The sequence below is a fragment of the Ricinus communis genome, chromosome 2 (genome assembly GCF_019578655.1).
Source record: "Ricinus communis isolate WT05 ecotype wild-type chromosome 2, ASM1957865v1, whole genome shotgun sequence".
In the NCBI taxonomy this organism is placed as follows: Eukaryota; Viridiplantae; Streptophyta; class Magnoliopsida; order Malpighiales; family Euphorbiaceae; genus Ricinus; species Ricinus communis.
This window is the reverse complement of record NC_063257.1, coordinates 31,055,033-31,127,121: the sequence shown is the minus strand read 5'-3', so window position 1 is coordinate 31,127,121 and position 72,089 is coordinate 31,055,033. Positions and strand designations below refer to the sequence as shown.

The following is a 72,089-nucleotide window of genomic DNA, read 5'->3' as shown; positions in this document are numbered from 1 at the left end:
GACGTATTAATTAGATATTAATTTCATAAATTTAATTAGAGATAACTTTTATGATTTATTCACTCTTAAAAATATAGAATTGATTAGGATATTAGAGATAGATCTACAAGATTTTTCAGTATTATAATTCTCCAAACTTAATTAGAAATTTAAACACTTGAGAAAGGTTTACCAAATTAGAGGAATGTCAATTTAGTTCTTTTGGTTTGATTTAATTGTTAATTGATTCATGAAATTCTTTCGACATTTGAAAAGACTTCTCCTTTAATCAATCTTCTCATTTAGTTTAATTTTTATTTTTAATTTAGTTAACTTTAATTCCAACAATTCGAACAACATGCTGTTTGCTAAACATCAGTCAAAGTTTGAAAATAGTATTCACAATTGGTCTATAATAGAATGATATCTTGTATTCATTTCTATATTACTTGATACAACTGGTGCACTTTATCGTGTATGTAGCGCACATCAAGTCTTTGTCATGCGTCTTGAGCAACCGTTATCAATTTACCAGTCATATGTTTTCTTCATACTGCTCAGATATAACTGCGAATAACTATTCAGATTTAGGTCCCCAATCTACGTTGGGTCCTGATTTTTCAAGAGGTTTTAGCTTTGTATCCTTTGGTACCTAATGTAGAAATCTCCTATAGCATGTTCCAAATAGATGTCCATTACGACAATAGTGAGAACACTGCTTTTGGATGTTTGTCCTACCAATAAGAATATTTTTTGTAGACTTTGATGAAGAGCTATTGTGTGCACGTGGAAATTTGTCATGTATTTTATATTTGTGATTTTCATTAAAACATTTTGATTTTTTAATATATTTGGAGCTAGAGGCAGGATAGGAAATTCCTGTTTCTTCATGACTTCTAAGAAACTTTCTCTCTCACCCTTTAACTTAGTCATGAGAATGGTATCTAAGCTCAATATTTTCGGTAATTTGTCATTCTCATTAGTTATATGTTTATTTCTATGAATCAGACAACTATTTTGAGTTAGAGAACAAGATAAGTCACTGCTTAGTCTTTCAACTTTAGCTTGCATAAATTCATTTTTCATGACATCAACATGCAAGGAGTTATTTAATTCAAGAGTGATGGAATTTTGAACATGTATCTTAGTGGATTTTGACAGTAGAGAATTATACTTTCTTTTAAGGTTTTTATATTCTCCAAATAATTCATTGAATATATTTTCTGGATAATCTGATGAGAATTAATTGTCTATATCTACCATGAGACACATAATCGCTTTTGTTTCTTTGTTAGATGTCTCATTACCACTAGATAGATCATCACTATCATTCCATGCTACTAGAATTTTCATCTATTTGTCCTTCTTAGATTTCTTCTTAAGTTTCATACAATTAGGCTTGTTGCAGTCATAGCATACGACATCATAGGTCTCCTTCTTTCCAGCTTCTAGTTTTGCAGGATTGGACTTATGAAATGCTCTTCTGTTTCTTAGACACTTCTCTTGAAGAACCTCTTCATTTTTCTAATGAAGGTAGCCATTTCCTCATATGATGAGTTGAAGCTAGTATTTTTTAAGTTTGTTACAAGAGCTATTCTTGTCTTATTTTTCTCTTCTTTGGATGTCTCATAATCATGTTTATTCACTAGCATTTCATGAGTCATCAGGGATCCAATCAATTCATCACAGGTATAAACATCTAAATTCTTAGACTCTATTAACACAATCACTTTAGAATCCTAAGATTTGGGCAAAGATCTCAATAGCTTTTTCACTCGCTCTAGCTCTGCGATATCTTTCCTAAGAGACTTTAGTTGATTTACTATATCTGTAAATCTTGTATTCATTTTTATGATGCTTTCAGTTGCAGTCATTTAAAACATTTCATAATCTCTTGTCAAAAGGTTTATTTTTTATTCCTTCACTTGGTAAGTTATTTTTAACTTATCCCATATTTAGTTGTCTTACAGTTAGACACCCGATTATATTCGATGGGAGTTAGAGCACAATGTAAGATGTCTATAGCTTTTCTATTACAAGTTATATGTTGCCAGTCAAGTTCAATGTATTCAGATTCCTATCTAAGAACCCATTCAATGTCAACTCTTTTGATACGTATATTTGGTCTAGTACGAATGTCGGTCCAGGCGACTGTGGGCGGCGGTTTCGGGCACAAACCCAAGTGTCTTTAGCGACTACGTCACTATAAGGCTTTTTAACCTAATTGGTAACACGCTAAGTTAGAGAGACTAGCGCGGAGATGAGAGTCGCCACCCAGGTAACCATGGCATTTTTTCTAATGATTGATGTTTCTCTATTCCATAAGGAAGCTTACATCATAAATCTAGAGATGGATCTAGAAGCCAACTTCCTTATTTGTATATATCTATCTTTAATTTTAGTATTTAACAGGCTATTTCCTATAAATGCAGTATAATATTTCTACACACCAAGCATTTACAGCATGTGAGGTCCACTTAAGTCTAGTCCTTTTTATTTAAGCCCAACCCAATACTTAAAGTTATTAACCTAATTTACTAGTCAATTATGTACAAGGCCTACCTAGTCTAGCCCAATTACAAGTTATACTCTAATAACCAAGCTTGTTAAGCCTAATTAACTACTTTTTATGGAGAGGCCCAATTCAATGATCCTAAATCTAATATAACCCAATATTAACCTAACTAAGCATGGCAAAGCCTATTAAGTCTATATGGATTTTAGGTTCAAGCTCAATTACCATCTTAATTAAGCTAATACTACAGATTTCATGCCAGGTCCAATTTTAAGGCCTAAGTCTATGTTGCCCATTTTAGTTAATCTGTAATACCTAAAATTTTCTTTTTAATAATAATAATAATATTAGTAATAACTACTAACGAGTTTTTATTTAATTTAATTTAGCTTTATTTTGAGTAATTGAATTGAAATGATTTAAAAATAAAATCTCAATGCTAGATAAAAATAAAGGGAGTTATTTTTCTATATCTAATTAGTTTGATTTTCAAGAAATTAATTAAGTAAATTTCTTAGGGGATAAATTATATTTTTTATATATATAGGTCATACTTAATTTTCTCTCGATATGAATATATGAATTAAATACTATATTTAAAAGTTATGAAAGAAATAGTAAATAGTATTTTTATAAAAGAATTTATTGGGGAATGATAAATTTTAATTAGCAAATGGTATTGGATCAAATTAGAAAATAGTCAACAAATTGATTATTTCAGTTAATTAAGTGTTAGGATTAATTTGACAATTAATTATGAAATAAGGGCTAAAAGTATAATCTCTTTAATATGGGGTTTAAATGAGAATTTTCATGGTTGGTATTTTTATAATTAAATATGTCGGGTAAGGCCATTTTAGTAATTTCATCATTAAAAGTAAGGGTAAATAAGCAACTCTCCATTTTTTAATAATTTTATTGGACCAAATTAAGTAATTAGGGGCTTAATTGAAATACTGAAAGAAAGCTGAAGAGTTAAACATGAATTTTGCAGGGGGTAATAGTTAGTAATTAAAAAGAATGAGGAATTTAAATGGTTATTGAGCAAAAATTGAGAGACCAATTAGCAATAAAGAAAAGAAAGAAAAGAGAAAGAGAAATCGGGGAAGAAGAAGAAGAGGGGGGGAGGAGAGCTTGGGGACTGCCGTCCATGGCAGGTAGAGGAGGAAGGTGTTGGAGCTGGTTGACATGTGCAGCGGCAGTGACGGCAGCAGCTGCGAGGGGCGAGGGGCGGCAAAGAGCGTAAAAAATGGCAGCAGCTGTTCGACACCGTTCATGGCGTGTCCGGTGGTGCTAGCAGCTACTTGTGGTGGCGATCGACTAGTGTAGGGGCATCCAGGTTTTTGGGCTTTTTTTTGGCCATCTCCGGCGAGTTTTGGCCAATCAGAGGACATATATCCGAACTCCCCTCAGCTCAAGCTTTCCAATGGCACTAATTTTGCAATGATCGGACTCTGTTTGAAAATCAACGACTGAGATTGTCCGTGAATTTCTCCGGATGATCGGGGGTCAGATCGGAGGACCAGGTGCTGGAATCATCATCTGCGCGTTGTCTCGAGTCTGTAGGCGCGCTCGGATCATCGATCGGACTCCGGCGGCTGGAGGCGAGTCGACCAATTGATCAAGCGTCTTGGTAATTCTCTAGCCGTTGGTTTTTAGTGATTGTTAATTAAAAGTTATTTGATTAATTATTATGTTGAACACTAAAAAAATTATGTGAGGATTGTTTGTTAAAATAATGCTAGGTCGGACCGTCTGCCAATAATTGTGATCCGTGGTGTGTTGCAGAGTCGGGAAGAATGATGTAGTTTTGGTGGCCTTACTCCTGTTAATTAATTTTTAAAAATTAGAAGTGTTTCTGGCAGGTCCTAGATCCATTATACGGGGGGTAAACATTCATATTTAAGGGAGGTTCTACCGAATTTTCGGTTGAATTTATCCGAGTTAAAATTCTTAAACAGTCAGTTTTAGGAGTCTAGGCCTAGGGTTATTTATTAAATATTTTACTTTTATTGATTGAATTATTCTCGTGAATAGATAATCTATCATTTCAACTCGCTCCAACCGAGGCTTAAGAGTAGAGCAAGGAGATCGTAAGAACTGTGAGTTAAAGTCATATATCTGTTGTATATGTGTCATGCTAAAATTTTATATAGCAGTTCTGATTAAATGATTTAAGATTTAAATTATTTATTTAATTACTATTCATATATATATATATATTATTTTCTACATCATTGACACTATGTTTGCATGTTGACTTAGGATGAGACGGCAGTAGAACATGCCACCTAATGGGTTGCATCAGGACCGCGTGCGCACCGGAATGAATATGAGGCATGTAGTAAAAGAATGATTTAGGACTTGCTCTGGTCGAGTTCAATTCTCTGGGCTGTGTAGAGTGTGTTTGCCGAAGTAAAGATCCCTGGTCAAGCGTTGCTCTCTAGGCGCCGGCTTTATTGGAAATTAAGTGATCATATTAGATTTAAGGACCCTGGCCGAGCTCCACTCTCTAGGCGCCAGTCTTGTTAGAGTGAGAGAGCCGAAAGGCTAAGACTGTTAGTATTGGGAGTTAAGATTCTGTTGAGGTACTCGTCCCGTAGTATGTAAAATTTATTTTATAGAAGCATGGCATGACACGTGTATTTGCATGACTTAGTATTTTATTTTAATTAAACAAATATTTTATTCAAATAATTGTATTTTTTTATATATATGATTTTAACTCATTCTCGAGACTAACAGTCTCAAATTTAACTATTTTTCAAGTGTTTATTAGTTTCCTACAGTTCTTTTCCTCTAGCAGCCCTACTTCCTTCATGTTTAGGTTTAATGTAACTGATTTTATTGGTATGTTTGACTTTTTAAATTCTAGATTCTCTGTAGTAGAAATTTCAGACTTATCATTTTATAATTCCATATAAATTCAGGTCTTGCCTAATCATGCTAGTAGACCGAATTAAATATGTAGTATCTGATGGTTAAGGTTACCTATGGAATATTGTAATATGGATAAAGTTCGGATTACAATTTGTTTGAGTTAGTGAGTGGTCAGGCTTGCTACGGGTTTCTGTGGCCTTACGCCTACTCATTTCCTAGCACCGGTCACGGGCCCATAGATTGGGTCGTGACATAATCAATTATATTATACTTATTTAATCACACATTAAACAAAAACAAACAAAAAATAAATTATAGTAAATAAATCTAGCTATTACAACCCGCCTACAACTAAAAAGGGAAAGAAGAAATACTTAAAATTAAGTGCATAATGTAAATAATTTAACAAATACATCAAAGATCCATAAATGGCTAAAATCTAGGGTTTTAGAGTGCTGAGCCGATCGGTTATGGGTGTAGAGCCAATCAACTCAATGTAGAGCCAAATCAGCTCTAGGGTTTTAGCGGGCAATGTTCGACAATTTCTCTCTTGATTCGATGCCTTGAAGCCAATCACACATGCATAAGAGATAAAAGATCAATTAAAACGCGGAAAACTAAATCAAAAATTATAAAAAGAACATAAATTGAATAGAAACCCTAGGAACATGCAAACCCTAGAATACTTAAACTAATAGTAAACAAAAAATGACATGTGATCCTAAAACACTTGACTATAAGAATACGAAAGAATTATGGATTTAATCTGAAACCCTAATCATGTTACTAATCATAAAAGGAAAAAACACAATCAAAATCCTACATGTTCTTATTATCATATTTAATTTCCAGCATTGTTCTTATTATCATATTCGATTTCTAGCAATATTTTTATTATCAGATTTGATTTCAGCAATATTATAACATGTAATCACAAAAAACTTATTCTAATCACATAAAACACATAAATCAATAAAAATAAAACCTAATCATGTTTCTAGAAAAGCATAAAAAAAACTAGTTTTGGAAGATGATACGAATGATGGTGGATGTGGGAGAACCCTCAGATTGTCACCGTAGTTGGTTGTTCTGCGAGTCTCAAGAGATGATTATGCAGTTGAATCAAAGACCGGTTGAGGATCTAGTGCTACTTGGATATAAAAGAAAAAGCTTATGTTGTTCTTCTTCAAAAACTTCCTAATTCTCTAGTTCTTTCTTAGTGTCTCAACTCTCTGTATATTTTTTTCTCAAAAAATGTATTGATTGCTAATTCTTAGTCCCCTAATCCTAAGAGTTAAGCATGTATCCATAGGGCTAGGGTTTGGGTAACCCTAAGAATATATCGATATATTTCAAGTTTTTTAGAGATTATTACTGATAAAATCAAATAAATTATGTATTTATCAACAAAATCCTTCTAGAAAGTCATTTTGGACGTTAAAATGCCAGAAAACGAGGTCGGATCAAGAAAACCATGAATCAGCACTGTGTAGAGCAGATTAGCTCTGAAGAGCGAAAATTTTAATTTTTTTTGCAATTTAGTCCCTGAACTTGTGAAAATCATCGTTTTGACCTTCAAACTTTATTTTTCTTGACAATTAAATTCAAATTGATTTTAGAAAGGTAATTTTGATTAGATTAATCTCACTATAATCTCGGATTCACATCGTCCTCCGTCTCCTGAAATCCAAAAAAGGCAGTAACTCTCATCATAGGTTTTTCTGTAATTCCCTAGATATCTAGATCCAGAATAAAGGCGCTAACACCTGCTTCCGGTTTGTCGAAATTTATAAGCATGCAACGCAATTAAATAAATTGAGACAAATCATAATATTAAGGATATGGTAAAAAAGGATATCTTAGTAAGCTATAAAAGCCACGTCCCTTAAGCTCGGAAATGATTTTTTATTTGATGTGGGGACCTCACCCGCTTTACTTTGAGGTCTTCGCCTGCTTAGGTTTGAGGACTCCACTTGCTTGAATTGAGAACTTCGCCTACTTGAATTGAGGACTTCGCCTGCTATTTAGGGACCATGCCTAGTGATTTAGAAACTACGTCTGTTGATATGTGGACCATGCCCACTGATTTAATATTTACAGAGATTTTCTTTTGGCTGTTTTCCATTTTAGGAAACAATTTACCACTTCGGGTCAATTTGGTAATTTTTCACTTCTGAACACTTTTTGTCAGAATTTCCCGCCTCAGCGTGCCATCTGGTTCGTTTGATGTTTTCTGGACGATATGTTGACACTTAGTCCGTCCAGGGGCTAAAATGTAATTTGATGGGTCAAGGACCAATTTTGCAATTTTTTAGAAATTTCCACCTCAAGACGCAATCTAGCCTTCTATACATTTTTTTGAGAACTTGTATCAGTATTTGGTCCATTCAAGGACTAAAATATAATTTTGATAGGTCAGGGCCTAAATGGCACTTTTGCCCTCCCTTTGGGACCTATATTTCACATCCATTCATAAGGCAGTAACTTTCATCATAGGATTTTCTGTAATTTTCTCGATATCTAGATTTGGTAAATGGGTGCTGACAATGACTATGTTAGTAGCCTGAATGAAGTTGATCATTTTATTTTTCCAGTAGGAGTAGTGTGTTCCACTGAATAATAGAGGCCTTGTAACAGATTGCCCTTCGGGCAATAATGGTGCATTATAAAGCTCTAATAACAAATAGAAGTGCGGACTAGACGTCCAAGAGAGGGGGGGGGGGGGTGAATTGGACTTCTCAAAATTTTATGGCTAGATATCTTACTTATTTGACAGATGGTTATGGAATAGTTCTACAGGAGTTCTATTAGATGCTTGATGCAAACTGCATAGATATCTTACTAAGCTCAAAAGGCTTTCTATTAGACACCTACAACAGTAAGCCAACGTTCTTTTAATGGATACCTCAACTACTATGACTGGCTTACAATTCTATAGATACTTCAAGATTGGACAAGTAGGAGGATGCAAGGAAATAAATGTCTTATGCACATTTAAATATAGTTAGATATATAATTAGATGATTCTTATTTGTAATATGACACATATAGAAACCAAAATGGATAGCAGTATCAGATGTCTAATAAATACAAAAATTAAAAGATGTTAACAAAGATTTATCCTAGTTCGGTGCTAAAACCTATATCCAGTCCTCAAGGATCACACCTTAAGATTTTCTCCATTAGTTGACTTTATTAATGGCTAGAGATCATGCCTTACAAGGTTTTAATACTAAGACACCTCACCCATTCTGTGATATCTCCTTCACAGAAGTTATTAGTCTTTTGTCAACCTCTCACTTGCTTTTTTAGGTGCAAATGGACCTCTTACAAGTTTTTCAAAGGTAGGTTGTGTCACCCAACATATAATAAGCTTTCACACTAGGTGCTTGGAAACCTTCCAAGAGATTTTCTCTTTAAAACAATAAACTTAAAATAATAAAATTCCAATATGGATCAAATGCAAATTTAATGTAAGGAATACTGATTTTGGAAGACAATATATACAAACACTTTAGAATGAAAGAAGAAGATGAAGATTGGTTAATGTAGCTTTTAAGTCCTGAGAGTTTTTAAAGATTAAATGTCATTCTTCCTTATTAATTTGGTAGGTGAAGCTCTTATTTATAAAGCAATAAGAAACTAGCTGTTAGAGACATTTCTTAAAGTATTTTAGATATGCACAAAAGAAATCTTTTCAAAAATTACTTTAGAAACCTTTACAATTATTGATTTAAATGTCTGACACACTTTTCAGTTTTTTGTCATGACAGTTAGTAGAAAGCTGTCAGAAAAAGCATTTTACTATAGCAGACAACTAAAATTGATGGTGTAAGGTTGCTTCTACTTCACACAATGTAAGCTAGCCGTTTAGACACATGTGTGATATGTGTGTGAAAAAAATAATGTGTCAGACTAGATAACAGGTAGATACTTTAAGAGTATCGAATTAATTTCAAAGACATATATCTCAAAAATTGTGATTTTGAAGGAATAAGAATTTATGCACTAAAAACGTTTTTGAAAGAATCATAATGTCTTTATATGATTTTAAAATCATTAAGGTTTACAATGTTACGGTGTGCAAGAAAATTATTTTTTTCAAAGTAATTGATCCATCTAATATCTAAAAGAAACGTATTCCTAAATGAAGATTAATAACTCATATACTTCTTATTCTTGACGTATTAGACTTGCCTTGAGTAAGGTAGATGTACATGTCACACATCTTTGCTTAATGCGATCTATATGTACATGTATAGGTCACTAACTTGTAACAGGAAAATGAAGAAAAGTTTAAAAGAAAGAAAATGCTCAATCTACAGTCAAATTTACTCCTCAAAGCAAAAGCTCACAATTTATTTCCTGAAGTAGAGAATTGATATGCATAGTTTTACACATATTTGTTGGCATATTATTGCGCATTTTCTTAGCATTTATTGTGTTTTTATTCCAAGATCACCTGTGTTTTATGTCCTTTCGTGGTCTAGGAGATTTTATAGGTCCATCATCAGTGCATTAGTAATTTTAGATCAAACTCAGGCGAAGAATGATGGAATCAGAAGCTTTTGACCCTGGGTTGACTTTTGGGAAGTCAACACGGCCCATGTTGGAGCCCCTGCAGAAATTCCAAGCCGTGTAGCCTATGCACTTTGAAGTAACACATTTTCTGAGGGTACCAAGCCCCAGAACACGGCTTGTGTTGGCTAACATGGGCAAGAACACGGCCCGTGTTGGTAACACGGGCCAGAACACGGCCATGCTCGATTCAGTTCATTATGTCAAATGGAGACCAACATGGCACGAGCTGGAACACGCCTGTATTTGCTCAATGTATTAAAGGAATGAGCCATAAAGAGAAAAGAGAGTTCCAGATCGGCGATTTTGACTCTTCATTTTCCTTTGTAATTTTGCTAGACGTGTTTTCAGGCATTTTAGGGCGACTTCCAGGAGACTCATTCCACCTTGGAACGTCAAGTTCGTGATTCTGGATTTTGAATTGAACATTGAAGAGGAGTTTTGGAGCAAATCAAGAAGCAATTCTAGAGATCAACTACAGTGTAGATCAAGGCTTTAAGCTGTTCATCCAATTCTAGGAAAATGGTGTATATGTTTCAATTTCTTTATTTTTTCAATATAATTGAATTCCTATTTGCTTTAGACATGAACATGTGTAGCTAGATTGGTTGAACCCATTGAGGTTCCTTGCTATGTTGGCTTTGTACTGAATTATTGAGATTAGTTGAGTTTCCTTTCTTGTATTCTTTTTACAATTAATAATATAAATCTAGTTGTCATTATATTGATTATATTGATTACTATTCATAGAACTCTTTTAGCAATTGAGAAATTCTAATTGAGTTTAGAAATTTAATTGTAAGAACAGGTTGATTTTCTCTTAGAGGTAAGGTTAATTAATTTACCGGATTAAGAATTAACAAATTTTAGCAGAGGTGGATTAAAGCTTAAGGCTTACTTAATAATCAGTCATTAGGAAGAGATTTCAACTTTAGGTTCTTAGGTTTAAGAATTCGGTTGTCTCGAGAGGGAAACTGAATTCAGTTTAGAATTCGTCCATGGGTAGCATAATCGAACTCAATAAGCTGTTATCTTTTGTTTGATAGCCAACTAGTTTAGGTTCTCTTTGGGTTTGCTTGCTTGTCTTGATTATTCTCTTTGCTCATTCATTCTCACATTACACTGAGAATTTATTTTTTAGTCATTAGTAAATCTAGAAACCTCCGATATTAATTTTAGGCTAGATAACAAGGAACGAAGTAGTAACTCTAGGATTTCACTTTCCGTACGGATATGATATTTTTAATACTTGCCGTTGTGCTAGGCTACATTGATAGGTTCACTACCTTAGTTGTAGTTGCATAAACACCACATCAAGTTTTTAGCGCCGTTGTCAGGAAAAATTTTGAAAACTAAAGTAAAATTTGCCATTTGTTACTTTAGCCATTTTTCTTTTCTATATTTTTCATTACTTTTTATTTAGTTATTCATTCATTTATTTGTTTGGGTTGTTACTGCCTTGTTCATTTCAGGTAGTTTATGACTAGGAGTTCTAATCCCACACCAGTAGACCCACTGCATGAACTAGAGCGATCCCTCAGGCAGCTGAGGAAGCGATTAGATGTGGAGGAGGAGCAGATTGAGATTCCTGTCCGTATACCAGTAGACATGGGAGACGACAACAACAACATCGCTAAAGCAAACAGGACGATGTATGAGTTTGCTAGATCTTCCTTAGAGGGGACGCACACTAGTATATTGAGGCCACCTGTTGCAGCAAACAATTTTGAGATTAAGCCAAATGTCATTCATATGGTGCAGTAGAGTGTATAGTTTGGGGGCTTGCCCAGTGAAGATCCTAACCCCCACATCGCGAATTTCTTGGAGATTTGTGATACCTTCAAGATTGATGGGACTACCGATGATGCCATTCGGCTTAGGTTGTTTCCATTTTCCTTAAGGGATAGAGCAAAGAGATGGCTACAGTCCCTACCAGCTAACACCATCACCACCTGGAATTCTTTGGCTGAGAAATTTCTCTATAAGTACTTTCCTCCTGCTAAGACTGCAAAGATGCATAATGATATTTCCTCTTTTGTGTAGTTTGATGATAAGAGCATGTATGATGCATGGAAAAGGTACAAGGACTTATTGAGATGTTTTCCACACCACGGTTTGCCATTATGGATGCATGTGTAGACTTTTTACAGTGGCTTGAACTCAGTCATGAGACAGATGGTGGATGCAGCTGCAGGTGGGGCTATAAATAATAAGATGCCAGAGCAGGCCCAAAACTTAATTGAGGAGATGTACATGAACACATATCAGTGGCAGTCTTCTAGGAGTAGGCCAGGACAGTAGGGAGTGGTGAACCAGGTAGATTCTACATCAGCCTTGGCATCTCAAGTGGAGCTTTTGGCTAAGAAGATCGACCAGCTCCAAATGTCAGTCCATGCAGCACAGCTTTGCTATAGTTTTGTGGTGGCCCGCACTACAGTACAAACTGTAATGCAAGAGGTATTTTTGCTTCTCCTTCATCTTCTTCTATTGACCATGAACAGGTTGATTATATAGGAATTGCTCCCAAGTAGCAGAATAACCCCCTACAGGAACATATGTAACCCAGGATGGAGAAACCATCCTAACTTCGAGTGGCGAAATAACAACGCCCAAGGTCCACCAAGATTTCAGAGGTTGCACCAGCAGCAGCCCCAACAGCAGACTGTTCTCCCTTAACTCCCTCGAAACCAGGAGAAAAAGCCTAATTTAGAGGAGTTGATGATGAAGTTCGTGTCCACTTCAGAGAACAGGTTTCAGCAGACGAACACAACTCTTAGAAATCAGCAGGCCTCCAAACAGAATTAGGAGAATCAGATAGGCCAGATTTCTAAGATGTTGGCTGAGAGGTAGCCAGGGACTATGCCTAGCAATACAGGATCCAATCCGAGAGAGCATGTGAATGCAATCACGTTGCGGTCAGGTAAGTATATTCATGGTTCTTCTCCTGTTTCTAATAATGATGTTGATGCACAGGTAAATTCAAGCAGGGAAGTTGAAGCTACCAAGGTGAAGGAACCAGAGAAGGAGAGGCAAAATGTTTGGCAATTTTTCAAAACAAGTTATCGGAAAAGCGAGATGATCTAGGGAGTTTTACTATTCCTTGTGTTATCGGTAACTTAACTATTAATGATGCTTTAGCTGATTTAGGAGCTAGCAATAATGTAATGTCATACAACCTGTTTGCGAAGTTGGGGCTGGGAGAGACTAAACCCACTAGGATGAGCATACAGTTTACTGATAGGTCTATTAAGTATCCTAGGGGTATTGTAGAGAATGTGCTTATAAAAGTAAATAAATTTATATTTCCTATTGATTTTGTGATCTTAGATATGGACGATGAGAGTAGTGTATCTTTGATTCTAGGTAGACCTTTCTTAGCAATATCTTGGGCAATTATAGATGATTGTAATGGAAAGCTAAAACTTAGGGTAGGGGATGAGACTGTCACTTTTGACTTGAATAATTCTATGAGATAGTCTTTAGATCATGATGATGTTGTGTATGCTATTAATGTACTTGATGATGCTATTGAGACACAGTTGCAGGAAATATTAGTTGAATACCCTCTACAAGTTACTCTGCCAATGGAAGATGAGCATGAGCTGTCAAATAAGGAAGTGTTAGAGCAGCTTGAGTTTCTGTTAACAAATGAGCCCAATAACAATACTGATAAGTTTGTTGTGATTGACAGGGTAGGTGTGCAGAAGTTGAGGCTATCACTTGAGGAACCACTAGTCCTCGAGTTGAAAGAGCTCATACAACATCTCAACTATGCATATATGGATGAAGATAACAGGTTGCTTGTCATTCTAGCTGTTGACTTAACATCCGAGCTGAGGGAGATGAGATTGCCCTCTCTAAGGCAATACCAAAAAGCGTTTGCTTGGAGGATTGCTGACATTCTAAGGACTAGCTGCACTTATTGCTCATCCAAGATTCTTATAGACAACGTCAATAACTTGGCGATTGGACCGCAACACAAGTTAAACCCGCACATGCATGGAGTGGTCAACGAGTCCAACTAAATAACTTGGGGGAAAAAGAAGCGCTTTTGGGAGGCATCCCAACTTTTATTTTTGTGTTTTTAAAACTTTGATCTTTGGTGTTGGAACATTTTCTTAGTTTTAGTTTTCATATTTCATTTAATTTTCATTATCAATTTCTGTTATTTCTGTATTTTCCAATTTCAGCTCCTGCCAAGGATGCACCGATGTCCCCACCAACCTTAATTTCCACTCAGGACCCCCACCGCAGTCTAGCATAACTCCTGCTGAGGATGCACCGATTTTCACTCCACCAGTCTCAACGGATGATCAGGGCAGTCTCCCCTAGATTTTCTTTCATTTCATGAATTTTTTATTTTATTTTTCATACATTTTATGTACTTGGATTTTATTACTTCTACTTCTCTTATTTGTACTCCCTATGCGGGATATCCACTATGTTTTACACTGAGGACACTGTGTTATTCAAGTGTGGGGTGGGTAAACGATATGTTTCTTTTTCTATACTGTGATGTTCTTTTAGTTGTATCTGAAATTGCTATTACTGATTATGTATATTGTTAGGATGTTAGGATACTATATTTTTATGCACTTGAGTTATGCTATTTTTGAGCTGATTGACGATTTGCTTTATAGAATTGCAGTTAATTTTCTTTGTTGTTCATTGTCCTTGGAAGACAATTAATGGTGTTTAATACATTAATTCCGCCGGGTTAAACCGGTTTTACTTAATTGTTTCTTGAGTTGTCGAATTGTAACTTAGAATGTTGATTATGTCATATACATGTATCTGTTAAGTGATGACCCAATTAATGATGTTAAGAACCAATTGCAATTAATGCCACACTTCAAATGTGAGATTTTGAGCTATTTTGAGCATTCATTATACATATGCTCTTTATATTTCTTGTTTGAGTGTGCATTGTACTTGGCTTTGCTTCTAGAACTTGTTATGTAATGCTTGTTGAGATTACATGAATTTGTGAATACCATGAGATGATTTGGGCAACTTAGGATTTACCACACTTGGCCAAAAGCCTACCCTTTGTGTTTCCATTAGTTAGCCATTGTTGAGCCTTTACCATTTTCTTCATTTTACATCATTTCATACTTTACATCTTAGCCTTTTCATTTTATCTTTCTTTTACCTTTATGCTGGAATTTTTATGATTTGCTCTCTTTTATTTGGGATTAAAATGTCATTTGCTATGTTGGTGAATTCACTAAATCCTTTTGATATTTTAGATGCTCCCTTCAATCCAAACTATATTTTTGCTCTTTACTTTATTCAGTTGTATGCAGCAGTTCTCTTATAAGCTGCTAGTTCAGTTTTTGTTAAAAAAAATAACAAAATTCTTTATTTCTTATTCTCTTTAATGGATTGATAGTATTTTCGAGCATTATTCTACAAATTGAGGATTTACTGAATATGTTTTGTATTTTTGGGCATTTAATCCTTTGAGCATACATTATTGTTTATTGCAAGAATTTTCAGCATTTTCACACTTCTTTCCCAAATCTCTATATCTTTACCTTAGCCCCATTACAACCCTGGTAAAGACCCTTTGATTTTGGAATTCATTTATTCACAATAGCGGAGATAGGATTTATGAGCAGGCTTATGGTAAGCGGGTTTTGTGCATTTGTGTTGAGGGATTTGTTTCTCACCTTATACACACTTTGAGTGACTTGAGTGATCCCTGTGAGGCATTGGTTCTTAATGTCTATTATTGAGTTGTTGTTTATATTATTCATGCATTGATATTATCTCGATTCTCTGCTAATAATTTGCAAATTGACTTACGATTGAATCTCTTTTGAGATGTGTTGAATGCTATTTCTTGTGGCCTAGGGGCATGAACTTTGAGGACTTGCTGACTGCAGTTTTGTGAGGTTGAGTTGTTAATTGCTTGAGGACAAGCAAAAGCTTAAGCGTGGGGTGACTTGATATGCATAGTTTTACACATATTTGCTGGCATATTATTGCGCATTTTCTTAGCATTTATTGTGTTTTTATTCCAAGATCACCCGTGTTTTGTGGCCTTTCATGTTCCAGGAGATTTTATAGGTCCATCATCTGTGCTTTAGCAATTTTAGATCAAATTCGGGTGAAAACGGATGGAATTAGAAGCTTTTGATCTTAGGTTGACTTTTGGAAAGTCAGCAGGGCCCGTGTTAGAGCCCGTCTAGAAATTTCAGGCCATGTAGCCTAAGCACTTTAAAGTAGCGCATTTTTCGAGGGTACCACGCCCCAAATCACGGCCCATGTTGGCTAACACGGGTCAAAACACGACCCGTGTTGGTAACACGGGTCAGAACATGACCATGCTCGATTCAGTTCATTCTATCAAATGGAGACCAACACGACCCGTGCTGAGGGATATTGGGTTGGAACACGTTCGTATTTGCGCAATGTATAAAAGGAACGAGCCAAAAAGAGAAAAGAGAGTTCTGGATCGGCGATTTTGACTCTTCATCTTCCTTTCTAATTTTGCTGGACGTGTTTTCAGGCATTTTAGGGCGGCTTCCAAGAGACTGATTCCACCTTAGAACGTTAGATTCGTGATTCTAGGTTTTGAATTGAAGATTGAAAAGGAGTTTTGGAGCAAATCAAGAAGCAATTCTTGAGATCAATTGCAGTGTAGATTAAGGCTTTGAGTTGTTCATCCAATTCTAGGAAAAGGGTGTATATGTTCCAATTTCTTGATTCTTTCATTGTAATTGAATTCCTATTTGCTTTAGACATGAACATGTGTAGCTAGATTGGTTTAACCCATTGGGGTTCCTTGATATATTAGCTTTGTACTGAATTGTTGAGATTGGTTAAGTTTCCTTTCTTGTATTCTTTTTGTAATTAATAATATAAATATAGTTGTCATTACATTAATTGTATTGATTACTATCCATAGAACTCTTTTAGCAATTGAAAAAATTCTAATTGAGTTTGGAAATTTAATTGCAAGAACATGTTTATTTTTTTCTTAGAGATAAGGTTAATTAATTTGCGAGATTAAGAATTAACAAAGCTTAATAGAGGTAGATTAAAGCTTAAGGCTTACTTAATAATCAATCATTAGGAAAAGATTCCAACTTGAGGTTCTTAGGTTTAGGAATTCTGTTGTCTCGAGAGGGAAACCGAATTCAGTTTAGAATCCGTCCACAGGTAGCGTAATCGGACTCAACAATCTGTTATCTTTTGTTTAATAGCCAACTAGTCTAGGTGCTCTTTGGGTTTGCTTTATTGTCTTGATTATTCTCTTTGCTCATTCATTCTCGCATTACACTTAGAATTTAGTTTTTAGTCATTAGTAAATCTAGAAACCTCTGCTATTAATTTTAGGCTAGATAACAAGGAACAAAGTAAAAACTCTAGGATTTCACCTTTCCAAGGGATATGATATTTTTAATACTTGCCGTTGTGCTAGGCTGCATAGATAGGTTCACTACCTTAGTTGTAATTGCATAAACACTACATCACCATAACTATCAAATCTTTGATATGAATCAATTACGACATCGGCGTCTCCTTCTCTTTCTCCGAACCATCAGACTCCATGCCCTGTGATGAAAGATAGACAACTAGCTTGTTAAAGCTTCGATCTTCTATTGATGAGCATCAGAGGCCTCCGTTCAAACTAAAGATGATTTTTAGGAATTCATTACATGCTATACATCGCATTTATGTCACACATCTTTGCTTGATGCAATCTATATGTATATGTATATGTCACTAACCTGTAACAGGAAAATGAAGAAAAGTTTAAAAGAAAGAAAATGGGCGATCTACAGTCAAATTTACTCCTCAAAGCGGAAGCTCACAATTTATTTCCTGAAGTAGAGAATCAGCATACATCTCAAAGTGGGATGTCATTAGTCTACTTCCTAAAGTGAAAGATTATAAGCCTATTTCCTAAAGTAGAGAATCAGTTTAAGTTCTGAAGAACTAGTGTACTTCTTGAAGCAGAAGATCCCAAAATGGATAATGAATTTACTTCTCGAAGCATAAGATCCGAACTGGATAGCCAATTTACTTCTCAAAGCATAAGATCCCGAAGTGGATAACCAGTTTACTTCTTGAAGTAGAAGATCCCAAAGTAGATAAGTAGTTTACTTTTTAAAGCATAAGATCCCGAAGTAGAAAACTAATTTACTTCTCGAAGCAGAAGATCCCAAATTGGAAAACTAATTTACTTCTCGAAGCAAAAGATTTTGAAGTGGAAGATCATTAATTACATACTGACATAGAATATATCATTTTACATCCTGAAGTGGAATACAACCAGTTTACTTCTCGAAGAAAATTCGAAGTGGAAAACCAATTTACTTCTCGAAGCATAAGATCCTGAAGCAGAAAGCAATAAGAAAAACTCTAGACAATCGGCGGTAGAAGAGCCCACTATCTAGAATTTTGAGAAAACAGGTGAAATCCCTAAATCAATAACAAGCCAAATAGGAAACTATGCACAAATTTGAAGGGAAGTCTTAAATGCACACTAGATCGATATGAGCGCGGCTTTTCAGGGCCCGCCCTAAGTGGTATGCGACTGTTGGGAATTAATTTTGAAATATAAAGAAAGGCGCAATAGAAGCAAAATATTTTTTTTCAATTCCCACCAAGGATCTCATTGATGTAAAGTAGTCATAATACACAAAATAAGCAAAACATGGAGAAGGCTTACAAATGGAGTATGTCGCTAATTCCAAGGAGTGCTTCTAGCTTTGTTGATTATTGATTCTTTAAGGATCATTGATGCATTTTAAACCTACTCAAGTGACCAGCCTCTTTTGGTGATCCATATAAGCTTTTAAGCAAAGATCTCTTAAACAACTTTAAGAGATTAAGAAGAGATGTAGGAGATTGAATGATAATTCCAAGCAAAAGGAATGAATCAATTAATCTTATTGATTGATGCACCAAGGATATTCTTCTCAAGAAGATGTTTTTCTCAATAAAAACATCAATCCTCATAGCGCCCCATGCATCTCTTTCTATATATATGGTCGTTTAATCAAAATCCTTAAAAGATTATGATTACTACAAAACCCTAGCTTACATTAAGTTGGGCTTTTGTTTTTCTAATTGGACTTTAATTAATTAAGATTTAATTCATGGACAATAAACACATTATAGGCCTGTTATACAAGGCCCATTAACTCTTAATTAATTAACCTTTAATTAGGCCTAATATAATAAGCTTAAGCCTAATGCTTAAGCCTCATTTTAATCCTCGCTTAAAGCCTATTTTTGTGTGACCCAAAGGTTCCTAATATGTTGATACTGAATATGGATTATGAATCAAACTCCTTTAGTTCATTATTAAATTTCTAATTAACTTAATCAATATTCATATATCACGATTGGCATGTGTATGAATGATTAAAGTGCTTTAATCAACCTTTGCAGTCAACAATCTTACAATGTAATTCAATCCTTTCATCGTACTTTTATCCAATTGATTCATAGAGTATAGATGCAAGTGTCAACTCCATAATTGAATCAATCATATTTATTCTTGATAATTGCATATAACATTTTGAATAAGATCTATGAAACACTTTACATAATCTTCATTCAAGTCTAAAGATTATGTCTTACATGATTGTCACAAGAGTATTTTCCATAAACACTCAGGGTAAATTCCATATAAATTACTTAGTAGGGTCATGTTCAATGAACTTATTGCTATAATAGGCACCCATATGCTTATCTCGGAATCTTTATTCCTCAGCTTTATAAGACAGATTGCTTACTTCATAAGTAAGTGATAACACTTTATGGTAGTCTCGAGCATTTGATCAATATCTAATTTTTTATCAAACCTCGACTATGAACTAAGTTTAGGAACATATGTAGTGAGAAGCTCATCATTATAAACGAACTTTATAATATCTCTTACTGTGTGTTTATATTATGTGGTGTTCATCTCTAGCGGTCTAGATTATTCCTTGATAATATAACGACTACTCATACCATTAAGAGTTGAACAATGTCTATGGTATAATTACATACTGTCACCACCCCACCCGTGGGCCCGTGACCGGCACTAGGGAATGGGTAGGCGTAAGGCCACCGAAACCCGTAGTAAGCCTGACACTCACTGACTTAAACAAATCTCATCTCAAATTAATATTATTAAAACCACAAATTATCTTAATAGCTACATTCTACATAAATACTTCGGTCTGCCAGAAAAACTAGGCGAGACCTGAAACTCATAAAATTTACAACTGATACATCTACTATTACTACTGCGGAGGATCTAAGATTTACTAATTTACATACCAAATCAAATACATCACCCGATGATGAAGGAGTCGGGTTACTGAATAAGAGTCGCGAGAGGACTAACGATGCGAATCAAAAAAGATAAAAATGAGGTATCGGTCTAGAGTGAGTTAAAATCAAATAATCTAGAGACTATTGCTTCTTCTAAAAAAAACATAGATTATTCAAATCAAAATATCAACCATGCACGTAAATACAATCCATATTATAATCATACCATAATAAATTAATAAAAATATATTTTTACTTTTACGGGACGAGTGGCTCGGTAGAACCCTAAATCCCAAAATCTAGTAGCCATTCGGCTCTCTTAATCCAATAAGACTGGCCCCCGAGAGCAATGCTCGACCGGGGACCTTACCTCCGGTCACTTAAATATCTAAATAAGAAATCTAGTAGCCATTCGGCTCTCTTAATCCAATAAGACTGGCGCCCTGAGAGCAATGCTCGACCAGGGACCTTACCTCCAGTCTGGTCACTTAAGTATCCAAATAAGTCGGCGCCCCGAGAGCAATGCTCGACCGGGGACCTTACCTCCGGCAATTTACACAAATCGTGAGAGCCATGCTCGACCGTGGCAAACCCATGAAAATCTTATTACATGTCCATGATCATTACCGGTAAGACGCCTTGGTCCGATGTAACCCATCAAAGTGGCATGTTCTACAAGCCACATTTCCCAATTCGCAATCATCACATATAATAAATATCATTATCTGATGAACTCAACCAACACATATCGAAATAAAGATTAAAGATTTAAGGTAAAACAACGTGCAATTTGTGAGGGAAAAAATAATAACATTTATCTTATTATAACATACTAATAATAATATTTATATTATTACAAATATTAATAATTAAGTGAAATCATTTATTTTGCGACACTAATAATCATATTAAGCACAAATTCTAAATAGCATATTAAAATCAGACTAGCAATAGCGCAAAGATTAAATGACTTTAACTCACAGGATTGGGCGGCCTCCTAGCTCTGCTCCGGTGCCTCGGTTGGAGCGAGCCGAACAAACAGATCATCTAATCACGGAAAACAATTTATCAAAACGCTGAAACAATCGATCATTAATCCTAGGTCTAGACTCACAGGGTATTTGTCTAAGAATCTCGACTCGGGAGAATTCTACCGAAAATCCGGCAGAACCTCCCCTACAACACGAACATTACCCCCCCGTAAAAATGGGTCCAGGACCTGCCAGAAAAACACTCCAAATATCCAACAATTTAAACAACGGGAGTCGGGTCCCCAAACTTCACTATTTCCCGACTTCGCCACACAGCACAAAATACGACTATGGCAGGCCAACTGACAGACAATTATTTTTGACTCACAAAATCATCAAATACTCAATACCATCCAATAGACACAATTAAACCAAGAATTTCTAAAATTAACGGGCTAAAGATAATTACCGAGACGCTCGATCGCTCGGTTGACTCGCCTCCAGCCGCCGGAGTCCGATCGACGATCCGAACACACCATCGGACTCACAACGACGCTACCGATGGACGATCCGCCCGATTTTCCGATCCGACACCCGATCATCCGGAGAGATTTGCGGACGATCTCGACCGTCGATTCGCAAACGAAACCCGATCGCCACGAAACCGGTGCCAATGCGAAGCTTGAGATGAGGAGAGTCGGGATACATCCTCTGATCATCCATCCTCCGCCCGGAGCTCACGGGAAAAGCCCAAAAATGCGGTACGCCACTCTAAGTTTCACTTTACGGATCTTGCAACTCCGGCCACCCCAGGCGTCGCCATTCTTTGCCGGAAGAGAGCCCTCGCTAGAGAGCCGATCGCCACCCAACTCGGCCGCCAACAACGCCGGCCGAAACACGCCTGAAGCCGCCTTGGCGCTCTTCCGCCTGCCGCTGCGGCCAACCGCCGCCTCCGTCGGCCCCACGCCCGACGGCCGCCACCGCGCCTGCATCCCCTATCTCTCTTCCGACACTCTCTCTCTCTCTCCTCCTTTCTTCTTCCCCGATTTCTTTCCTTTCAATATCGACATTAGGTCCCTGAACTTTTCCTTATTGCAATTTGGTCCCTCAACTTTCTTAATTACTTACAATTTCATCCTGCAGAATTCCAATTTAACCCCCAAACTTTTCTTTAGCCTTTCAATTAAGCCCTTAACTAATTAATTTGGGCCAAATCCGAATTATTGAAAATACAAAATTACAAAAATACCCCTGACCGAGATATTTATTTACAAAAATACCAAGCTCACAAATTTCCATTAAAACCCCATAAAAATAACATTATACTTTCAATCCTTATTCCAAAATAAATTTCCAATTTAGTCCTAACACACAATTAAATTAAATAATCAATTTCCAACTTAAAATTTAATACTACTAATCAATTATAATACCAATTTTTCCAAAATTCTTTTATAAAAACATCCTTTATAATTTCTTCCAAAATTTTTCAATATATAATTTTACTTATATAAATATGCATTTGGGAAAATTTTGAATAACCAAAATATAATCATTTCTCAAATAATTTACTTGAATAATTTCTTAAAATTTCAAACTAATTGGGTATAGAAAATAACTCATTTATTAAATATATAAAAATTCTGGGTGTTACACATACCATCAATATGATGTATAAATTAACATAGATCATTTGACAACTCCTTGTCTTTAGTTAGGGTATACTCTAACAGCGACTACATCATTGTGTTGGAGGTTGTTCCATCTATACTAGGCTCGTTTAGAAATGAGTCATCTAGGAGGTAGCCTTACGGGATCACGACAATCGTGGTAACCGTTAATTATCAGAGAAGAATGGGACTCACCACCCGAGAAAAATAACTAGGACAATAGAGAGGGGCAAAGGATGGCAGCTTGAATTCCTCATGGAAAGCTAACTTTCCCCCTCCTCGAAATAAAGATTTGAGTTCGAGAATTTAGGTACATGTTGGGAAAGGGTTAGGCAACCAATACATCCGAACACAGAGTTCAGCCTCTACTAGACTCTAAGACTTTTAATTTTCCTAATCATACTAATCCTAGCTCAGTTACTACCCTTTTTTACTATGAGGACATTTTTTTGATCTTTATTTATACATGCATAAGTGACGGAAAGAGTATACTAAGCTAGACATGCATCTACCTAAGTGGGAGGCATATTGCTGCCACTAATCCTAAGGAGGTACATTGGTACCTTAGACTTTATCTGACATATGAAGGAGACCAAGTAAGAACCAGTTTTTATTAGACATATGGGTGTTAGGTTCATTTTATTTTAGGTTAATTAAGTGAATAAGGAGTGGATGGCGTAAACTCACATTGGTGAGTTGATTCGTTTTAATTATCATGTGAGGTGATCAATCAACTTAAGTTCGGTTTTCCTTTAGCATGTGAGGTGAAATCTAAGCATACTAAGTTGAAATTAAACTTAATCCAAAGAAAGGATAAGAAGGGAATTAAGAGGATACAAAGCAGATTAACAATTAACAAAAGAGTGGAAATAACTAGTACCCTAAATAGTTCAAATCATACTTAAGCACATAAACATATAAACACACAAGCAATTATCAAACTTAAACTAAACCTAGGCTAAATAAAGTCATCATTAGAGGATTAGGCCAAGTCTAAATGACCAAACCTGTACTATGAAGAAATTATGTTAGTTTAGCACTTAAACACTAGATTAAGACACTAAACAAACAAAATGACAACTTTAATACTTAAAATACTCGAAACATGGTAAAAGTTCAAACTTTATATATGAAACCAAATCATTTTCAAAAAAATAGAAAATAAACATGCTCATTTAACCCTAAACATGATACTAGTTAAGGAAATAATGCATGCGAAAAGATTTAAGCTAATAAAGACACATTAACACATTTATGTTAAAATTATCCTAAATCATACACAAAAATATAAATCTAACCTAAACACATGCCAAACAGAAGCACAACATACTCTTAAATATCATCTTAGAAAAACAAAACACTTTAATAAAGCCCTAAATCACCAAAAACACTAAAAAAATGAGACTTGGAGCTTCTAAGAGCTTACCCTATGTGGGTTAAGCCTTAATCTGCTTTGAGAGTTTTGGGATGCCTTCGGGACTACTATACCTTGTTGATAGTAAGCCTAAGCCTAAAATTCTAGGAAAAAGAAAGTCACCTCGAACCGTGTATAGGAGTAATAAAGTACTAATTTCACCAAAGATTCGGTATGTGTTAGAGTACCTTGAGAGACCAAGGCATCAGTCTCCTATGATTGAGACCTAATCTATACTTGAAATGGCGAATGATAGAGCTAATGAGGAGGACGTCAAAATCCTCAAGAACGATGTCATTGACTATCCGAGAAATTTGACTTGGGAAGAGCTCCAATTATTTGAGATGTTCCACCACTTAATAAGGAGTAGGAAACTCAAGCCCCTATCATCCTAAAGTGGTCCTAACCCTCACAGTGGTCAATATTGTGAGCATCACCGAAATTTTAGGCATGTGATGGTTTAGTGCAATCGTCTTAAGCATAAAATTCAAGACCTGGTAGACTGTAAGGATTGGCAAATAGAGTGGCCTCAACAAGATGAATGTCAAGACCTATTAGGGCTGCCATCGGGCAAGTTCGACTTCAAGGTCCGTTATTTCAAGGCCTCTTTCGGCTAACATTCGAATTGAGGACATTGTGCTGAGTGGTTAGGGATCGAATAATGAAGAACATGTAACTGGTGACTTTTGCCTCTTGAAAGTATGGAAGGAGGGTGAAAAGAAATTGGTCATTGCCATAGACATCTGGTACAGTTTGGGAAACAGTGTGAAGTCCAAGGTAGTAGTGCCAAAGACATCTGGGCAGACAATAACTTTGATAAAGAAGCTGAGCCGGTGGCTAAAGTTAATGATAAGGGGGCACAAGAGATGAAGTAGGTCGGGAAAGGGTCAGAAGAAGAGGATAAGGGGTTGTAAGAAGAGTTGAAGAAGAATAAGAAGACGACCGACATCTAAGAGCTGCTAATGCACTTATAAGACCTAGGAAGGCCTTGATCCAGGCCTTATCCAGCATCACTATAAGCATAACAACTACCCTTGAGGAAATGATCAAAACAGTAACTAACAAAACCATCGAGATGATCACTTTCTCGGATGAAGATTTGTCACTAGAGAGAAAGGACCATAAAAAGGCTCTCTATATTGCAGTTGAAGTAAAAGGGAAAAGGAGTCCATGTATGATGGTAGATGATGGGTCAGCCATCAATGTTTGTCCTTCTCGTATACTTCCTAAACTGGTCATAAGAGCCTATGATGAGAGCCAAAGAGACGTGGAAAGGACGTTCTCATACTAGTAAAGACGAGTCCTATAAAACCCTAAGTTGAGTTTACTATCCTAAACATCATAGTAACTTTTACTTTGTTATTAGATTGGCCATGGTTTCATGTCATAAAAGTAGTGCCTCCCACTGTGCATTAGAAAGTCAAATTCCCTCACAAATGAGAGACAATTACGACAACGCTGAAGGTGGCAAGTTGTCTCAGCTATTCAAGAAGCTGCTAAGGAACTTGATGCCCAACTAGGTTTCAGGTTGTTGTCCTCTTTGAGGATTATATGGATCCGAAGATAGCGAGCATGTTCAAAAAGATAGACTTCATGCCTAGAATGGGGCTGGGGGAGAATCAATAGAGAATTACAAAGCTGTCGGACTTCAAAGGACAGAAGACCTAACATGGCTTGGGATACCATGAGGATGAAGATGAGGGCAAGCTAAAGGACTCTAAAAGACATATTTGTCTAGGAGTATAAGCCCTACTCTGAGGAGCCTGAGCTTTATAGTTGGGACTGAGGTGCTGAGGTTTGAGGTCTTCAAGAGTTTGATCATCGATAGGATTGTTGAACTAAGCATCAAGGACATCTGAAAGAAGGTCACAACCACGGTCGAAGAGCTAAAGCTAGAATAATTCATATGCCTGCCGGAGAATCTGAGTCCCCAAGGTTTAGCTGCTCTAGTTGATGATAATATCATTGATTTATGGGGGCTGCTGTCTGGTGCGCACTGACATTGTACCTGAAAAGGTATTAGTCAATGACAGAAGCTTAGAAAATAACACATAAATAGCAGCTAAATAATTCAAACAGCACAAAAAAAATATGGCCGAAATTTTGGCAGTATAACAGTTGAAATTTTCTAAACAGAAAATTTGAGGCATTTTCTAACCTCAAATTCTTGTAAAGAAATAATGGCCAATGGTAATCCAACATAAACTAATGAGCAACAGTAACTAAACTTCCATAATTCAGCAATGTCGAACATATTAAATAAATAAGCAGAAAATTAAAAATGAAAAGAAATTAGAAAATAAAGAAGAAAACTTACTTGGTTGATAGCAAAATGCGAGAAAAATGCACAAAGAGTGAAAAATCATACAGAATACCTGAAAATATGGAAGAGTCAGAAAGATCTTCTCTGAAAACGGTCGTGAAACACCTGTGTTATGCCCGCATATATATAGCCATTTTTTGCCAACACACCCGTGCTCTGGCCCGTGTCCACGATACGGGCCGTGTCTAAGTCGTGTTCTTCATCATACCGTGTCTGCGAACGCCTTATATTCAACACAGTTTTGACACAATCCGTGTTTGAGTTATATGGGTTGTGCTGTAAAATCTGTGACTCTCAGAAACCGTGTAGCTCCTTCTTTTATACCCCAACACGCCTTGAGCAATCAAGCACGGGCCATGTTTGAAGCTGTGTTACTCTTGGGAACCGTGTAGCTTCATTTTTCACAACCAACACACCTTGGGTAATTAGGCACGGGCCGTGTCTAAAACTGTGTTAGTCCAGTGTTGAAACCTAGAAATGTGCTTTCACTCCGTTTTGTGCACTAACACCTGTATAACTCAATAATCTAAACAACCAAGTAATTTTTAACCAAAACAATATAAAAATAAAAATACTTAAGTTTAAAACCAACTGATATGTAAAAACAAAAAAGAAGAAAACAAAACAATCAAATGCTCAAGAAAAAATTGCAGAAATATAAAGGATAAGCCCGGGAATGCCTCCCGAGAGCGCTTCTTTCTTCCACGAGTCATTTAGCTGGACTCGTTGACCACTCCCTGCATGTGCAGGTTTGACGTATGTTGCGGTCGAACTGCCAGGTTATGGATCGTTGGAATGTCAGCAATCCTCCAAACAACCACTTTTTAGTACTTCCTTAGAGAGGGCAATATCATCTCCCTCATCTCGGGTGTCAAGTCTGCTGCTAGAATGACAGGTAACCTATTATCCTCATCCATATATGCATATTTAAGATGCTGTGGGAGCTCTTTCAGCTCGAGGACTGGTGGTTCCTCAAGTGATGGCCTCAACTTCTGCACACCTACCCTATCAATCACAACAAACTTATCAGTATTGTTGCTTGGCTCATTTGCTAACAGAAACTCAAGCTCCAAAGTCCCTCATTTGATAGCTCACTCATCTCCTATTGGCAAAGTAACTTGTAGAGGGTCTTCAACTAATATTTCCTGCAACTGTATCTCAATAGCATCATCAAGTACATTAATAGCACACATAGTACCATCATAATCTAAAGATTGTCTTATAGAATTATTCAAGTTAAAAGTGACAGTCTCATCCCCTACCCTAAGTTTTAGCTTTCCATCACAAATATCTATAATTGCCCTAGATGTTGCAAGGAAAGGTTTACCTAGAATCAAAGGTACACTACTGTCACAATCCATGTCTAAGATCATAAATTCAACAGGAAATATAAATTTATTTACTTTACCAGCACACTCTCTACAATACCCCTAGGATATTTAATAGACCTATCAGCTAACTGTATGCTCATCCTAGTGGGTTTAATCTATCCCGGCCCCAACTTTGCAAACAGGCTATACGGCATTATATTAATGCTAGCCCCTAAATCAGCTAAAGCTTTATCAATAGATAAGTTACCTATAACATAAGGAATAGTAAAACTCCCAGGATCATGTCGCTTTTCCAGTAATTTGTTCTAAAAAATTGTCAAACATTCCTCGTTTAACGTCACGCATGCTAAGTCCTCAAACTTCCTTTTGTTGCTAAGAATCTCCTTTAAGAACTTTATATACCTAGGCATCTGCAAAATAGCTTCAACAAAAGGTAAGTTTATATGCAATTGTTTAAATATATCCAGAAATTTATCAAACTGCTGCTCAACTTGCGCTTACTTCAACCTGGTAGGGTATAGAATTTTGGGCTAGTATTCTCTTAGTAGAATCTCCTTTGCCACTTCCTTCTCTGGTTCCTTCACCTTGGTAGCTTCAACTTCCTTGCTTGAATCTACCTGCACATCAACATCATTTTTAGAAATAGTAGAAGAACCAGGAATATACTTACCTGATTGCAATGTGATTGCGTTCACATGCTCCCTTCGATTGGACTCTGTATTGCTAGGCAGAGTCCCTGGCTGTCTCTCAGCCAGCATCTTAGATATCTAGCCTATTTAATTCTCCAAATTCTATATGGAGGCCTGCTGATTTCTAAAAGCTATGTTCGTATGCTGAAACTTGCTCTCTGAAGTGGACACGAACTTCATCATCAACTCCTCTAAATTGGGCTTCTTCTCTTGGTTTTAAGGCAGTTGAGGAAGAACAGTCTGCTGTTAAGGTTACTACTGGTGCAACCGCTGAAATCCTGTGGACCTTAGGTGTTGTTATTTCACCACCTGAAGTTAGAATGGTTTCTCCATCCTGGGTTGTATGTATTGCTATACGGGTTATTCTACTACCTGGGCGCATTTTCCATATAATCAACCTGTTCATGATTAGCATAAGAAGATAAAGAAGAAGCAAACAAACCTCTAGCATTACAATTTGCACTATAGTGTAGGCCACCACAAAACTCGCAGCCAAGCTGTACTACATGGACCGGTCGATCTTCTTGGCCAAAAGCTCCACCTGAGTTGCCAAGGCTGATGTAGAATCTACCTGGTTCACCACTCCTTGCCACCTTGTCCCACTCCTAGAAGACTACCACTGATATGTGTTCATGGCCATCTCCTTAATTAAGTTCTTGGCCTGCTTTGGAGTCTTACTATTGATGGCCCCACCTGCAGCTGCATCTATCATCTGCCTCATAGCTGAGTTCAAGCCACTATAAAAAGTCTGCACCTACATTCATAATGGCAAACTGTGGTGTGGGCAATATCTCAACAAGTCCTTGTACCTCTCTCACGCATCATACATGCTCTCATCATCAAATTGCACACACAAAATTATTGTTACGCATTTTTACAGTCTTAGCAGGAGGAAAGTACTTATAAAGAAACTTCACAGCCAAAGAATTCCAGGTGATGATGGTGTTGACTGGTAGGGATTGTAGCCATCTCTTCGCTCTACCCCTCAAGGAAAATGGAAACAGCCTAAGCCGAATGGCATCATCGGTAGTTCCATTTATCTTGAAGGTATCATAAATCTCTAAGAAGTTCGTGATGTGGGCGTTAGGATCTTCACTAGGCAAGCCCCTAAACTATACACTCTACTACACCATCTGAATGACATTTGGCTTAATTTCAAAATTATTCATTGTAACAGATGGCCTCAATATACTAGTGTGCGTCCTTCTAAGGAAGGTTTAGCAAACTCGTACATCATCCTGTTTGCTTCAGTGACGTTGTTGTCGTCTCCCATATTTACTGGTGTATGGACAAGAATCTCAATCTGCTCCTCCTCCTCCTCCACGTCTAATCACTTCCTCAACTGCCTAAGGGATCGCTCTGGTACGGGCAGAGGGTCTACTGGTGCATGATTAGAACTCCTAGTCACAAACTACCTGAAATGAACAAGGCAGCAACAACACAAACAAATAAATAATGAATAACTAAATAAAAAGCAATGACAAAACATAAAAGAAAAATGACTAAAGTAACAAATAGTAAATTCCACTCTAGTTTTCAAACAAAGTCCTTGGCAATGACACAAACTCGATGCGATGCTTATGCAACTACAACTAAGGCAGTGAACCTATCGATGCAGCCTAGCACAACGACAAGTATTAAAAATATCATATCCCTTGGGAAAGTGAAATCCTAAAGTTATTACTCCATTCCTTGTTATCTAGCCTAAAATTAATAACGGAGGTTTCTAAATTTACTAATGACTAAAAACTAAATTCTAAGTGTAATGCGAGAATGAATGAGCAAAGAGAATAATCAAGATAGGAAAGCACACCCAAAGAGGACCTAGACTAGTTGGTAACCAAACAAAGGATAACAGATTGTTGAGTCCGATTATGCTACCCGTGGACAAATTCTAAAATGAATTCGGTTTCCCTCTCGAGACAACCGAATTCCTAAACCTAAGAACCTAAAGTTGGAATCTCTTCCTAACAATTGATTATTAAGTTAGCCTTAAGCTTTAATCCACCTCTATTAAGCTTTGTTAATTCTTAATCTAGCAAATTTACTAGCATTATCTCTAAGTGAAAATTAACTTGTTATTGCAACTAGATTTCCAAACTCAATTAGAATCTCTCAATTGCTAAAAGAATTCTATGAACAGTAATCAATACATTTAATGTAACAAAAACTGGAATTTCATTATTAATTGTAAAAAGAATACAAGAAAAGAAACTCAAACAATCTTAACAATTCAGTACAAAGCCAATATAGCAAGGAACCCCAATGGGTTCAATCAATCTAGCTACACATGTTCATATCTAAAATAAATAAGAATTCAATTACAATGAAAGAATAAAGAAATTGAAACATATACACCATTTTCCTAGAATTAGATGAACAGCTCAAAGCCTTGATCTGCATTGCAAATAATCTCTAGAATTGCCTCTTGATCTACTCCAAAACTCCTCTTCAATCTTCAATCCAATCCCAAAAGTCATGAATCTGACGTAAAAAGGTGGGATCAGTCTCCTGAAATCCGTCTTGAAATGTTTGAAACGCGTATAGCAAAATTACAAGGGAAGATGAAGAGTTAAAATCGTTAATCCCCTTTCTCTTTTTGGCTCATTCAATTTATACTATGTGCAAATACGAGCGTGTTCTCAGCCTATGTCCCTCAACACAGGCCGTGTTTGGGCTGTGTTGGTCTCCAAATGACAGAATGAATTGAATCGAGCAAGGGTGTGTTCTGGCCTGTGTCACCAACACGGGCGTCCTCTTGAACCTAGCATGGGCGTGTTCTGGCCTATGTTATCCAACACGGGCTGTGCTCTGGGCGTGTTACCCCCAAGAACCGTGTTGCTTCAAGGAGCTTAAGCTACACGTTCCTTGGAATTTCTACATGGGCTCCAACACGGGTCGTGTTAACTTTCCAAAAGTCAACCCAAGCCAAACGCTTCTAATTACATCCATTTTTACCCGAAATTGATCTAAAATTGCTCAAACACTGATGATGGACCTATAAAATCTCCTGGAATATGAAAGGGCACAAGCAAACATGTGTAAAAGTATGCATATCAATATTTACAGAAGTTCACATGACATTCATGATTTGTTATTGTCTGTATGGATACCTTTTATATAATATAAAACCATATTGCAACCAAACTCTAAAAATCATATTGAATTTGAGTATGGCTGGTTCTTCAAGTTTTGTCAGAAACAAAAAAGTTTGGGTCCTGCCAAAATTTGATGATCAATATCATTTTGATAAATATACAGATCTGAAAGAGTATTATGTTGGTTTACATCATGAAAGGAACTTTAGAGTCGATGAAGTAGAGAATTTAATTTCAGCTTAACGTTCACTAGGAGCTCCAATTGTGAAACCCGTTCATTAGCATTTCGTCAAATAAATATGGCAGATTATGAGGTTGCAGTGAAACGGATCCGAGAAGAGAATAATTGAATGTTCCTTCAAAGATCAAGATATTATATGTTACAACTGGCAAAAGAACAAGTAATGGCAATCGGGAGAAACTTGAGTGAGGACGAGGTTAACAATATCATGCATTGCAACAGGTATATATCAGACTATGAAATGTCTGATGAAGAAATATGAACTCCTATTTGGATTCCCATATTGGTGTATAATAAAAAATGTATTCGCATGACAATATGATTGTAATAAATGTTTTTATATAAATTTCATGATAAACATATTTTGTTTGATGATAAACATATGATATTTATTATTATCATACAAATTTATATTAGATAGATAATCACGTGAATTTTCCAAAGCTCTAAATATTCTAGCTTGTTGGTGATTCCCGTCTTTAAGGGCCTCATTTACTCGTTGACGGAAATACTCTCTATTAAGATGAATTTTGATTTAATTATTCGCTTCCCTGATGCAATATAAAGTAGTGCGGAGTTCAAAGATAGTGGATCGACTCATATTAATAGCACTTGCACGCGGTACTCTTATTTGAAGTTGCAATACTTCTTCATGTAGAATTTGTGATTGACGTAATCGAAATTTCCACTTGTTCATTAGTTGACTGTGTACCTCCTCATATTATACTTATTTGGATCCATTGGATATAAAAAATCATTATAGTGCCTAATAACGTCCAATAGCTCTAAATATGTCACTAAGAGTGTACAGATTCATCATGGTACCTATTAATAAAATTATTAACATGTTAGAATATTAAATAAAACATCCTTTAATAACATTTGGGTAAACATGCAGGAAGATATTTGATAAAGTCATTGTCATTACTATCACTATAATTTAAAACGACATCTTCATCTATAGGTATTGGAATGCTATTTGGAAGTTCCATCCTAAATAGGTCGTGCTTCTTGTGATATTGTTCTAATCGACGATTCATTACATTAATCTTCCTACTTAGTTGTTCCATCACAACTTTAACTTCTTCTAAAGTTTGTTTAGGTAATGTCGTTGAAATAGCTCACGGTATTAGTAGATCATAATACGCGCAATATGCCTCTAGCTCACATCTTATTTCTCAAAGTCCACTCCATTTTAATTCTTTACTAACAATAATATTTCCAAGCTCTTTCAATTTGGTTATGTGACGACCTACAAAAATATGATTTGCACAATTCTGATTCAATGTTGCATGAGTTGGTTGATTTAGAAATGATCTCTTCTTGCCGTACCAAGCATTGCCACTAGGATATGTATATTTATCAACCATAATCATAGTATGAAACTCTTGTTTATTGGTGCTACTTCATTTGCCTTTCTTTCGTTTCATTATAAAAGTATAACCTGCTAACTGATTGCAACAATAATGTGGCTTAAATATTCAGTTATACAAATAAAATATTAGCTTAGTAATATAAAGTAAGATATATAAAATAATTTAGCAATATTCAAACAAATAGAAAATAAATTAAGATCTACGACATGTTCTAGCATCATGCCTAGTTTGACCACATTTGCTACAAAAACTAGTCCTTACATCTTCTGCATTTTTCCAATCCATTTCGTTCTGAATTCTTTTTGCTTTTGGTCTTCCTTTCTTTTGTTTTCATTCAGGGTTAAGAACTAAAGGGAGTTCAATGGATTTTTGCCAGTAATCTTGGTGCCTAAGGGTATGAAACTAGTGGACCAACATTGAAGCGCCTCTTTATATTATACCATTTTCCAATGAACATCATGTAATCAATTCCAAGTTTCATACATGCAGCAATTGCATGTGAACATATTATTCGACTTTGTTTAAATTTGCTACAACTACAGGTTTGTTTTGATAGGTTAACCATTTGATTATGTTTGTCTTTACTTTGTGCATTGTTATAGGTAGTAGTAATCAAGCAGACACCAGTCTCCCTATTAAATGTTCTAACGTGATAACCATTTGCCTTCTACACGATGCTCCAATACCTCGATGTAATAATCGGGTATATACAGCCTTCAACAATATCATCAATATACTTCATTTGGTGCTTATTGAACATGTCGACCAACTTCAAAAACATACCATACATCATAGTCGTAATAGGCATCCCCCTTATAGGTTTTAAAGTAGAATTTAAAGACTCAGCATAGTTAGTTGTCATAACATTATGCCGATGGCCATCATCATATGATAGTGTCCACTTCTTCTTTGGTATATTATCAAGCTAGATAGTTATTTTTTTATGCCTAGCTTTGATTTTCTTCATACACCTATTATATTTTCTATTTTGATGTTCGCAACCTATTTCAGAGATAAAAGTGTGATTATTAGTATACTGTTATGATTAATAAGATAGAACATAGTAATCCCATTAGAGACAATTATAAAGGTATCTTACGCACCTGCTTTCTTAATAATTTCTTTCATTCCCACATTCTTGAATTTTGTGTTGTACTTGCTGGCAATGTGACGTATGCAATATCGATGCGGATTTTTATGCCACGACTGATATGACATTGAATGTTTTATACCAATATGGTGATCCAAAATGACACATATATCATCTCGATCATCACATATATGATATCAAACCATTGTCATGAAATACTCCTAGTTATCATTGCTTTTCTTTTCAATAATAGTAAAAGCAACTGGTAATATCTTGTTATTACCATCTATTGCTTCAGCAGTCAGCAATACACTCCTATATTTTTCAAACAATAATGTACTGTCAATATATAACACATGCTTACAATGTTTGAATCCTTCAATACAGGCTTGTATAACTAAAACATCCTTTTAAATTGTTTGACGCCGCGAATGAGTCGATTATTGATGCAATACTCCTCACTTTCAATGTCCCATACAGACCCCCTATTCAAGGTCACTGCAACGTGCATAAAGTCACAAAGTTTCTTATATGACTCATCCTAGTCTTCAAAAGCATTAGCACTAGCCTTTTGCTTCGCTTCCACACCTTCTAATATATTGCTGGTATACTAAATCTTTCTGCCAAATGTGCCAGTATAGCTTTCATCTTGATATCTGGTTATTCGATTAGCATATTTTGAATATATCTTGATATCAAATTTGAGTTAAAATTTCTGTGATCTTGTGATTTAGCAGGTGGCACTACATCTGTGTGGACCAGTATATTTAGTAATCTCCTAAAATCCACTTGGTTTCTTTGTTGTTGCATGTAATCTCCATCTGTAGCTTTCCAGACGATTGTAAATTATTGTAATGGTGTTGTTCTTCATTTCTGAATTTTGAAATTGTCGGTGTACTCTTATTGAATATATTTTTGCAACTGCTTTAACTACATCTCTTGATTCAAAGAACATATGCCAATACGAAATTTAGAAGACGGATCCCATAACACACCATCTACATTTGATCCATCGCGAGGGACAATCATCTCTATATTGGTGCTTTTAAACCAGTTCGGATACATATGTTTACTCATATTTTCGAAGCTTGGTGAGCTTATACCAACATGGTCATACAATGCTATTGTCATATTGTCATCATCTTCGTTATCCTTATCATAGTAGTTTTCTTCATCATCCTCATTTGCAGTTTCATTTTCATAACTATCATCATCCTTTTCCTCCTCATTATTTGTGTTACATTCAGTATTAAAATTCTAATCATCATCAAAATTGTCATCTACATCTACATCCTTATCCTCATTATCATTCCTATCGTTAGTTAAGCTCTGACTACACCCGCTCATTTCACTCAGGTTACACCATGGAGGTTCAACTGATTGTACTACTTGTTTTGTAGATCTACCATCATGATATTCGATAAATAACTCCACAAACTACAATCTCGGAATTAATTAGCAGGGTGATGGGTAATCATAATGTCATTTTCTCTCTAGATTTGACATGTTGTAAATATTAGATTCCCACTATAGTTAAAAATTGGTTGTCTAAATAAAATTTTAGTAATTTCCACATTGCAAGTGAGTTGCAAAGTATTTTTTTATATTGTAAAGCAATACAAAAAGATTTAGCTCTTCATCCAACGTCACTATTTTTGAATATTTACTAACAAAACATGCACCCATTGGAGTATAAATGATATCACCATCCCAATAAATAAGTAACGACAATGTAGTGGATATCGTTTCTGTCATGTAAACTTTTATGAATATAACTACGCTTTAAAAGCTGCTTCAAATATAAATACCTTCAAACATAATAAACTTCATTAACATGAAAATTATATGGATAGGAATTAATTTTTTTGATCTTTTATTATCTTTCTCTAGCAACTTAGAATTCACCTTTGGCAATATAAGGTATCGTGATATATTTCGCTTGCCAATAGAATAACTAGATGTCTTCCTTACTACCCAATTCACACACTCTTTAATAAATTCTTTAACAAGTCTTCTATAAGTTCCTCTATCTTCATAGTTATTCTATAGAGAATCAAGGATACCCTATTCATTTGGATAACATAAATATTTTTGAAGGGCTTTATATTTTTCACTGTTTGTCCTTAAACTTCCTTTTCAAACAACTTCTTGTATACAATTATTAATTTTTATAATATGATTAACTAAATAAGTCAAGTCATCATTATTGTCCTCAAGATTCATTTTAATATTTTCTAATATGCTTAATAATTCTCACACTTTTCTTCGTTGTTTACTAGTACGTATAACCACGGGAACTCGAGTAAGCCCTACTATGATTTTATATATCAATGATAAAATATAATTAATAACAAATTAATTATTAGACAAAGAAATAAATAAATTATTAAAAAAATCTAAACTAATTATTAATTAATTACAACAAATAAAAACTTCAACTTACACATAATTCTAATATAATTTACGCTATGATAAATCCATTTTAATTTATTCTTAAACACAAAATAAACTACTCATCCAATACAAATATTAAATTATGAAATATAACAACATAATATCTAAAAAGCATATTAAGTAAAAATGCATACCTTATATGACGATATCTTTTAGAAATAATAAAGACCTAGAAAAATTATAAATATCACTTATACTTACGTAATTTCTTATTCAATTATAACATTAAATTATTATATAATAATATACTAAAAATTAATAAAAAAAATTTCTACACAAATTTTAAATATCATCATACTTTTTCATTCCTAATTTCTTACTCATTTATATCTAAATATTATTATAAAATATAATACATTTAAATTTGACTGCAAACTTATACATTTCATCATACTGACAAAATATTTTGCTCATTCATATCCAAATATCATTATATATTATTATAAAAAAAACAATGCAGTAATAATTATCACCATAAAATTTCAATATTATTATACTGCAAAAACATTATATACAAATTAATTATCTTATTTAAGATAAGTTATTGTTACTTTATTGTATAAAAATAAAATATTTAAATTATATCATTTGACTCTAAATATATAATGTTTATTATATTATTATTATTATAATTATTATAATTAGTTTTATTTTTATATCATCATTTTAGTTTTATAAAATTATGATAAAACATAAAAAAAAGTTATATAACATAATGTATGATAATTTACAAGATTTTATAGTTTTTACTATCACAAAGATTTATAAAATTATAGTAAAATATAAAAGATTTATAAATGACAAATTATATAATACACACAAAAATAAACATAATAAATAACAACAACAAATTTAATCTAAAAACATTACAGATACAACTTTTTATCTTATATGACGATTTCTTATATAACTTCAATAATACTTATAAAATTATAAATATTATGAGTATAATAATATAAAAGAAATTCTAAAACAAAAAAATATAAACATTTATAAAAATATTGTACTTACAATTATTATCTTCCTAAAGTAAAAAATATTAAAAAAAAATTCTTCAACTCCGCCAAAAGAAAGAAATAAAGAAAAAAAGAAAGAATACTTCATTGAAAGCTTTAGAGAAGAATGTAGAAAAAATTTGTTCTTCACCAACCAAAAAAAGAAAAACACAGAAAAAAAAAAGAAATATAAAAGAATATGGAAGAAAGAAAATTGAAAGAAATAAAGAAAGACGGAAATGAGTGATATGAATAAGAAGAAGTGAGTTATAGTAGGAGACTTCATGAGTTAAACATTAACTTTTATTTAAAAAAAATAAAAGTTAAATAGGGTGTTCAGCTAGTGTTGCATGCATGCACACTAGCTGGAACACTACTCTTCTTTATTACTAACATTTAACATACACACATTGCATATCCACATATATATAACACTGCACAACTACACCATGCCTACACCTATCACCTATACAGAACTGCAAATACTAAAAAAAAAAAAAAAAGAATTTGGCCTTGTCTGCTTATTGGACTAATAGGCGGACAGGACCAAATTCCTTTTCTTACTTTGACCACTACCCTAAATTGATATTTTTTTCTTTCAAAACAACCTTAAATTGATAATTTCATATATTTCCACCCTACAGTGAGAAATTTATTTTTAATGACATTAAATTAAGAAAAATCCTGTGGTCCTTACGGTCCAATTAACCCATCCTCGCCATGTATGAAAAATAATAAATGCAGTAAGTATTTTCTAAAAAAATATCAAGACAAAGCAATTATTAATGCTGATGGGTTTGCTATATACAAACGTAGAAATAATGGACATTTTATTATGAAAAACTGATAATCGGTTTGTTGTGCCTTATAATAAAGATTTAGTTTGTAAATATGAATCCCATATTTATGTTTAATATTGTTATAGATCTATGATGGTAAAGTATCTATTTAAATAAATCAACAAAGGTAGTTATAAAATTCTCAAGAATTATGGAATGGACGCTGATTTTAGTAAAAATAGCGAAGATAATATTATTAATGAAATAAAAATGTATTTAGATTGTCGTTATCTTTCACTATGTGAAGTTGCATGGTGACTATTTGAGTTTCCAATACAATATAGAGACCCGGCAGTTGAAAAATTAATAGTACACTTAGAACATATAAATAGAGTTGTTTAGACTGTTTGATAATATAAGTTATATTGCAAATAATGATCAATTCAAACAAACTATGTTTATAGAATGGATAAATACTAATAGTCTTTATGAAGATGCTAGAAGTCTTACATATCTAGAATTTTCAACTAAATGGGTATTGGCATAATAAAGAAAAGATATGGACTAAACGAAAAAAGGACACTATATTGGTAGAATCGCTTACGTATATCTTAGCTCAGGTAAACTTTATTATTTGAGAATGTTATTAAATATCGTCAAAGGTCCAAAATTTAAAGATATTAGAACTGTCAATAGAGTTTTACATCCTACTTTCTAGTCCACGTGTAGTGCATATGGTCTAATAGGAAATGACATCAAATGGATTAGTGCAATGGAAGAGGTTGATTTATCTATATCATCTTTTGAATTATAAAATTTGTTTACTATTCTTATATTGTTTTATGAAATTGGTGATCCAAATAAATTATTTAATTTATTTTGAAAAAAATTCACTAATGATATAATGTATGAATTGCATCAGACTTTAGATATTCTCACTTGTCTATTTCTAATAACTATTTAAAAGACCGTGTATTGTTTGAGATTGAAAGATTTTTAATAAAATTTGTGTACTCTATCGGATTATAATTTACATTTACCCAATAGATCTTTTATTAGCAACACTGAAAATCATTTATTAGTTGAAGAATTAAATTGTAATACTTTGGATTTGAAATGTAAGTATGATATTTGATTTTAACTTTAAATTCTAAGCAATGTGTAATTTATGATATTATATTTGCAGTTGAGTCTGATAAAGGGGGATTTTTTTTATTTATGGATACAGAATGGGTAAAATATATCTATATGAAGTTATTATATCCAAACTAAGATCTGAAGGTAGTTGTTGCTTTGTCTGATGCTTCTATATTATTACTGTCTAGTGGTAGAACAACTCATTCTAGATTTAAGATTCCCATCAATATAAAAGAGTTTTCTATGTGGGAATTAAGAAAGGTACTCAATTAGCACGATTGATAAAAGAAACAAGCTTAATAATTTGGGATGAAGCTCCTATGAGTCACAGTTATTGTTTGAAGCATTAGATATATCGTTTAGAGATGTGTTGTTCCATTTGAAAGAAAAAAAAGTTAAATAATTCATTTGGAGGAAAAATTATGTTATTAGGAGGTGATTTTAGATAAATTTTACCCGTAGTCGTAAATGGTAGTAAAATAGACATTATAAATGTATCAATAATGAAATCTTACTTGTGGAGTCTTTTTAAGGTATATAAATTAACTATTAACATGCGATTATCTATTGTGTCCAATAGTAATAACGATAACAATGAATTGTTAAATTTTTCAAAATGAATCTTATCAGTCGGGGATGGTAAAGTGCCTATATTGAAATATAATAATATTGACGAACAAAAATATGGATTAATATTCTTGATAACTTATTAGTTAAGAATTATAACGATGCAATAAAACAGATAATACAAGAGACGTATCCCGATTTACTTCATAATTATGCAAATCCATTACATATTAGAGATATAGCTATTTATAATTCCTACTAACGGAATTGTTGATGTTGTTAATAACAAGATGTCTGCTTTAATACCTGAAAAAGAAAAAATCTATTATAGTTTGGATTTAATATGTAAAATATCGAACAGTACAAACAAATTAGAAGTTCTTTATCCAATAAAATTTTTAAATACTTTAAATTTTAATGGTTTCCCGCATCATGAGTTGACATTGAAGAAAAATATCCCTATTATGTTACTGCATAATATTAATCCTAGCATAGGTTTATGTAATGGCATGAGACTGTTAATAATTAATTTAGGAATCAAATTAATTGAAGTTGTTATAATAACTGGGTCGCATTACAGTAAAAAAGTATTCATACCTAGGATAGTTCTTTCATGTAAAGAAAATAAGTTCCCATTTATATTAAAAAGAAGACAGTTACCTAGAAGAATATATTACTGCATGACAATACATAAAAGCCAAGGTCAGATGCTAAATCGAGTTAGTTTATACTTATATGATCATTGTGGGCGGTGGTTTTGGGCGCGTACCCTAGTGTCTTTAGCGACTACGACATTATAAGGCTTTTCAACGTAATTGAGAACACGCTAACTAGTCACTGAGATTAACACAGAGATGGGAGTCACCACTGAGTAATCATCGGGACACATTTACTAATGAGTGGCATTTCTCATATTCCATAAGGAAGCTTACGCTATAAAATCCAGAGATGGATCTAGAAGCCAACTTCCTTATTTGTGTATAGTAGTCTTTAATTTTATTGTTTAACAAATTATTCTCTATAAATGCAAGCAATATATGCACATGCATACCAAATAACACACATAATTCACCTAAGTTTAGCCCATTTTATTCAAGCCCAGTCCATATTGGAGTTGTTAGCCTACTTTACTAGTTAATTATGTATGTAGTCCACCTAGTCTAGCCCAATTATATAGTATACTTTTGATTTTCAGTCTTTAGACCTAATGTACTACTTTTTATGAAAAGGCTCATTCATTATGATCCTAATTCTAACTAAGCTCAATCCTAACTAAAACATGCTAAGGCCCATTAAGTCTACTTCAATTTTAGGGTTTTAGGCCCAGTTAATATTGATTAGCCTATTGGACTACAATGTTCATGTTGGATCCAGTTTTAACCTAGAGTTTATGTGACCCATTTTCATTAATCAATTACATAAATACATATTCAATAATCATACAATAAGCAAAAATAAATAAAATAAAAGTAGAAAACAAACCTAATTATTACAACCTGGCCTACAACTACAATTGCGAAGGAAAAAGATCTAAATACTAATATAGAACAGGAAATACATCAAAAGCTAAAAAAATTAGAATTGAGGGCTACACAACCAATCAACTCTAAGCACAGAGCCGATCGGCTCAATATAGAGCCAATTGACTCTGCATTGAGCCAATCGACTCTAGGGTTCATAGTAGGCTTTCTATTGATTTATCAGTGTATTTTGCATCCCCATAGCTGAATTTCACATGAACAAAGAATAAATTAATTAGATATGAAAGAAAATGAAATAAAGACAAAAGTAAAAGCAACAGGAATCAATCAAACAATTAAAAACCCTAAAACTAATAAAAACCCTAGAAACTAAGAAGTACAGTAATAAAAAAATAGCAAATTAATCATGCAATCATATTAATCATATTTAACTATTGAATCTCAATGAAAATATAAATCTAATCATTAATCCTATTGCATGTGCCTAATCAGATTCAAAAACTCTAATTGGAAAAATTATCATATTCAAAACTCTAAAGTTCTTATTATCATATTCAAAAACAAATTAACATGTAGATTCACAAAAATCCTAATCTAATCATACTGATCATAAATAACAATAGTAACCCTAATCATGTTTGTAAAAATAAATAGCAAAAATAAAATTAAAAAAAAATGAAGGAACCAATTTTAGGATGATGATGGATGCATGTTTGAAGGAACCCTCAAGTTGTCACCGTATATGATGGATCTGCGTGTCTCAGGCAATGAGGATGCAGTTGAGTCAAAGACCAGATAGGAATCTAGTGCTGGATCTGGTATTGAGAAAACCTGTATCGATTTAAAAATAATTTTTCAAAAACAGTTCTTTCTTCAGTGGCTTCTTTCTTAGTGGTTTGGGTTCTGAAGAACGACAATATTTTTCTCTCTGTGTGTTTCTCTCTATTTTTTTTTCTTTCTTTCTTCTTTCTCAATGTTCTTTTTTTGTTAAATGTCGTTGTTACTTGTTTTTTTTTTTCCAAATTCTATTTAACCATAATCTTGATCACCTCTTTCTATTTATAGAGGTAGGATTTCAAAGGAAACCCTAAGGGAGACGATAATTTTAAAAATAATATTGATGAATATCCAAATTTAATTTTTAAAATTTAAATAGTTATCAATAAAAATTATGATTATCGTTAAAAAATCTTCTAGAATCTGTACTTGAACGTAAAATCATCGAGAAAGACGACGTCAAATTGCCAAAAACCCAATCCGTTATGTATAGAGCCAATTGGCTCTATATAGAGAAAGTTTTAAAAAAACCTTACAATTTAATTATACAGATTGAGTCAATCATCGAAACAGATCATAAAAATAGAAGTTGATAACCGTCAACTATGTGACATAGAAGTAGAAAGAAATGCAAATAGGAAAACAATTGTTGAGCTGTTAGCTTTAGATATTCATGTTGACAAGGTATAGTTATTTTAATATATTGTAAGGTGCTTGCTTATATTAATTACACAATAATACCATAATTACTATTTATTTTTTATTTTGTTTTACATAATTTAAAGGACGTAAAATTTACCTGCAAGGCTGAAATTAAGAATATTGATGTATCAACTAGATGGTGGTATAGAGCGTGTCCCCTTTGCAAAACTAGCATACAGAATTTTAGTAACCAAGTGTGGTGTAATAACTGCAAAGAACTGAAAGAACCGCCTATTTATTGGTACATATTGTTTGTGTAATAATTTATATAAATAAAGTCATTTCTATATACAATTTATATATGCAATTTATAATTATTTTTCTATATGCACTTTTGCGTCATTTGAAATAAATTGCAGACACCGATCTACTTCTATATAATGTTTTTGTTACTTTATGGTGTTTTATCATATTGTTATATTTTATTGTTATATTTATACTTATGTAAATCGTAATAACATTATCTGTGTGAATTTGATATACCCGCGGCATCACACAGGTGATAATACTAATTATTTATATGTACTATGACTCAAACGAAGAAAGAATTGAAGTTGTAAATTCTTTGTTAGGTAAAAGCTTAAGCACTATATAATAAGAATCTAAGCATTTTTTTTTTGAAATTGAGAATCCTTAAAAATAATGAATATCTATTGTACTGTGAAATACCTTGTTGTTGTACTAAAACAAATCTAATATTTTTTCTCTTTTTTCCTATTTTTTTGATTTTCCATAACTACTCGTCAATTATAGTTGTCCATTCTAAAGATTGACTCATGCTAATTCATCAATATAATATATCCTATTATTATAACTCTTTAACAATAAATAAGATAATAAACCAAGGATGATATGATTTGATTAATGAAATAAGCAAATTGAAATTAAATAAAGTCAAAAAGAGATTGACATAAACTAATTATTAATCTCACAAAAATTAAATAATGTAGTAGTTAAAGTGACAATGGAAGAGCTAAACATGGAGATTAGTGGTAAAAATTGTGAATCTAAGTACTTGAATTGAAAGTTTCAATGAAAATGGAGATTTGCAATTAGAGTATTTGTGTAAAATACAAATTACGACAAAAAAGAAAAAGAAGTATCTGAAATTTTCTAGGGCTAGTTACATTTTTGTTATTTATCTTATTAAAAGATAAACATATCTTTTATTTATCAGAATATTTTAAAAAGGGATTTTAAAGACTTTTTATTTTAATTGTTTTGACCTACTCGGTTCATTATTACTCATCAATTCTCATGATTTATAGCGGGTTATGGGAGTTTTAATAAGTTTTAAAAAAAAATTTACTTACTTCAATTTTAATTGAACTAACCTATTTTTCTTCACGAGTACAACTGGTGAATTGGTTAGGTTCCACACCGATTGAATTATGCACTTCAATTGGATATTTATATTTGAAATTATTTTCTTTGCAATTTAGTCTATATATATGACCCAAAAATTAGTTTTGAGATACCTTTACTTTATCCATTTATATTTATATTTAATATTATTTTCTTTGCACTTTAGTCTATATATATGACCCATAGATTAGTTTTGAGATATTTTTATTTTATCCATATAGATTGTGTTTAGGAGTAGACAATTATTTTTTAAAATAACAAATATATTATTGTTACTTTAAAAAATAATTGCATAGTACTCAAAGACAGTTTATTTTTATTAGAGCATAAACCCAATTTCTTGATATAATAAGATAAATAAAATAAAGATATCTCAAAATTAATCTATATATAATAAAATGAATAAAATAAAAAAAATCTCAAAACTATTTTATGGGTCATAGCCATTCATCATAAACATAAGATAACAATAACAATGGAGTAAAGAGATTAGATAAAAAGAAAAATTTTATATCATTTTATACACAAATTATTTCCTATATCATTTTATTATATTAAATTTTTTCTTGAGTCAAAGGATTAAATTAGTAAAAAGATAATTTATTTACTTTATTCTTTTATTGAATATTGAATTAGTCTGAAATTAATCTTTAGTTAATGCAATCTAAATCAAGTATTTAATAGAACAATAATAAAAATATTTGCTAGTAATAAAATTATTTAATTTTATAATTAAAATTAAATTATATAATATTTTAGTAATATTATTCCAAATATAGATATTCTTGAAAATGTTTAAATCATCAATGATTAAATTATACTAAAATTGGAATAAATACAAAATATTAATTGATTAGGCTTAATTATGAAAAAAATCTTATACTTTGCACTTGTTATAAAATCTAGCATGTACTGTTCAAATTTTAATATTGATTTCGATTTTAACCTCCAATGTTGTAATACCCATAAAAAAAGATAATAAATAAATAAATATAACAAAACATTTTTTTCCTCCTCCTTCTTCCTTCTTCTCCCGGACGCTAACACCCCCTCTCCAACCACTTCTTTCCATTTCTACTGCTTGCACCTCCCCTCCCCTAGCCGCGGCAAACTCCTTCTCCTTCCCTTTCTTCGTCGGCGTCGCCTCCTTTTTCTTCCTTCTTGCTACCGACGATGAGTTGGAGGAAGGGAAGCTCCCCCCTTGCTACCACTGCAAGCAATCGTATGTCGCCCTTTTCCCACAAATCTAATGCCAGAAACGAGCTCCCCACCGTCGAAAACCCCCAAGCCAAGCTCCCCCGCTAAACTTTCTGATCTCTATCTGGTGGCTTCGGGCGAGTTTCCGGTAAAAGCATTTACATTTTCGGACTCTCTGAAACACAAGCTTCGCGTAGGCGCTTCTGGATTCGAAATCCGACACCGTTGGTGGTACCGGCTTTCAGACCCTGATGTTTCTCAGACGTGCAGAATTTTTAATTTTTGGCTCGGCAAAATTCATTTGGACCTTAAAAATAATTTCAAAACTTTTAGAAATTAATAACCCATTAATTGTTAGTTATAACTAATTAATTTAATTTTATTAATTGATAATTTAATTACAAATATTATGAATTAATTAGTGTGATTAATTATTATTCGATTTGTAATAATTGCGGTTGTGAATAATTTAATTAGATACCATAAAAATTTTATGGGTTGGTTGTGGAATAAATATTAATGACAGACCGTCTGTTATTAATTGTGATCTCTGGTGTGTTACAGAGTCGGAAAAATAATGCAGTTATGGACGACCCGACTCCTGATAAATATGTATTGAATATTGAAGTGTTTTTAACAGGTTTTGGACTCGTTTTACGAGGAGTATCCCGATAGTGTAACGCTGTCGACTTATTGGCAAAAAGGAGAAAAATCACTTTGATCTCTTGTTTCAGAAAAATAAGTGGCTCACTCCATATTTTTGGAGAGGTTTTGCCGAATTTTCGATAGAATTTCCGAATAGGAATTTCGTAGACAGTCTAATCTAGGAGTCTAGACCTAGAAAAAATTAAAAATATCTCATTAATCGAGTTATTTTCGTAAATAGATAATCCATTCGTCTAGCTAGCTCCACCCGAGGCGCAGGAGCAGATTGCAGAGCGCGACAGAATTGTGAGTTAAAGTCATATAATCAACTGCTTTTATATCATGTATAAATTAAATGTATTATTAATTGATCAGTAATTATTATAATCATCATTAGCATTATTATTAGTAATTTTATTTGATTAAAAATTATTACAATTATTATTATTAGCGTTATTATTATTAATTTTATTTCTGTTACTACCGATATCATTATTAATATTATTATCCTTATTTTTGCTATCATAATTTATTGTTATTTAATATTATTATTATTATTATTACATATAATTTTTATGTTTGTTGTACTCGAGGCTATTCAACTTTAATTCTTAATATGTTATTGAATAATTATATTTACTTGTGATTTATACTATTTATAACTATTATTGATGCTATGATTGTAACTTTGGGATGAGGTGGCATTAGAACATGCCACCTGATAGGTTGCATCAGGACCGCGTGCTCACTAGTATTAAACAGAGACATGTAATAAAAGAATATTTTTTTTTAGGATTTGCCCCGATCGAGTATAACATTTTGGTCTATGAGAATTTGATCGCCAGGGGAAAGGTCCCTCGTTGAGCGTTGCTCTCTAGGAGCCGGCTTTATTGGAAATTAAGTGATCAAGTTGGATGTAAGGACCCTAGTCGAACTTTGCTCTTTGGGCGCCAGTCTTATTGGAATAAGAGAGCCGAATAGCTAATAGGATTGGAGTTTAGGTTTCTGCTGGGGTACTCGTCCCATAATATTTAAATTGTATTTTTATGAATCGCGGCATATGACGTGTTTTGATATAATATGATATTTTATTTTGATTAAATAAATATTTTATTAGGATAACTGTATTTATTTTAGGATTATATGATTTTAACTTACTTTCAAAACTAACAGTTTCAATTTTAATTTTTTAGGTGATAGCTAAGTTTTCCTTCATCGTTCTCTTGATAGCCTGACTTTTTTTTTTCAGGCCTATTATAATTAATTTTTACTTTTTGCATTCCAAATTATTTAAAAACCTAGACTCTCCACAATAGTAGTTCCAAAGCTTGAACAATTTATTTTGATCTGTTAAAACTATGGGAAAATATTAAGCGATCATGTTGATAGATTTATTTAATTATGTTGTGGTCATGCGAATGAATTGTTGGTATATTTGAGTAGCATGTATATATATATATGTATGCATATTTGAATTGTTGATGAGTTAGACTTGTTATGAGTTTCGGTGGCCTTAATCCTACCAATTCCCTAATGCCAGTCACGGGTCTATAGATCGAATCGTAACAAGTGTAACTATTAATTAAATTTATTAACGTAGCTTGAATTCTGGCAATAACAATAAAAATAAGGAATTAAGTCAACACCCTCATTTTTAAATATTATCGTTTAAACTTATAAAATTAATAAAACTCTAAAGTTAAGAAAAGAAAAAATTAATTTATATACTTAAATAATAATATTTTACTAATAGAACGAATCAACAACTCTAATGTTAACTCGGTTCTTTTTTGTTATTGTTAGAGTTCATGCCAAGCTAGCAGATTTAATATATAATTTTATTAAATGTTAAAATTGAAATCAATATTAAGATATGATTTTGAAATTGAAAATTGAAAAACTACGTACTAGATTTGATAATAAATATAAAGTTTAAGATTTTTTAATAATTAAGATAATTAATTATTATTATTATATATTAAAATTCACTGTCTATAAAATTAGTTACTATATTTATTAAAATTAATTATTTATTGTAGTTCAATAAAGAATAAATTTCTGTGAGTGTTCTTTGGGAAAAAATTAAAAATTAAATTATAATTTTCTGTTAATAATTTAAAAAAAAAATAATAATTAATGTTACAAAAATACGAGGGTATTTAAATAGAATAAAAACGATCGAAGAGACAATTTGTGTAATAAATAAAAAATATTAGGAGATAAATTCCAAACGTGTGATATTTTGATTTCGAAAAGAAACCGATCCTTATCGTCGGTTAATAACAGTGTTACATCCACGTGGCGTAAATCGAACGGTAAAATATGTTAAATTCCTTTTTTATTTTTTTAAAAAAGTAGGACCCACAAAAACAAAGGCTCCCCAAATTCGAAACGAAGTACTAAGCGCGAAATTTGAAGCCAACACACAGAGTCTCTCTCTCACTCTCTCAAAACAAGAAATTTGAATCTATCGAAGAAAAAAGAAAATGAATTACTGTGAGATTCGTTCCTTTTCTTCTTCTTTTTTTTTTTCCCTTGATTTCTTATTTATTCTTAATATTTTTTGAATCTCTCTAATTTATTTTATTTTAATATATTCTTCTTCTCCTTCTTCTTCTTCTTGTAGCTCTCTCTGCTGAATTACATTTTTCTTTTTTGGTTTTTGTTTTTCAGTGTGAGATTACTGAGGCTGCGTTTGGTTGCCGAGAAAACGGAGGTAAGAAACACTGTCGTCTGGTTGTTGTTATTATTATTGCTTTTTTTTTTAAAAAAAAAAAAAAAAAAACGTTTTTCCTTTGTTTATTTATATATTACCTATTTTTGTTGGTAACATCTAGTTAGTCTTTGTATTTCTTTAAAAGATTTTAATTGGGTCAGTTCCTTTTCAACTTTGAATAAAATTTCCTGTTTTGCTTAGTGTGAAATTAATGGTAAAAAATTGGTGATATTTCTGTTTGGTAATAAATTTGCAAGTTTTATTATTCTCTAATGTTATGATCGTTGTGTATTTGTAGGGTTCTTGATTTTGAGGGTTGAGCTCTGATGGCATCCATATGAAGGAAAATTTTGAAAAATTAGAAAGGATGAAGGCACATGTACAAATGAAACCCAGAGGAGGAGGACCACCACCATCATCTAGGGTTAATGCACAACAAGCTGTTTTTGAGCTTAAACAGAAAGTGGTTAATGCACTTAACAAGCTTGCAGATAGAGATACTTGCCAAATAGGTGCTGATGAGCTTGAGAAAACAGCTCAGTCATTATCCCCAGATGGGATTCTCCCTTTTCTATCTTGTATACTAGACACTGACAAGGAGCAAAAAAGTTCTGTTAGAAAGGAATGTGTTAGATTGATGGGTGTCTTGGTCCATTTTCATAACAATCTTATGGGTCCGCATGTGGGTAAGATGGTTGCTACTATTGTCAAAAGGCTCAGAGATCCTGACTCCATTGTGAGGGATGCTTGTGTTGAAACAATGGGTGTTTTGGCTTCTAAATTGAGTACTAGTCTTCATCATGGGGATGAGAGTGGTGGAGTTTTTGTTTTGTTGGTTAAACCTCTCTTTGAAGCTCTGGGTGAACAGAATAAGCAGATGCAGTTTGGTTCAGCATTGTGTTTGGCTAGGGTTATTGACAATACACATGATCCTCCCGTTCCTATTTTGCAGCGAATGTTAACTCGGACCATTAAGTTGCTTAAGAATCCACACTTCATGGCTAAACCAGCTGTTATTGAGTTGAATAGAAGTGTTATTCAGGTGACTTTTTAACTATGGCCAATAACTTTATTTTTTCGTGTACTTTTTAGCTTCGATTATTCTGCATTTACCCAGTATCGCTGACTGCAAAATACTCGAGGCATGTTTTGTTTGAACCTGTGCATTTGAGTAAGAATGATAAGGGTCCTGCATTGTTTATTTAATATTGCTGCAGGTATATTTCAACATGTCAGTAGCTTATGATGGTCAAGATGGGTTGCAAATGGTGACTTGTTCTTAATTCCATATTCTTATCAAATTAGGTTAAAATGGCACCATGCTTTCTTCCTCTTAAGTATACTTTATTTTGTGACATGAGTCAGATTAGATCATCTAACAATATGATGGCAAGAAATTTCACCTTGGTTGATACTTATGAATGAAACAGAAGGTCATTATTAACGTTTTTTTTTTTTATTTCATCTAAATAGTTATGCAGATATGCAGACTTTAGGTAATTCTTGTTTCCGCATTTTAATAGATTCTTCTAACTTATGCAGCTAAAGGAACTGGCAAAATATTGCCTTATCACCAAATTATCAATTACATATCCAAATTATGGGTGTAAGTGTTTTGCTATGTTTGTTGCTCTAGTTATGAGAAAGATGCTTGGTGGTTCTTTATATTGATAATGGACCATGTGATCAGCAGTTGAGATGTTAAATGAGTCTTTAGTCCATAAGCTATTTTACTACATAAGATTTGGTTTGGTGTCTCATCTTGAATTCAACTTGTTTGGACATTGGCCTCATTTTAAATTTATTTCAGGCAGGGGGTGCTCCCTCGCACAGTGTTCTATCTGCAGCAATGACTAGTATTCAAGAAGCACTAAAAAACAGCGATTGGACAACACGCAAAGCAGCTTCTGCAGCATTAGCGGAAATTGCTTCATGTGGTGGGTCTTGGCTGGGATTGTTCAAGCCTTCTTGCATCCGTTCTCTTGAATCATGCCGTTTTGACAAGGTTGATGTTGATTTACATTTACATTTGGAGAATGTTGCTTTTTTTTTTTTTTTTTTTCCCCTTTTTACTGAATTGTTACAATTAATTATAATATCCCTTTTGTGTTACTTATAGGTCAAACCAGTTAGAGATACAGTACTCCATGCACTACAGTATTGGAAAAGTCTTCCAGGGTCTGATACTCCTGAACCCTCAGAAACTGGATCTTCAATAAAAGGTTTATTGTCCATGCTTAAACTTGATCTAGTCATCTGGTTGATTGGATTCTATAAATATATGCACTATTTGTATGCTTTATAATTGTCATATTGTCTCTTTCTTAACTGAATCTAATTGAGGCCAGTTTGGCATTCATTTTCCCACCTGCTTTTGGTTTTTATTTTCTTTCTTATTTCTTTTTCCTGTAGTTGCTTTTTGGAATCCAACTTTTGAAAGAAGCAAAGTACAACATGCTTTCTCTAAAAGTAGGTTCCAAAAAGTAGATGCAACAAAAACAATAAAATCTAAAATTTCTAAAGCATGGTTCCCACAGCAATGCCAAATAACTGTCAGAGTCATTCAAATACTTTCATAATACACAACTGGTTGCTAATGCTCTGATTTGAAGTTGCTTAATTAAACATGCAAGTCCACTTAATAGATCCTAGAAAGTAAAACGACATGTTAGGATGCAAGAACAGAGTTACATGAACTTAAAAGTTACTGTGAGGCTATTTTTTGACAACTGAAGCAGAAAATAATGGCCTCATATTATAATAATATCGAGATAAATTAGTTAAATAATTTCCTGAATTTAAGGAAAATAAATTATGATCCTTGTATTTTCTAAAATTGGGGAGCATTTGGGCTATTGTGCAATTTCCAACATAATTTTTAGTGCTTGATCATTTTCTAAAGTAATTGATTTCACCTGAATGGTATATACAAATGAAGCATTGTAAATTGAAAAACTCAATAAATTGTTTTAGTAATATGCAGTAAAACCATTAAAAGAAATATGAACTAACTGGTTATTAGTTCACCATTAAAATTGGTTACTTGAACAAGAAATTGATTGCAATATGGTGGCATGTTTGATCTTAAACAATAGAACCACACCATTCCTTTTTCGTTGTCTCTAAGATGAGTGTTACCTTCAAGATAGTACATAAGATAATAGCTCCTTTGTAATTTTGGACGATGCACAAAGCTCGTTTCTATTGGTTTCCTTGCACTTTGATTTACTATATATGGTTCTTTGGAGAATCATGTAGTTCATGACATTACTTCTTAATTCCTTCTTTGGGTGGATGCAAATGAGAAGGAAAAGGAAGAATTTAGAGAAATTTCCAGCTTGGTTATGAAATGATGAGAGGAAGGAAGTGAAACCATTTTCCATTTACTGTCGAAGGCCACTTTTTGTTCCATCTAATTTGGGAGGGAACCAAGGGAAAGAAAGAAACGAGGATAATACAACTTGAGTTTACCATTATATCCTTTGCATGTCAACAAGGAAAAGTCATCTAAGAAGGATATGGTTATAAAATAAATTTTAGTCTTGTCTCTTCTTTTATCTCATAAAATAAAATTTAGTTTTGTCTCTTCTTTTATCTCATTCAAACTATACAAGAGGAATATGATATCAATTCCCTATAATTTATTTTCTTTTCCATGGCATCTTTTGATTAAGGGTAAACATTCTTTGTTGTATTTGGTTAGAAAACTTAAAACCCAAGGATTTTAGTTTAACAAAGATTTGAATTCATAAAAGAGAAAAAAAAAAAAAAAAATCTTAGACCTTAAATGAATTTATGCCTTCTTTATATAGTTCATCTCACCCTTAAAATCAGTTTTCATCTGTAGTATTGAATCTAGTCGACATTTATAAATGCAAGAGAGGAAAAGAAGAGGAGAAAAATCTATGCAGTTATGGCTCATCACATAATTTAAATTCAAAGTTATCAGCTATATGCGGCCTAATAAACCGACAAACTATACTAATGTGAACTTCAAGTTGTGAATTATCCTTTTTCCTGACTGGTTAATAAGATGGCAGTGGTTTCCTTAGAAGCCTATAGTATGGTTTACCTATATGTTTAGAATTTTCCTTTGGATGTTTCTTTTGTAATAGCATGCTTTCTGTTCTTTTAAATCACCTTCAGCTGCTTATCATATTCTCCATGCAGAAATTTTTTGTAGAGGTGACTATAGTGACCTTACCAGCACCAGTGACTCTGCAAGGAAGGAAGTTACACCAAAAAAAGCTGTTACTGACTTAGCTAAAAGAAGGATTCCTTTATCTGTTAAGAAAACATGTCAAAACTACCTGGATTCTCAGCATCACAAGGCTGATGACTGGCAAATTGAAATAGCAGTACCTAAATCTCATAATGTTTCTTTAGCAGATCTCCGTAATGAGGAATCTGAGGGTAGTTCCATTACCAAGACATTAGAAAGAATCAACTCTGACACTGCAAGTACACTATATAATGGGTGTGAGTATGTACCCGTTGATGACAAGCAAGATTGTTCATCAGTATCCAACCTAGTTGCTGACAACTTTGAGACCAAGTTTGTGACAGTTTCCCATGAGGAGGGTGATATGTCAAAGTTAAAGGAAAGAAATCAATGCCTTGCAGCTCAAGGGATCAACAACGAGGAACAAACATACTCTGCACAGATTCGAGATCGCAGGAGTCTTGATTCTACAGTCACAGAGACTAGTTTTCAACCTTCACATGGATGTTGTTCACAGATGGCCAATGAAATGGCTTGCGTTCAGAAACAACTTTTGGAGATTGAAAACAAGCAGTCTAACTTAATGGAGATGCTACAGGTAAATATTCCCATTTGGAATCCGTAGAATAGGTTTGTGGTTTTGCAACATTTCAGAACTATGATTTTGACATATCAAATGAAGATATTCTAGCAAAACCATATATGGACTTACTGTTGAGGCACAATTAACAACTGCTATCTTTATTTACCTCAGATATTTTATATCTGCTATTTGAAAGAAATTCTTTTGCATCTAGCCTATTTTGCACAAATCTTGCAGGCTCTAACTTAATGAAGAATCACTGCACAGAGAAATCTACAATCTAATCTTGTGGCTTTTATTGTGTTAAATATCTTGAATACTTTTTTCCTTTTGAGGGAGTGCTTATTTCCTTTGCTGCACCAGGGAAATCAAAGTTTTGCACATTGTTTTACCTTACAACTTTGAAACCTACTTCTAATGGTAATTTTGTTTGCAGGTGTTTTCATCTGGAATAATGGATAACCTATCTATATTAAGGTCTAAGGTATCAGTTTTGGAGCATGAGGTTGACAGAATTGCTCAAGCTCTTATGCATGGGGCAAGACATTCTGATTCAGCAATCTCAAAACTTATGAAGCAGAATCAAAGTGTTTCTTCTCCAAGATTTTCAACATCTACCCCAAGGCCATCTGTTGACATTCGCAATAGACAATCTTCATTGTTAGCTGCAAAGAATTCTGACATTTGGGAGGAAAAAACATACAATAGAAGCAGATCAAGCAATTTGGCCAAACAGGGTACAGAGATATGGACCAATCCTACTGCTAAGACGCATAAGAATGACATAAGGACGGACATGCAGAAAAGCACTGGACAGAGAGCACAGAGCATGTGTTGCACAAGAAAAGTAGATGCTGCCCTTGCTTCAGTTTCAAGTGCCAATGCAAGAGAAAATGGTCAGGTGAACAGCAGTTACTTGTGGCAACGTGTGAAAGGTTTTCTGTGTGAAGGGGACCTTGACTCTGCATATGTAGAAGCTCTTTGTTCCACTGATGAACTTCTTCTAATTGAGCTTCTTGATAGAACTGGTCCTGTACTGGAAAGTTTATCACACAAGACTGTTAGTGACATTCTTAACACTTTGGCATCTTACTTCTTAGAACAAAGATTTACCAACTCTATAGTCCCCTGGCTGCAGCAGGTAAGTGCTTCATTACCTATTTTGATTATTGTTTTCACTACCTGTATGTGGTTTGTTTTGGTGTTGAATCCGGTATAATGTACTTCTTGATCGTTGACTAGATTTTACATAACTAGCCATAATATTAGAAATCGGTCTATATAAGTTGGCAAGTGTATGTGGGAGTTCTAGTGTTAATGGGCTTTATTAGCTATCTGTCCTTTAAACTAACTACATCTGGATTATTGACTATACTTAATTATGGTTTGCTTTAATGCTTGCAACCATTTGCTTTTCTAATTTCAGATGGACAATAATTTCTCTAGTTTTCATCAATTTTTTCTTTTAATTTTGTCTAGCTGATAGAAGATGAGTTGTTTAGTTAATGTATTAAGAAGAAGAAATGCATGACTTGCAATATCATGTTTTTCCCAATTTTTTTTTGCCCAAGCTTCTTCTTGTTGTTCCTAAAATTGTGCAAGATAAAGAATGAATACCCAAAGAAGGAAAACTAAGAAGGGGGGAGGGGTTCAAGGTTGCTTTCACTCCCTGAGGTGTTAATACTTCTCTTTTAGGTGCAAGTTAGTGCAGACTTAAATTATGCTGTAATTTCTTTTGGTATGATTTTATTTTTAGTAGTTTTGCCTTTTTTTCTTTTGGTTTTGTGAAGCAAATTGGAGTCAATGCTCTAATCATGTGTGTAGCTTGCATGTCAAATACTATGTCCATTGAATACAGATAAATGGATTCCATCTATATTGTGATAAGCAACCTATAATTATCTAGTTGACCTGAAAGTTGATGTTCATGACCCATGGAATGTGGTGTTAAATTCACTGGTGGGTTTCTTAATGTTGAATCATACCAGAATATTATGGAACAGTGCAACCGACACACCCACAGATGGATTTCCTACAGCGGAATTGTAGTTTTGTATGTGCATAGTGAAAGGACAACCATTTTGCAACAGAAAAAAAAATCAAATTTTCAAAGCCTTAAAAGTAAAATTAGACCATAAAGTTGTAGCTGTACTTTCCATGTTCTTACTTGGGCACATTTCACATTCTTTGTTTCCAGCAGCAAAAATTATGCATATATGACTAAGCAAAGACTTGGAACATTTCTCTGCAATCAATTCCATGCAATGCAATTTGAGGGAATAAGTAATATTTTGTTATTGCTGGTTCATAGAGAAGTGCAGTTAAGTTTGTTTTCAATTGTTCACAGCAGTTTGGACTTTTCATATCTGTTTGAATTGTCTAATATGATCGGTTACTTCTTTGAGCTTTTTAGGATCAGTTCTGATATACTCATCTTTTTGTATACAATGTTCAAATGAAAACCATAAATTTCTCTAATTTAGATGGTGGATTTGAGCACAATTCATGGACCAGATTATTTGGTGCTCTCTGCAAAAGCAAGAAGAGAATTCTTGTCTGCAATTCAGGAGGCTGCTAACATGGAATTTTCTAATCCTGCTGAAAGAAGATCTATCACTCAGCTTACAATGAGATTGTGCCATCTCTGGGGTAAGACAATCTCCCATGTGGTTATGTGAATATCTATCCTATAAACGTTTTAAACCAAGTTTTCTTCATTTTAGTTTTGAGTGCTAACGACCAATTTTCCATGTGGTTATGTGAATATCTATCCTATATACGTTTTAAACCAAGTTTTCTTCATTTTAGTTTGAGTGCTAACGGCCATTAATGATTTTCTTTCAAAATTATACTCACTCTTTTGCACATGCATAAATATTAGACAATACTTCCTCTGTCCCCAAGAAAGTACTCCTTTTTTCCTTTTTCATCGTCCGAGATTATAATTCACTTTTTTGTTTTCTTAAAATTTTTAGTCGAATAACTACTAATGGAAAATACTCTTCATTTATTAACATTAATATTATTTCCTCTGTCCCAAAAGGGTAGTTGTTTTTTCTTCTTTTGTCCATCTCGAATGATAGTCCGCTTTCTTAATTTTAGTTGTTAGTTAACTTATGTAAAAGATGCCTTTCATTTACTAACATAAATATTATCACTTAACATCAAATTTCAACTTGGTCAAAATTATACATTTTTATTCTAGATATTCTTAAGTTTTGATATAATACTATATCTTTTATTTGATTCTCAATGGTTAAAAATTATATAACAATAATGGATGAGTTGGTAAGTCCAACAAAATTAATGTGACTAGTTGACACTTAAAATGTCAAAAGGGTACTCTAATAAAAAATAGTAAAAATTAATGGTATCAACTATAAATATACTAACTTTTCTAATCTATTATAAATTAAAAGTGAATTATCTTTTTAGAAAGAGGGAGTAAAAAGAGTTATACATAAGAGAATCATTTGGAATCTTATAGGGGAAATGCTGTTGCAAGGTCTCCTTTCCTCCTTATAGAACTGGGATAGGAATAGGACTGCGCAAGGTCTCCCTATTTTACAAAAAGCAAATAGGGCATAAGATCTGATGTATGTAGCAATTAAACAGTGGAATAAGTTAATAAGGTTTGTTTAAGCACTTCTTTGTGGTAATCAGTAAGTACACCACAATCTGCTAGCACAGCAGCATATCGTACACTACTGTTCTAGTCCATACTTTCAAGACTAACAACTCTATTACATTTACTTTTTGCAGGAAACAGCTGCAGATAATTCAGTCTAGACGCATGGCTTCCACTGCATTTGTATTTTTGCTTCATTCAAGTAGGTATTCATGCAACTGATGCTGAATCTTGGCCTTTGGATTTATGCTTTTTCATGGAATGTATGTTTTCTTGAAGAAAAAGAGTTTGTTCTGAAACTGGGGGGGCTGAATTTATGTTCCATTGATATCAGTGGTTAATGTGTTGCCTTGAGATGATGAAAATACTTTATGTATTCTGGTTGCTGGATAATTATCAGGCATGTTAACAAGAAGCCATTCTACACGGATCACACCGTTGCGGCTTAATTCCTAACTTTGTTGGCTTTCCTACTACAAAAGTTTTCAGCATCTACTGTTTTTCAGCAACCCTACCAGATAAATGTTTGATTTCTCAGCATCTTTGATCCGTTCTCTATGGTATACATATGAGTAGGCTTGGCATAAGATCTAACAAATTTTTAATGTTGCAGCATGTAGCGAGATTGTGGTATGAATAATTATTACAATATACTGCATTTTAAGTCCGGAACTTGTGATGCCCAGTTCAATAATTATAATAATAATAATGACGAAAAGTTAATAACAGAATTTTAAATAGAGAGTAATGTTCTATCTCTCGATGATACGAAAGTTCTTGGTGATGATTCAAGCAAGGATGCCAAGGCTATAGATACTAATCACAGTGCTAAAGTGGCTAAATTCATATATATTCCAGGAGGTGAATGGATAAAGATGTGCATTATTGTGTAGCATGTATGGTTTTATACGATGGAACAATTTCTTGGAATAAGATTCAATTGGGCTAACTATTGTATGGGCTCAATTTGTCTCTATTTGATCTTTTGGGCCAATTTAATCTACGAATTTACTTATTTAGTTCAAATTGTTTTTGGAAAAATAATAAAAATGTCTTATGTTTTTTTTAATCAAAATTTATGGTATTAATTTTTTTATTTTTACTATATTAAAAAATTAAAAATACAGTTTTTTAATTTTTCTTTTCAAAATTATGATTTTAAATTTTTTAGTTATTTTTATGAAAAAATAATAAAAAATAATTGAAAAATAATTACATCATATTTTTTTTAAAAAGTAGTATATTTTTTAATTATATAATAAAAATGATATTTTTTATTGATTTTATGATAATTGTAAAGAGTTTTATTGTTTTTTAACTAAGAGAGTAGGAGCTGTTTATCTTTATAAAATAGAAAAGCGATTTTATTTTAAAATGAAATAAAAAATAATTTAATTATTTTTAAAAGCCAATTTAAATATTCTTTTGATATATATTAGCAGTCTAATTTATTTTTATCAATTTATACTTAATGGAGAGTGAGTCACTTTTTCAAATTGGATAATTTGAGCCAAATAAAAAGTAAAATTCTAAACTAAATCGGCTTGAAAAGTTAAAAAGGGACAAATTGAATTTATGCAATAAAATTAATTTTTAGTTAATTGATGAAAGAACTAAGACTACTAATAGTCCATAAAGTTGCTAAGAATATATTTTTATTCAACTTTGACAATGAAGAGGTGAAATTTAGGGCCTTACGCAATGGATCATTGTCTTCTCCATTTCCTTTTTTTATAGAAGACCCTTGATACTTAGAGAATGGATTCTTCTGTCGAAGATTCAATGTCAAATTATCCAAAAACTTCCTATTTGGATCAAATTTCTAATTTTCCAAGAAAATTCTATTTTAATAGGATACTTAAGTATCACAATCAATTCTTTATTCAGAAACTTCATATTTGGTTCAAATTTCCAAGGGAATTTTAGTCTAATAGGATGCTAGGTATCATAATCGATTTTTTATTTATAAATTTTTGCTTGTATGGCAACTAAATCTTATACTCGGTTCAACTTATGTGTTTTTTTTAGTACTCGTAAGTGTACGAACCGTTCCCGTAAGTGTACGAATCGTTCCTACACTAAGGGTAAGTTTATGGACTGATTATCAACACAAAACAATAAAAGAATAGGAACGAATCGTTCCCGTAACTGTTTTGTGTTGATAATCAGTCTTATAGTTCCTTAGATCTTAAAAGAACAATGAAAACTAAAACTATATGTTTATGGAAAACTGTAGAGCATTATGGGGAGAATAATGGTGGCAAGTGTAGAGAGCAGGTAGGAGAAAACTTCCCTCTCCAGAATTAGATTTTGCAGAGATTTATATAGAGAAGAGTCCTCCTCTATATAAATCTCCATAGAGATAAATATACTAATATAAGTCTATATAATATATAAGACTTTAAGTATCTTTATCTCTACCAAATACTATCTTATAAATAACTCTTAATATAAATCCTAATAATTATACAAAATGACTAAAATATCCCTTGGGCCTTGTAATTAGCAGTTCATGTGTCTTAATCTTAGGCCTTGATAGGAACATGTCCCATTAAGCTTCTTTCAGCTCCATATTTTTCTCTTTTTGCTAATATTCCTGAAAATAGATAATTAAGCTTAAGTGAGGTAAAAGCACATATTTTCACCATTTTATATATAGAAATATATCATTAAAGCTTTAAAATACCCTTAAATATCTGTATATAATTTGGACCGATCATATCACAGTCAATTTTTTATTCAGAAACTTCCTATTTGGGTCAAATTTCCAAATTTCCAAGGGAATCTTAGTCTAATAGGATGCTAGGTATCATAATCGATTTTTTATTTACAAATTTTTGCTTGTATGGCAGCTAAGTCTTACACTCGGTTCAACCAACTAATATTGCCCTCAATTTCACTGAAGACAATTATACTAATTTCTAGTGATTAAGTAAACATACAATAACAATTCAATGCATAATACTTTACATGAATCACTTTTACCTTTTATTATTCTCAATAACAAAATAAAATGGGATTCTTCGTATAGAGTTTTCCAAAAGTCTGCCTATTATACATACAACAATTTACAAGAAAGTTATATATGAATTAATATAAAACAGTTATTAATGTGGTAAGTGATGCCCCTAACTGGCTAAGGACTCATCTTTTACATCCTAATCATAATAGCATAACTAAATCTTGCCATGTTGGCAATCCACCCACACTATGGTTGAAGTCCATGCAAGTTAGCCTTGGAGATAACTGTTTGGTAACTATGCATTGCCAGCCAACCAACTCACTTGCGATGTTGTCTGCCTTCCCACATGTTATATAACTTGCCTTCCACATGCCTCATTTGATGCTCACATCCTCAGCTATTTAGCATCCTGCTAATGCCAGCCTACATGCCAATGCTAGAGATGCTCCTTAGGCTATGCAGCCTACCCACTACTTTAACCGCTCACATTGTTTTGCATGCTTGCCTACTTGGCTGGTGCTTGGCAGCAATGTGACAATCCCTTACACAACCTTTTCACCAAATTAGAGCCTAATAACCACTTCCATTAGAAGAACTCGACATCCTTATCAAAAGTCTTTATAATTAGGTATCAATTTGCTTCTCAAATTACTACAAGGTAATATCTCTCTTCCAAGTAGCATTAGCTTTATGGTTGCCTTTCCATAGTATTAGGAACTCTATCCTTCTATTTTTTGCTCTACTCAACAGTTTTACAATATAGAATTTCCTCATCATTATCAAGGAACTGGTTTCTAACAATGGGAGGAGCTCTCTTGCCTTTGCTTTTAGATGGTTTAGTCTCATCTTTATGGAATGGTTTCAAAAAGCTTACATAAATATAGGGTGCACTTTTAATCTTTACAGCAGAACCTTTTCCCCCACATTAAACTCCAAAGGCCTGCATTTTTTGTCATCATGTTTCTTTATTCTTTTCCTATTTGTTTCTAGCATACTAGTACATTATTGGACACCTCCTACTAGTTTTTTGCTTGGCAACCTCAAGGGGAGTGTTAGGTTGATATCCTAACAATAACTTGATAGAACTTAATTCAATGGGTAAAGATCGATGCAGATTATAATAAAATCGTACACCATCTACCATCTACCAACTCCAGCCAATTCCTTTTACTCATCAAAACATAAGTCCTCAAGTACTCCTCAAGCAAATGATTAATCCTCTTAGTTTGTCCACTAGTTTGGGGAGGAATGGCAGTCAAGAATTTTAAGTCTGTACTAGTCATATTAAAGAGGCCAGTCCAAAACCTGCTTATAAACTAGGAATCTTTGTCATTCACAATGTCATTTGAAGTACCAAAATGGTTAACCAAATTTTAGTAGAATAATTCAATAACAACTTTAGAGAGGCCAACAAAAAGGGTAATAATAAACACAATATACATAACCATAATAGAAGCTATATCATTCAAATAAAATCCATTGAAACTGAAACCCAAGGTCTGTTTGGACTAGGTAGAGGTTATATAGTCCAATGTTCTTCTTCCTTTCCATATTGTTTAGTTGACATACAAAACAAGTTCTCATATAAGACTCCACATCTTGCTCCATCTCTGGCCAAAAGTAAGATCGGGATAACAGAGTTAGCATCTCTCAACACCACAGTAACCGACTCATTATGGATCTATTGTTTCTTTCAATAATTTCTTATGCAATCTACCCATCGAATGCATAACAGTCTTCTCCTTTTTAAACTAAGAGATCATCCTTGTTCCATATTTCACTTTCTAAACTAAGTTCTCATAAGCAACACCATTACAAACAAGTTCCTTATTCTACCAATCATATCACACTCTACCGTGTGACTGAGTAGACAGTAATAAATATCTCCTTCCTGCTAAAGGCATTCGCAACTTGATTGTGCTTGCTAGGTTTATGCTCCCATACAAAATCATATTCTGCTAAGAACTTTTGCTAGTGGGTCTACTTTGGAGACAACTTCTTCTCAGTTTTGAATAAAGTGTTGACTATATTATCAGTTCACACAATGGATATGGTTACTAACAAATATACTCGCCAAACCTGCAAATGATGCACAAAACAACCATTTCTTTATTATGGGTAGAATACTTCTACTTGGCAGGACTACGCTTTTGCTTTTAAAGGCAACATGGTGGTTCTCTTGCACTAATGTGCCCTTAATTGCCTTGTCAGAGGCATTTGTATGCACTTTAAAGGACAACTCAAAATCATGCAGCCTTAATACTTGTTCTAAGGCAATGACATATTTCATCTTCTCAAGTTCTTCATTCTATGAATCTAATCAAACCCATCTTGCATCTTTCTTCAGCAAATCTATTAATGAGGTGCCTTTTTTGAATAACTAACAATAAACTTGCAGTAGTACTTTTCTAATCCAAGGAAAGATCATGATTTAGAAACTTTAGTAGGGGCTTGCTAATCAATAATGGCTTGCACTTTTTTAGGTCCATCCTCACTTGGCGATTGCTGACTGGGTGTCCTAAGAATATCAGTTTCTATATAGAAAAACTCATACTTTTCCAACTTCATATATAATTAGAATTTCACTAAGCGAAGTAGCAATTTCCTTAAATAATCAAAGTGTTGGTTAAAGGACTTGCTGTAAATCATAATATCATCTAGATATACTACAAAAAAGTCATCAATAAAATCATATATAGCCCATTATTCATAAGATTATAAAAAGTAGCAGGGGCATATGAAAAATCAAAAGGCATGACGAGGAATTCATAAAAATGAGTCATACAAGTGGTTTTGGCCTCATTTCCCTCAACAATTTTGACTTGCCAATAGCCTGATCTCGAATCAAGCTTGACGGACTATGATGCCTTGAATAACCTGCCCATCAAATCTTGCATAAAAAGGATTGGATTCTTGTTCTTTATCATTCAAAGCCCTATAATTAAAACACATCCACAATGATCTATCTTGATTTTTTTGGAATAAAACATGAGCACTAAATGGAGCCTTGGATAGTTGAAAATATCTTGCCTCCCATAATTCATTCAATTGCTTTCTCAAATCAATCAATTCTAACACAGACGTGTGATAATGGGGCCTAACTGGAGCAATAAAGCTAAGGGTCAATTCAACTTTGTAGTCTATTGCTCTCTTTTACAGCAAGCTTTTAGGCAATTCTAGCGGCATCACTATAAGCATAACTTTTTCATGGGCCAGGCCCAAGTGCTGAACGATCTCATCATTGTTTCGAGGTACCGTTCTTGGTACTAGGTCTGTTTCAGAATGAGCTGTTCGGTTGAATGTTCTAAGGGATTACGAAAGCCCAAGAGACCAATCGTAGAAGGAGTTGCCACCCGATGAGATCGAGACAGGTCTCAGGAGTGAGGGTGACGGCTTTGTACCCCTCATGGAGAACCTAAGTTTTTCCCTCCCTAAAATCAAAGATTTTAGGTTCAAAAAGTTAGGTATGAATAGGAAAGGTTTACGAAAGTACCCCTATTCGCTTAGGTAGTGAAGCGTAGCCTTCATTAGAGCAAGTGATTAATTAAAATTTAATAGAAATTAGTTAAAACAAGGTATGGCAGACTGAATGAGCACCAAGTTAGACTGAGCTAACGCGAGATCAGCCTGAGCTAGTGCGAGGTCAGTCTGAGCTAGCACGAGGTCATCCCCTAAAAACCATAATACAGTGAAACAATGACCAAAACAACAGAAAAGGCAGGCTAGCCTTAACTTTTGCCTAAGCCGCCAGCCTTTTAAGGTTTTCTGGCTGACTATTTTCTCTAAAATGCCCTAACTTTTTCCTAGGTCTCTTTTTGTTGGATCTTTTAGCCTAGTGTGCGTTTCTCTTTATTTTGATTTTTCCTTTTGTTTTGATTGATTCTTCTTTTATTGTTGGACTAGGTGTTATCTTGCTTGGTTGAGTAGCCCATACCCTTTTTATAGCTTATAGACCTTATTGCGGCCTTGGAGAGGGCATGTTTTGGAGTGATGGGCAGAGTTTTCCATCGTATTCGCATTAGGTTTTCTTTTAGGGATAAGAACCACATTGGTTTGTCTATATATTTTCTCTTTTTTTTGGGCTCATGCTTATCAGCACCCTTTTTCCAAATACAGATATCGAGGAAAAAATGAAAAAACCCTATTGATAAGAGTTACTACTTTCTCAGATCTCGGAAGGTGAAGAATAGGCGAATCCGAGGCTGCGGTCAAGGGTTGATCCGTTCGGAATTAGCTTTTTGAAACTAATTTGGACCTAATTGTTAGAAAAAAATTAAGTTTGAGGGTCAAAATTACGATTTTTATAAAATCAGGGACTAAATCGCAAAAAACTAGAACTTTTTCTTTAGAGCCAATCGTCTCTATATAGTGCCAATCTGCTGTTGACTCCCCGACATCAATTTTTCGGACGATTTTACGTCCAAATATAATTTCTAGAAGGTTTTCTTAGGGATAACCATTGTTTTATTGATGACTACTTTAATTTTAAATAATAATTGGATGTTTATCGATAAATTCCTAGGATTATCTCTTTCTCTAGGGTTTCCTCTAAAAACCTACCTCTATAAATAGTAAGAGGTGTTTAGGATTTCAGAAAGAAAGGAGGCAAGAATTATTTTTTGATCGAGAGTAATATTCAAAGCAAAGAAACACTTAGAAAGAAAGAAAAGAGAGAAAATTAAGAGAGAACAGAAGAAATTACACTATCGTTCATAATTAGTATTCAAAGACTCAAGTCACTAAGAAAGAAAGATTTTAGGAAACTGGCCACTTAAGAAAGAAAACTTTTTGGAAACTTTTTTTTCAATTGACTGAATATTTTTCCAAGTCAGATCCAGCTCTGGATTCCTACCTAATTTTTTATTCAATTGCTTTCTCATTGCTAGAGACATTTATCTTTTTGTTTACCATACACGGTTACAACCTTAGGGTTTCTACCACTACATATCTACATCAATCATAAAAACTAGTTCTTTTATTCTTTTTTTTATCTTTTTATTTACTTTTATATTATTATTTCTTAGAAACATGATTAGGGTTTTTTTTTTATCTTTGATCAATATGATTAGATTAGGGTTTTAGAATATGCATGTTAATAAGATTTTGAATCTGATAATAAGAATTAGGATTTTTTCTTAGATATGATACTTTGCCGATTAGGGTTTTAGATTTACTTGAAAAATATGATTATTGGATCAATATTTAGTTTTTGTCATTATAATATGTTAATTAAGACTAAATTAAAATATGATTCTTTGTTTTAATAACTTACTACTAGTTTATCGGATTTTAGGGTTTCTAGCAATCTAGGGTTTTTTTAGCTTCTGTACTTTATTTTATTAATTTTTTAGCTACTTTGTCTCATCTTAGTTTTGTTTAAACATCTATGCATGTAAAAAAATTGCCTCTGTAGTGTGGGTTTGGACTGTCGAACGAGAAAGAATCGAATAAAAATTGTTCAAAGTGCCCCCTGGACTCCAAAGTCGATCCGCTCTTCATGCACAACTGATCAGCTAACCATGTTGACCCCATATTTTTTGCTTTTTTGGCAATTCTTAATGTATTCCTGGCCCTTGTTAGTTTTAGGTCTTTTTGGTTCTGTAATCGTAATTGTAGGCGAGTTATAATAGCTAAGTTTTTTTTTCTACTTTATTTCCTTCATTATTATTTTATTGTTTATTGCATGTTAACCCAATAGTTAATTATATGATTGATTAATCTAAATGGGCCACTTACACTTAGGGCTGAAAACTGAACCAACACGAATCTCATAGCCTAATAGGTTAATCCACTTTAACTGGGCCTAAGCTTTAAAATTCAGCTAGACTATTAGGCTTTAATATGTTTTGTTAGGATTTGAACTTAGTTAGGGCTGAAATCACAATAAATGGGCCTTCTCATAATAAGTAGTCAAATAGGCTTAAAGGCTCACCCAAAGAGCATAACATGTAATTAGGCTAGAATAGGTGGGCCTCATGCATAATTGGTTAGTAAAATTAGATTAACAATTTAAATACGTGCTAGAATTGAATAAAATGGGCTAGAATTGGTATTATGTAATGTTTTGGCATTGCCTGTGTACAAAATGCTTGCATTTATATGGAATATTTTGTTAAATAATAAAATTAAAAACTAATATACATAAATAAGAAAGTTGGCTTCCGGATCCATCTATAGACTCTGTGGCTTAAGCTTCCTTATGGAATTTGAGTAAAGCCACTCATTAGTTAAAGTGTTCCGATAATTACCTGGGTGGCGACTCCCATCTCTACGCTAGTCTCAATGACTAGTTAGCATATTCCCGATTAGGTTGAAAAGCCTTACAGTGCCGTAGTCGCTAAAGACACTTGGGTGCGCGCCCGAAACTGCCACCCACAATACCCATTTTTAGCTCGACCAGCTTGGTGAAGGCATGGGTTGAGGATTAGACTAGGTATGCCTCTCAAGGATTCAAGCAAAACAATTTTGTCTCTTTATTCCTTATTTTTTCTTTATTATCACTCTTTCCTCGGGAGTTTAAGCAGTCTGTGAATGCGACCTTAGTTACGCTTGAATCAAATGAATAATATGGCACAAAATCATAATATGCAAATAAGTTAGTCAATAGGTAAAACATCTGTACAAAATAAACAAGATTGATTGTCCAATGCATGATGCTGAAAGTATTATCTTTCAAAGTCAAAATGCAGAGTAGAACATGGTGATCTTCACTCGAGATTGGAAATCTTCCCTCACCGATGAGCATTTGAACCCCGTTCATTAGTGCATAGCGAGGTCAGTTCGTAGCTAGGCAGCTGATGATATTTGCAGAAGACATTTGGATTACTGCCCATTTGAGTCCCATAGTCTTATGAAAGGTGACTTCATGACTTAGGATAAGGGTACCAGGAACTTGGCGAACTTTCGCGGTTGACTGGTTACACTGAAGGTCATGTCCAGGGCATTCACTTCTTTTGGGCCGGGATTATTTGTACTGCTTCTTCTAGAGGAGTTCTTTGAGCTCAATCTCTTCAACATTAGTAGCACAATCCCTCAAATCCTCAAAATTCTTGATGGGATAAGGAGCCAGCTTTTCATAAAGGTGAGACAGTAGGCCCTTGATGGCAAAGCGCACTTGACCCCTTTTTATTGCTTGGGTGGTCATATTTGCCACTTTAGTGTGAAATCACAAGATGTAGTCAGATGCAGTTTCACTAGAGAGCTTTCAGGTAGCTTCCAAGTCCCAAGTGCTCACTTCGACTTCGGTGTTGTACCCATATTGGCCCACGAATCTCTCAACCATGTTTTTCCAATCTTTCCTAACCTTCTCATCCAATTACCAGTACTAATAGGTTGCAGCTCTGATTAAATAGAGACCGAAGTACTGGACTATTTGTTGCATAGTCAGACAGGAATAAGTAGACATGCTGACCCGGTATGCATTCAAGAAAGCTTGGGGATCACTAAACTCGTCAAATCTTAGCAAGTCGGAGAGATTCACCTTTCTTTTAGTGGTTTTCAACACATATATCAATGTCTTCAATGGCTTCCTACCCTTTCAACTTGAGTAGTTTTTTCACTTTATCCAGGTGTTTTCTCATCTCCTCCAACTTAGAGTTTCCTACTGAAGTGCAGGAGATATACTGGTAGGCCTCGGCAAGGGCGTCAGAAGGACTTTCACCTCATCATCACCATCCATATGTTCATCAGAATTATTGCCATTTCCTCTGTCCATTCCTATAATTGGAGTAGTGAAGTCCAAAGTAATGGCAATTGTCTATCATCGTTGGCGTTGTCGGTGTTAGTTGGAGCAGTAAAACTAGCGATTGTGTTTATGGTCACCATGACCAGTTTTAGGAGATCTGATTGTTGCTTGACCATTTCCATAAGGTCTTGTTTTTCTGTTCTTTAATGGCAGCCATCTCAGCTTGTAGTGTTTTGCACATTAGTAGAACTAGTTCCCGCTATTTCTACCTATTCGCGCGTGGGTAGCCCTTCTCTTCTAACCCAAGCAATGATGATATAACTGAAACTACAAGGGATTAGAAAGTTGTGTATTGAATGTAAATGCAAGTGGATTTATGCATGGTATACAAAAGAGAGGAAACATTAAACAAAGAAAGGAGTTAGTCAGGATATATAAAAATTCAAAGCATCAGATAGGATTTAATAAGAGAACAAAAATTTTCTCAAATATTTACATACAAAACTCCCTCACTTTGAAGTTTATGGCACGCTCTCATCCTTCCCATGATTTTTGGTTTCGATATAACTACCAACTAGGGGATAGCAATACCTGCTCTTTTTCCTTCGGTGCATGGTCATGACTTTCTTGGAAAATAAGTGATATGCTTTCTTGATATCCAATAAGGGGATGGGTATACCCCATGTTAATTACCGAGAAAAGGGTCAGTTATCGTGAAAGACTTTCATGTTCATGCATCGAGAGATTCAAAGAGAAAATTGAGGGATTATTCGACTCGCCTAATTTACGATAAGTCTCTTCAGGTTTACCTATCAAAGGCGTCGATTTAGGATCGTACCGGAACTAGAGATTCTCGATTTAAGCAGGTAGGTATTTTGTCTAATCCCAAGGTCTTCTATTAATATTCTAACCATCAAGCAATCATATAATATGGTAAATCCTGGAAGAAGGAACTAGATGATACTATATGAGCTTTGGCTGGGATAACAAGGCTGAGTTCTCCTTGGCCTTGGAGAAACTTATCCCTTTTTTCTGCTAGCGTGCTACTCAACACGATAAGTTTATGCCCTCCTTAGTACGTGCCAAGGGTGATGGTCATTATCAATTTAAGTCGTCTCCTATTCATGTTGAACATGGATATCCCTTAGATCGAAGCCACCAGGAATATAAGGCCTTCCTTAATTCTAATGTAAATGCAATGCAAGGCTAAGCCAATGATGTTAGGAAAGGCAAAAGCTCATCCACTCCTCGGAATCAACTTCTTGAATCCCAAGTGGAGTCGCCACTGTGAGCATGACTTTTTCACGAGTCCATCCCAAATGCAGAGCGACCTCGTCATCGTGTCTATGTGCCATTCTTCGTACTAGGCCCATTTTGAAATAAGCGATTCAATTGAAGGTCTTAACGGATTACAAAAGGCCTTAAGACCAATTAGAGAAGTCGCCACCAGATGAGATTAGGATAAATTTTAGGAGTGAGAATGATGGCTTTGTACCCCTTGTGGAGAGCCTAAGCTTCCCCCTCCCCAAATTTAGAGATTCTAGGTTCGGAAAGTTAGGTGCGAATAGGGAAGGTTTACAAAAGCACTCCTATCTGCCTAGGTGGTGAAGCCTAGCCTCCACTAGAGCTGACTAGCCTTTGCTTATCCTAATAACATTATCTTAGCCATTTTTTACCCTATATTTGTTTTACACAACAACCTTTTTTTAATCTTCCTTAGCATGTGAAGTGAGAAATTAAGAGACTAACCTAAGGAGGAGGTACTTTGGTACCTTAACTAGTACTAGATGGAAGGCACATTGGTGCCTTTACTAGTCCTAATCGGAAGGTACTTTTGTACTTTAGATTTTATTATCTTCACATGTGAAAGGTGAATAAATCAGAATCCAGTTTTATTATCTAAGCTTAGGTGTTGGATTTGTTTTATCTTAAATTGAGGGGAGTATATAATATAGCGCGGGGAACATACGTTGGTAAGCTCGATTTATTTTAGAGTTAACATATGAGGTGATCACATAAATACTCAATTGATTTTATTTCTTTAATCATGTGAGATGAGAAACCTAGAAAGCGATAAGAAAGCATATAAAGAAGGGATTAGAGAGATTAGGAGCGCTTAGGGGTAAATTATTACAAACCACAGCCTTAGGGCCTAAAAATAAATAATATAAATAAAAGACATAAATAGAGCACGCAATTACAGAGTAATTAAATGGCAGAAAGTAAAACAGAATGATTAAGCAAGTGACTAATTATAATTTAATAGAAATTAGTTAAAACAATGTTTGGCAGACGGAATGAGCGTTGGGTTAGATTGAGTTAGTGCGAGGCCAATCTGAGCTAGCACGAGGTCAGCCCCTAGAAACCCTAAAGAAGCGAAATGATGACCAAAACAGCAAAAATAGTAAAAATGAGGACTATTAAGGCTGAACCCGTAGAGGTATAGGCTAAATCCGGGCGAGTTTAGACTTCCAGAAGTCCAAAATCACTAAAAAGATGAGGAAACAAAAAATGACAGTTCACAAGGCTATTAAGGTTGAACTTGAATGGGTACAAGCTAAGCCCGCGCATGTTCAACTTACAGAAAGGAAAATAAATGGATTTTGTTCCTCAAATCACAAGAAAACAAAAAATGAAACAAAGTAGGATGAAGAACATAAATTAAAATATAAAAAACATGCACCAAATATCATATAAAATTAGATTTGGCCCTCAAGTGATGGATTTGAATGTAAAATCGAAAGAGATGCTTTAAAAAAAAATGAATGTAAGACCTTTGAAAACACTTCCTAAGACCTTTTTAGGAGTGAAGACAGTTGGATTTTTTCTGTTTTTTATATATTGGGGAGAATTAGTGTAAAGAGAAAGTAGGGGTAGGGTTTTCTTTGTTTTTGTGGGTATGTGAAGGTGTGGAGATTAGAGAGAAAAGAAAGAGAAAGAGAAAATTTATATGTGTTTTAGGGTTTAAAATGAAAGGTTAAGATGTGTTTTATGGTTAGAGATTGGAAGGCTAGGATGGTGCCATCTTGCGCGAGCTTAGCCTGAATGTGGGTGAGGTCAGTTAGTCAACTTTGCTAAAGTGTGGTTTTTAGGGTTAACCCTCGGGGCTGTTTCCATAGGTTTAACATACGTTATTTATTCAAAATTATTCCACCAAATAAAATGTCTCATCATTGGACTAATAAAAGTTTTGATTTGAAAAATTTGGTGCTAACTATTGCATCAAAAATCTCTTTCAGAATTTCAGCTATAGAATTAGGCACCTCCACCCTCTTGTCAACTTGATTTCAATTAAGACAGCAAGATGTCTCTTTGTACCGCTTCAATGCTCTCTCAAGTGACAGAGCAAAAAGATATTTTGTCTTTTTTTTATCCTTCCGATTAAGGTGAAGAAACAAAACAAAGGCTTAATTCTTGCATAATCATTACTTTATTTAAGTGAGGCATTAGAACTATTCTTGCTTCCGTAAGAAATCAATGCCAAGTATCATATCAAAATCATCAAATGGGCTCACTATCTCTAATTTCCAACATTCAAAAGGACATTATATGCTATACCAATAACAACCTATGCCTTGACATTTACTGACTTTATAAAACTTGGATATTCTCTTATAGAAAACTCGTATAGTTGCACATGTCTGGTAGAGACAAAGGTGTGTGTGGCCCATGTATAATATTAGTCTCTTTTCTATTCACCTTCTTTTCAATATAATAATTGGTAATGTGCAAGCGTAATTTCATCTATCATGTTAGTTA

At 33.8% G+C, this 72,089-nt stretch overlaps 1 protein-coding gene and 2 non-coding genes across 4 annotated transcripts; 2 read left to right on the top strand and 1 right to left on the bottom strand.

The window, feature by feature from the left end:
• Positions 1-11,963: 11,963 nt before the first annotated feature.
• LOC112536261 lies at positions 11,964-12,069 on the bottom strand. The gene has a single exon (XR_003080305.1). It is a non-coding gene; the product is annotated as a small nucleolar RNA R71 (small nucleolar RNA).
• A 17,332-nt stretch (positions 12,070-29,401) lies between these two features.
• LOC112536263 lies at positions 29,402-29,503 on the top strand. Its single transcript, XR_003080307.1, has one exon. It is a non-coding gene; the product is annotated as a small nucleolar RNA R71 (small nucleolar RNA).
• A 19,324-nt stretch (positions 29,504-48,827) lies between these two features.
• LOC8262546 (TORTIFOLIA1-like protein 2) lies at positions 48,828-58,233 on the top strand. 2 transcript variants are annotated; one of them, XM_002527768.4, is made up of 9 exons: positions 48,835-49,031; positions 49,209-49,251; positions 49,550-50,293; positions 51,062-51,256; positions 51,371-51,473; positions 53,422-54,071; positions 54,493-55,197; positions 56,540-56,705; positions 57,819-58,233. In XM_002527768.4, the coding sequence occupies exons 3-9, from the start codon at positions 49,589-49,591 to the stop codon at positions 57,833-57,835; spliced, it is 2,541 nt and encodes an 846-aa protein (XP_002527814.2). In that variant the 5' UTR covers positions 48,835-49,031; positions 49,209-49,251; positions 49,550-49,588; the 3' UTR covers positions 57,836-58,233. The 2 variants fall into 2 exon arrangements, with proteins under 2 accessions (XP_048227312.1, XP_002527814.2); XM_048371355.1 differs by lacking the exons at positions 56,540-56,705; positions 57,819-58,233 and adding an exon at positions 56,254-56,504 and having other exon boundaries at positions 48,828-49,031.
• Positions 58,234-72,089: the final 13,856 nt, after the last annotated feature.

Excerpts from the sequence above, each read along its gene's own strand:
- LOC8262546 (XM_002527768.4), top strand. The coding sequence starts at position 49,589 with ATGAAGGAAAATTTTGAAAAATTAGAAAGGATGAAGGCACATGTACAA. Across the intron at positions 51,257-51,370 it reads AATCATGCCGTTTTGACAAG|GTCAAACCAGTTAGAGATAC; the intron begins GTTGATGTTGAT and ends TGTTACTTATAG. Across the intron at positions 51,474-53,421 it reads AACTGGATCTTCAATAAAAG|AAATTTTTTGTAGAGGTGAC; the intron begins GTTTATTGTCCA and ends TTCTCCATGCAG.